The sequence below is a fragment of the Bos grunniens genome, chromosome 11 (genome assembly GCF_055505025.1).
Source record: "Bos grunniens cultivar Pamir isolate PY7600 chromosome 11, Bosgru_T2T1.0, whole genome shotgun sequence".
NCBI lineage: Eukaryota > Metazoa > Chordata > Mammalia > Artiodactyla > Bovidae > Bos > Bos grunniens.
The window spans coordinates 58316028-58386263 of NC_141175.1; the positions used below are offsets into that span (position 1 = coordinate 58316028).

At 44.9% G+C, this 70236-nt stretch overlaps 3 protein-coding genes and 3 long non-coding RNA genes across 10 annotated transcripts in view; 4 read left to right on the plus strand and 2 right to left on the minus strand.

Moving 5' to 3' along the window:
- The first annotated feature begins 27284 nt into the window (after positions 1-27284).
- On the plus strand, positions 27285-28291 carry LOC147363120 (uncharacterized). Its single transcript, XR_015136765.1, has 2 exons — positions 27285-27398; positions 28040-28291. It is a non-coding gene; the product is annotated as an uncharacterized LOC147363120 (long non-coding RNA).
- An 832-nt stretch (positions 28292-29123) lies between these two features.
- On the plus strand, positions 29124-35776 carry MAT2A (methionine adenosyltransferase 2A). 2 transcript variants are annotated; one of them, XM_086326480.1, is made up of 10 exons: positions 29124-29331; positions 31485-31562; positions 31654-31776; positions 32045-32157; positions 32245-32388; positions 32565-32783; positions 33014-33196; positions 33348-33481; positions 34155-34210; positions 35255-35776. In XM_086326480.1, exons 1-10 carry the CDS (start codon positions 29241-29243, stop codon positions 35353-35355), a joined length of 1242 nt encoding a protein of 413 aa, XP_086182606.1. In that variant the 5' UTR covers positions 29124-29240; the 3' UTR covers positions 35356-35776. The 2 variants fall into 2 exon arrangements, with proteins under 2 accessions (XP_086182606.1, XP_086182607.1); XM_086326481.1 differs by having other exon boundaries at positions 34155-35776.
- A 2327-nt stretch (positions 35777-38103) lies between these two features.
- On the minus strand, positions 38104-51634 carry GGCX (gamma-glutamyl carboxylase). Of its 2 annotated transcripts, XM_086326479.1 has the most exons (15): positions 51548-51634; positions 50986-51156; positions 49535-49693; positions 48888-49053; positions 46466-46544; positions 45318-45424; positions 43832-43995; positions 43223-43488; positions 42945-43076; positions 42444-42595; positions 41844-42013; positions 41500-41630; positions 40856-41003; positions 40486-40681; positions 38104-40065 (listed from the first exon to the last, which is right to left on the minus strand). In XM_086326479.1, exons 1-15 carry the CDS (start codon positions 51588-51590, stop codon positions 39873-39875), a joined length of 2277 nt encoding a protein of 758 aa, XP_086182605.1. In that variant the 5' UTR covers positions 51591-51634; the 3' UTR covers positions 38104-39872. The 2 variants fall into 2 exon arrangements, 1 of the variants encoding a protein (XP_086182605.1); XR_015136760.1 differs by lacking the exon at positions 42444-42595.
- A 159-nt stretch (positions 51635-51793) lies between these two features.
- LOC147363123 (uncharacterized) lies at positions 51794-56706 on the plus strand. Of its 2 annotated transcripts, none has more exons than XR_015136762.1 (3): positions 51794-52190; positions 55871-55976; positions 56502-56706. It is a non-coding gene; the product is annotated as an uncharacterized LOC147363123 (long non-coding RNA). The 2 variants fall into 2 exon arrangements; XR_015136761.1 differs by having other exon boundaries at positions 51824-52190; positions 52544-55976.
- Positions 56707-63120: 6414 nt separating this feature from the next.
- On the minus strand, positions 63121-70157 carry LOC147363124 (uncharacterized). Its single transcript, XR_015136763.1, has 2 exons — positions 70027-70157; positions 63121-64930 (listed from the first exon to the last, which is right to left on the minus strand). It is a non-coding gene; the product is annotated as an uncharacterized LOC147363124 (long non-coding RNA).
- The window catches only part of VAMP8 (vesicle associated membrane protein 8), a 3185-nt gene continuing 3064 nt past the window's right edge, over positions 70116-70236 (plus strand). Inside the window, exon 1 of one of the 2 annotated variants that reach the window (XM_086326498.1) lies at positions 70116-70236. This exon is cut by the window's right edge and continues 90 nt beyond it. Coding sequence is in view for 1 of the 2 variants with exons in the window: in XM_086326497.1 (XP_086182623.1) it covers positions 70186-70188 (3 nt within the window). In the remaining variant the exon portion in view is untranslated. The other variant, XM_086326497.1, reaches the window with a different exon arrangement.

Below are 70236 nucleotides of genomic sequence, written 5' to 3' on the forward strand. Positions count from 1 at the left end.
TGGTTCCTTCTCCAGGGGACCTTCCCGATCCAGGGATCGAACCCAAATCTCTTGCATCTACTGAAGTGACAGGTGGGTTCCTTACCACTAGAGCCACCTGGGAAGACCAGTAGGCTGGTGAGAATGTAAAACTGCAGCTGCTATGGAAAGCAGTATGGTAGCTCCTCAAAAAATTAAGCATAGAATTATCATTTGATCCAGCAATTACACTTCTGGGTATATACTCACCCCATGCAGAAACTGGGATAAGAGTGGTCCAAAGAGAAGGATCAGCAAGTGCAAAACCCCAGAGGCAGAAACTGTCAGGAGACCACTGTGCCAGAGCCACCGCCACGAGAATCCATTGTTTTACTTCTGCATCTCTTCGGTCAATTCCAATGCTACTAGTATTGTGGGAGTCACTCAGTCATGTCCGACTCTTTGTGATCCCATGGGCTTTAGTTCGCCAGGCTCCTCTGTCCACGGAATTCTTCAGGCAAGAATACTGGAATGGGTTGCCATGCCCCCCTCCAAGGGATCTTCCCGACCCAGGGATTGAACCCAGTCTCCTGCATTGCAGGTAGATTCTTTACCATCTTAGCCACCAGGGAAGCCCTGGTACTAGGTACTAGTAGCAATGGTACTAGGGAGACTGCTAATAGTAGAATTGGGAAAAACTTTTCTCAGCTCTGAGGGGCAATACACAGAGCAGAGGGTCTTATTTGGGTGAGGGGTAGGAGGAGTGACCTGGCTTTACTGAACTCAGCAAAGTCACTGTAGACTGTAGCGGTTATACTTATGTGGGGAACGTGATCACTCAGCCCATAGGGCTGCATGTGACCATTAATTCATTTCTCTGGAAACAATTCTGTTAGGACAGGAACTGAGAATTCTTTCTCCATGACTTGTGGCTGAGTTTGTGTTCTGTGAGAACACTGGGTTTTGCATTTCTCATTACATTGCTCTCATAGCTCCTGGGTTTGGAAGCGGTCACTGCCATTAAATTCTTTTATGGCTTTCACCCCCATCAAACCAAGGATAAAGGTGAATAAAGAACTCATCCAGAGTAGACTGCTCCAACACCCCAAGATAATTCCTTTTCATAAAACCTAGAGTTTCATGCCAGGGACATTACATAAAAATAAAGCCAGAGTAACCAAGTGCCAATTACATTGTTATGGACAATGAGTCCATAACATGCTATGAGATGAAATCTTTCTTTTAAGATATTTTAATTGCCAGATGCAAAAGACAGTAGACTCTTTGCTTGTTGAAACTTTTCCAGCCTTGTGGCTAATGCCCATTGTAGCTACATTAAAGGCTCTGGGGCCTCTGCCCAGATGTGATGGCCAAGAACCAGTGATGGCTTCAGCATGAGCTTTCTCCACCTGCCAGCTCCGCCATCTTGGCCGGGCCTGCATATCAGCTGCCTGACTCCATCTGACTAGGAGGTCCCATTGGATTGTGTGTCCTTGTGTAGAGGCCAATACTCACAGTGAAGTTTTTTAGGAAACAAGCTCCAAGTCTAAGGCTGAGGGATGTTGTGGGCCTAAGGGTGGTCTCTGGAGGGATCGTCTCTGAAATTCCCTAAGACCCGGTGTGTCTAAGTCACAGTATTATGGAAAGCGCATAGGAAGGAATAGAAGACAAGAAGTCTGAGGCTTAACCATGGTTTTCGTCTCGGTGCTGGTTATCTCCGGCTTGCTTAACTTACCCCAGAGCCACACCCTGCTCAACTCTGCTCTGCTCTGTGCCCCTGGAGACTGATCTGTACAGACATCCACAGGCTCCCTGTGCTCTGGCCTAAGGAAAGCCAATGGGGATCTCTAGGAGGAGAGGGAGGTTGGGTGTGAGTTCCCCGACTCCTTCCTGGGTCTCCACGGGCTGTAGTCCCTTCTCCTGCAGGTGTCTCTCTACAAATTCTGGTAACTGCATCCTCTTCTCTCTTTTGCAGGCCCAGGTTGCTGCCCCAAAACTCCACACTGTCCCTTGCAGTTTCCCCACTTTTGTAAAGAGTTCCTTTGTTGAATTCTGCTGAAATGATCCGGTTAGAGTGTGTCCTCTGTCCTCCTGCCAAAACCCTGACTGATGAAGCCATGGATGAGCTGGGTGGCCCTGATCATATCAGCTGAGGCCTTGGTTTTCTCATCTTTATCATGGAAATGAACAAGCCAGTTCTTACACACTCATTCCAGAGTTTTCATTAAGTTTATAGTAGATGTAAAGCACTTAACAAACATGTCTTAAAAATAAATATGTTAAGTTTCATGATTCCAGGAATGCCTAAAAACATACTATCTTAAAAAAAATTTTTTTTTATTTATGTATTTTTGGCTGTATTGGGTCTTTGCTGCTCAGGCTTTTCTCTAGTTGTCAGACATGTCCTGACTTTTTTTTTTTTGGTAAGCTTTACAAAATTTCATTTTATATTGGAGTATAATTGATTTACAATGCTGTGTTAGTTTCAGGTGTATAACAAAGTGATTTAGATATATATATATATATATATATATATATATATATATATATATATACATACATGTATGTATTCTTCTTCAGATTCTTTTCCCATATAGGTTATTACAGAATATTGAGTAAAGTTCCCTGTGCTATACAATAGGTGCTTGTTGACTATTTTTAAAGACTTTTTGATGTGGATCATTTCTTTAAAAGTCTTTCATTGAATTTGTTACAATATTGCTTCTGTTTTATGTTTTGGCTTCTTGGTCCCAAGGCTCGTGGGATCCTAGCTCCAGGAGCAGGAATCGAAACTGTGCCCACCCCACACCACCATTCCCTCCCACATTGGAAGGTGAAATCTCAACCCCTAGACCTCCAGGGAAGTCCTTCTATTTTATACACAGTAGTGTATGTATGTGAATCCCAAACTCCTAATTTATTCCTCCCCCCTCACCTTTCCCCTCTGGTAACCATCGGTTTGTTTTCAAAGACTGTGAGGCCATGTTTGCTCTGTAAAACATGTCCTGACTTTAAGTGCCACTTCTGACACACCCTATACGTGTGACCTTAAACAGAGCATTTAATCCCTCTGTTTTCATCAGGTCTTTTAAGTGGGGGTTGTCTGCCTTACTTACGTATGAGATGACAGTGAAAGTTCCTTGTAAATAAAATTGAGCTCTTGGCAATTGATCCCCCAAGGCTTCTTTAAATACGTCATCTCTAATTATTCATCATCTGATTAAGAGGGGGCAGTGAGAGTTACCCTGATTTGAGACTCGGAGGAACGGTGTAGGTCTTGTGCTCAGTCGCTTCAGTTGTATCTGACTCTGCCACCCCATGGACTGTAGCCCACAGGGATCCTCTGTCCATAGCATTCTCCAGGCAAGAATACTGGAGTGGGCTGCTATGCCCCTCCTCCAGGGGGTCTTCCTGACCCAGGGATGGAACCAGTATCTCCTGCATCTCCTGCATTGCAGGTGGATTCTTTACCACTGAGGTCTTGGGAGAAGGAAGTTAGGGAGCAAGACAGATGGGGGCCAGCTGTTCTGACTACCTAGCATGAAAGAGCCACCCTGGGCTGGCAGCAATCCAGACACAGAAGTTGGATTCACAGGCGGAAAAGACCAGTCCTTGCCCTGGAGGACTTTACCCTTTAACCAGGGAGCTAAATGTAACCCACAGAAAATCGTTTAGGGGGGTTAAAATCGCCACATTGGGTGCCTCACAGGAAGCTCACCATGCACGAGAACACCTCCATCAGGCAGCAAGGAAGAGCTGGGCCTCCAGGGGAGCTGGGTGCAGCCGCTAAGCAGGGGCACCCAGCAGGGAGAAGGGTGGCTGTGGGGAGGGGGAGACAGCTTTAGAAGGTAGGAAGGGGCCAGATTGCTGGGGCCTCTGGGCGGGGCTTGATAATGTTTACATTCAGGCAATAGGAAACAGAAAACCACCACACAGTTTTCAGCAGGGTTCCAAGGTGAAAGTGGATTGTTTAGAAAGATGCGTTTTGCACAGATGGGCAGGATGAAGTGATGAAAAGGCTACAGGAAAGAAAAAGAGAGAGGTTTTTTTTTTTTTCACTCTTTTAAAGAAACTTCAATATTTGCAATGGGGCTTCCCTGGTGGCTCAGATGGTAAAGAATCTGTCTGCAATGCAAGAGATTCTTTTTCTGGGGTTTGATCCCTGGGTGGGGAAGATCCTCTGGAGAAGGAAAAGGCAACCCACTTCAGTATTCTTGTCTGGAGTATTCCATGGACAGAGGAGCCTGGTGGGCTACAGTCCATGGGGTCACAAAGAATCAGACACGACTGGGCGTCTAACACTTTAACTTTTCAATATTTGCAATATAACCCATGAATTAGTATAGATGGTTTTACCTTCAGCCAAAGACAGACCCCTCCCAGAATATTTGCTTTCCCTTTAAATGAGGTTTATTTACCCTTCCAAATGAGAAGCTTATACTACTGTGAGGTGACTGTCACAGCCCTGCAGGTCCCAAATCAGATAGGGTTCTTTGCTTGAGGCCTTGTGGATTTCAACCACATTTTCCCCACTTGTCACACTCCAGTGACCAAATGTGTGTGTGCGTGTGTGTGTATTAAAACAACAGGCAGAGACTTTCCTGGTGGTCCAGTGGTTCAGACTCCAGGCTTCCACTACAGGAGGCCTAGGTTCAATACCTGGTCAGGGAAGTTCCACATGCCACTTGGTGAAGCCAGAAAACAAACCCCACATTGTGCCTACACAAAATTGCATGCTCAGTCACTCAGTTGTGTCCAACTCTTTGCAACCCCATGCTCCTCTGTCTATGGGATTTCCCAGGCAAGAATACTGGAGTGAGGTGCCATTCCCTTCTCCAGGGGATCTTTCCAACCCAGGGATCGAACCCTGGTCTCCTGCATTGCAGGCAGATTCTTTACCGTCTGAGCCACCAGGGAAGCCCACAATTAATCTATTGGTTATTTCAGAGATAATCACTCAGGTTCAATTTAGCACTTTTGGGGGGTTTTGTGATCAGCTTTCCCTTATTATCAACTCACTTTGCAGACCAAGCTCAGCAGTAAAACATTTTTCACTATTCCCCACCCCATGCCCTCACTCCACGCCCCAAGCCCCCACTCCATCCCCCACCCCGAGGCTTGGCTTAGCATAGATTCTGAAGCTCCTGGACTGCTTCTCTCAGTAGCCAACAACCTTTTGTCTCAGGTCCAAGTTGTTTATTTATCTTTCCTAGGCTATTTGAGTCACTGAGAGAAATGTATCAGTTTGTTTTTGAGGTGGGGCCCCCAAAGGACGGGTGGGACCTGAGAGACCCAAGCCGAGGAATGGGTTCTGGGTGGGGAGAAGCCCCAGGAGAGGATGCAGAGGTCAACATGGGCTGGCTGTGTCCAACAAACCTGGCATGTGGGATACACTGCAGAAGAGGAGGGGCAGAGGTAACAACAACTCTGAGTCTTCAGGGTCCTGTCGTGGAGAAGGGGTTTGGAACCCCCGGTCTATGGCTGGTTTCAGGGGCCCTGAACGCTGACGGTGTGCTGCATTTGGGGTGCGTTTGTGCAGGCTTCAGCAGAGAGGCTCATGAGTTTGGGGAGAGCCTTTGGCCAAAACTTCGGGATTTTACTCCATTGAAGCCAAGGAGTTTGGGAGCTGAAAGCGACAAATCAAGGGGAAAACAGTTAGCTGTGTATGGGTTTTGTCACTGTTGTTTGGCTTTCATTTTTTAAAGCTTAATTTGGCCGGCAGTGGTGTGTTAGAATGAGGAGGAACTCAAGCAGGGAGATGACTTTAGTCTCTTACGGTTCAGGCATGAGGTAAAAAAGGCCCAAACACTACGATGGGAGGCACAGGAGAAACGTTGTCCAAGACACTTGGTCTTGGATCACAAGAGTTTGTGACCACATGTGATGGGAGAAAAAGAATGTATTAGTGAATCAAAGTGACCAATCAGCCCAAGCTAGGTATAACTAGGTTTACATACAATACTGGTTTACTTATATAGCCTTTTAACAACAGATTTTGCCTACAAATTGCCCCAAAGATCATTTTCTTGAAGGATCAATGTGCCTTTTCCAAAGGAGACATGAGTGACCAATGAACTCTGAACTTCTTCCTAGACAGAGAAACTGGGCCAGGGCACCGTACTGAGCTGACAGCGGCCAAACATGAAAGGATTTCCAGGAGAAAGTCACGACAGGCCCTAGGGATTCATCAGGTCTCGCTGTTGCATCTTTTTTTATTTTATAAAAATTATTTATTTTTTGGCTGGGCTGGGTCTTTGTTGCCGCCCATGGGCTTTTCTCTAGTTGCAGTGCTCTGGCTTCTCATTGCAGTGGCTTCTCTTGTTGCAGAGCACAGGCTCAAGTGTATGTGGGCTTTAGTAGTTGTGGCTCTTAGGCTCTAGAGCACTGCCTCAGTATTTGTGGCATGTGGGCTTTAGTTGCTCCACAACATATGCAATCTTCCCAGTCCAGGGATTGAACCTATGTCCCCTGCATTGGCAGGTGGATTCTTAACCACTGCACCACCAGGGAAGTTCTCTTTTTAAAAAATTATTATTATAAGGACAAAAAAATAATCAAAGGGCAACAAAAATAATCAAAAAGAGAAATCAAGGATTTCTCTTTTTGGCTTTGGTAGCTACATGCCTGATTAATCCTGTTGACCAACATGGCAAATGCCCCAAATAAAAGTCCATATTTGTGGAAAGCCTACTACACTCAAGACATTTAGGGATTTTAAAACTAGTAAATTTAAAGGTAACCTGTAACAAGGAAATTAATGGTTTTTTTTTTTTTTGGTACCATTTCTACTTAATCAAAGAAGTATTAAAACTTCTGTTATCTTGAGAAGAAATGGGTTAGGCAGAATGTTGAATCCAAACATTTGTTTGGTTTTCATTGGCCTTTTTGGCTTTGGGTCAACAGAGTTTGCTCCTCTCTGTGTGGCTCTCTGAGTGATGCTTGTGAGCCAGAGACTCCAACCTAGCCACCAGGGGAGATTTCCCAGGTTGCCGGGGCTAGCCTGTCACCTCCTATGCCCAGAAGTAGGGGTCACTGCAGTACAAGCTGACAGGCTTCTTTCTGGCCCTGTTGCAAAGCTCTTTTCCAACAGGTCTGCTAGAACTTGAGGATGAACAGAACAGGGACTGAGGCTTGGGCCCATATGGGAAGCTGGAATCCCTCTGGAAAATCAATTTAGCATTATCTAGACATGTTGAAAATGTGTAAACCTTAAATCCAGAAATAACCCTAGAGAAACTCTTGGGTTTCTCATGGGCCCCAGCAGTCACATACAAGAACGTTCATAGCAACACTGCTGGCGATAGCAAAAAAAAAGTTGCACATAATCCAAAGATCCACTGAGAGTCAAACAGAGGGAAAAAAACAAACATGGCAGAGTATTCAGGTAGCAGAATATTATACAACTACAGACCACAGCAGAAAGGAACATCACAAATATCACTCTGAGTGTTGAGAAAAGCAAATCAAAGAATACACACCGTGGGACTTCCCTGGTGGCTCAGTGATAAAGAATTCACCTGTCAGTGCAGGAGACACAGGTTCGATCCCTGGTCTGGGAAGATCCCACTTGCCACGGAGCAACTATGTCTGTGCACCATAGCTGCTAAGCCTGTGCTCTAGAGCCCAGGAGCCGCAACTACTGAAGCCTACATGCCCTAGAGCCCATGCTCAGTAACGAGAGAAGTCACTGCGATGAGAAACCTGAGCACCACATCTAGAGAGTAGCTCCTGCTCACCACAACTAGAGAAAAACCCGTGCAGCAAAGACCCAGCACAGCCAAAAATAAAGTTATTTTAAAAAATTAAAAAAAGAATACATACCATATGATTTATTTTATATAAAGTTTAGAAGCATGCAAGACCAGTATACTGGTTAGGGATGGATATTTTAGGGTAAAATTATGAAGACATGCAAGAGAATAAGTAACAAAAATTTAGCAGGGGGCTGGGGATTGGAAGAAGTACACCAGAGGGGCTTCAGTGGTACAGGTTGTTAAGTTCTATCTTAAGCTAGGTTGTAGGTAGTTGGGTCTTATGGTAGTTGGGTCTTTTTTCATATGATCTGTTCTTTTACATGCATTTAATATTTACTTAGATTTTGGAAAACAAGATAGGGGCAGAAGTCTCCTGCGAAAGACGTGACTACAAAGCCTTACCCTCATACTTCCGGAACTCACAACTCATCAACTCTTTCTTTAACAGTCAGACAAACAAAATGAAAAGGCAAGGACATACACAGAGCAAATGAAGATGGAGAAAAATGACCCAGGAGCCCCACGTTGCTCTGTCTTCTGGATCCCATTTGCCTTTTGGCATTTGTTCTTTTTTGTTTTTCATTCAGTATTGTGGTCAAAAACATTTCTTGGGGGGTAGTGGGAGGCATGGACTACTGAGTGTAAGATAGGCTGCGGATGTATTGTATAACGTGGGGAACACAACCGAGACTTCATAATAAACTGTAAATGGAAAGTAACCTTTTAAAACTGTATTAATTTTTTTTTTCCTTTTTTTGGTTGCACTCGGTCTTCATTGCTTCGTGAGAGCTTTCTTTAGTTGCCACAAGTGGGGGCTACTCTTCTTTGTTGTGTGTGGGGTTCTAGCGGTAGCTTTTCTTGTTTCAGAGAACAAGCTCTAGGAGTCCAGGCCACAGTAGTTGCAACACACAGGCTAAGTAGTTGCGGCTCATGGGCTCTAGAGCACAGGCTCAGAAGTCGTGGGTCACAGCCTTAGTTGTTTCACCGCACGTGAGATCTTCCTGGATCACAGATCGAACCTGTGTCCCCTGCACTGGCAGGTGGATTCTTATCCAATGCACCACCCCGGAGGTTCACATTTTTTTAATTTTTTAAAGAAGATAATAATGCAGATAGTGAAGCCTATGGTAAGAAGATTTTTTGCATGAGAGTATAAACCAGCTAGTTTGATAAGAGGTAGACTGTACAATGAATTGTGAAAAGCAACCTCACGTATGGATAAAATTGTTATTGTCGAAATACAAGGAAATAAAAATGATTGAGAGTTGAAATTGTGAAAGCCTTTTTTTTTTTTTTTTTAAAGGAGCTAAAGAATAACTCAAAAACAAAACAAAACCACACTACATTTCTTAAGTATGTCATAAGCTGGATAGGTTTAGGTTATAAGGACTGGCCAGTGAAAGACATGCTTCCTGCCCTCCGGAGAAGACAGTTACCTAATTAAGCAATAGCGATAACCGAGGCCAGGTGGTACACCGACGCAGGAGGTGAGGGGCGGGGGTGGAGAGGGGAACACGGCAGCAGCAGGCAACTGAGCCTGGGGAGATGTGCTTTGGGGGTTAATAAAAGCAGATGCTACTGTGTGCTGGGCTATGTTCTACGCATTTTACATATTTTTTTCTTTTGAACTTTTTGCTTTGTATTGGGATATAGCTGATTAACAATGTTGTGATAGTTTCAGGTGAACAGCGAAGGGACTCAGCCATACATATACATGTCTCCATTCTCCCCTAAACTCCCCTACCGTCCAGGCTGCCACATAACACTGAGTAAAGTTCCATGTGCTACACAATAGGTCCATTGTTGGTTATCCATTTTATATACAGCAGTGTGTATATGACCATCCCAAACTCCCTAATTATCCCTTGCTCCCCAGCAACCGTAAGTTCATTTTATGTCTGTGAGTCTCTTTCTCTTTTGAGAGTAAGTTCATTTGTATAATTTCTTTTTAGATTCCACATATAAGGGATATCATATGATATTTCTCCTTCTGTGTCTGACTTCACTCAGCATGATGCTCTTTAGGTCCATCCATGTTGCTGCAAATGGCATTATTTCATTCTTTTTAATGACTGAATAATATTCCATTGTATATATTTACCACACCTTCTTTAACCATCCCTTTGTCAATGGACATTTAGGTTCCTTCCATGTCTTGGCTATTGTAAACAGATAGGCACTTAGATATTCTATCCCCATATATGAATTCCTGAGTCCTCTCAACAGTCCTAGTCAGGTAGATGCTATTACTATCCCCATTTCATTTACAGATGAGGGAACCGAGGCACAGAGAGGTTAAGTGACCAGCCCAAGGTCACACAGCTAGGAAGTGCTGAGCCAGGATTTTTGTTTAATATGTGATTTATTTACTCTTTAATGCAATGCTATTTTATTTGTTTTTGGCTGTGTTGGGTGGAGGGAATCTAAGTGTGGGATCTTTGTTTCCTGACCAAGGATGTAACCCAAGTCCCCTACATTGCAAGATGGATTCTTAACCACTGGACCACCAGGGAAGTCCCCTCAGCCAGGATTTAAACCCCAACATGCTGGCCCTCTGCTATCCCTTAGAAAGTGACATCCTGGGTAAGGCCTGAGAGAGGAAAAGCAGCCAGGCAGGAAAAAAGCACAGGGGGATGAGTGTTCTGAGCAGAGCCCATGTATGTATCATTCGAAGGTGACACAAGGAGCTAAAATAAGTATTTAGCCACAAAAAATGTGAAAGACCCTTCCAGCTGAGAGCAGTCCTCTTTCATCGCTCTTTTTTTTCAGACCTTGGCCTAGAAGCTGCAGTGCAGGGATGAGATGAGGTCTGGGGGAGGTGATCCAAGCTCCTTCAGTCTCTCTGGGCGAGAAATAGACTTTGGTGCCACAGCTCCAAGGCTTTCCAAAGGCCCATGGCAACAACTGCCAGGGCTCCTGGGAACAGCCTCAGGCATCCGGGATCCTGCTGCCTTGCCAGTCTCTCTGTCCCCTTTTGGCCTCATTTCCCAAATGGCCTCAACATCAATCAAGGACAAGACCTAAGGCCCGACCTAGCAAACAGCTGGCAAACTATTTTTAAAATCCAATTTAAAATTGTATATGTGTAAGCCCCAGTGTACTTCTCTGGGGGATTCTATCTTTCAAATGGAAATTTTTTTTTTTTAAGTCAAATAAGGTAATCTCTGTTTTGATTCCCATCAAGCCCAAGTGCAGGGCCCTGCAGCCCTAGCAGAAGTGCTAATCCACTTTAAGCACAGGCGAGTCCGAGCCTGGGAGTCAGGGTGACTCCAGGACCCAAGAGAGAAAGGTCAGAGCTGCTGATATTTATCGTGTTAACACTGTTAATGTGTGCTCAGCTTTGTCTGGCAGAAGAGAAGAAATAGAAGATGTGAATTATGGCCGTGGACACGGGGGAGAGCGGGGCCTCTGGGGATCTGCCCATAGGTTGTACAGCTTCCTAACTCTTGGACCCCCGCGAGACCCCTTCTGAGAAAAACAAAGAATAGAGCACTGAGTAGAAACAGGAGGGAGAAGACAGCAGGGTGCTGGGACAGAGAGCAGAATAGAGAAATCGAGAGGGAGGGCAGAGAGGGGCGGGGACTTGAGTCCTCAGCCCTTCACAAGGCCTGCTTGTCTAACTCAGGCCACTGTCTTTTTGGTGATTCTGCTGCTGCTGCCAGGCCTCAGGCCTCAGGCGCCAACGGTGAGATAAAGCATCTTGTCCCAGGGCCAATCCCACGGCTTATCCTGGGAGGATGGCAGTATTTTTCTTCTCCTGACAAACACCTTTTGCATTCAGCCTCCCAGATTTATTTGTCTGGGCTTTTCTTCTTTTGGAGACCTAAACTGGATGGCTACGTGTAGAAAAAGGGTTTCTGTATTTTTTTTTTTTTCCAGATACTTTTTAAATTTCACTGCTTCTACCTCACTCTTTTGGACTCAAACAAACGTGAGGGTAACTCAGAATGACCTTTGGCTGCCTGAAGGGTCAGGCCTGAGGTGGCCACAGCCCTGGACAGAGTCATCATCCATGCAGGTGAGAGTTCTGAGTCACTGGAAGGAGAGACATCCCGGGGGTGGAAAGGACAGGGCCCTGGCCAGGCCAGGTGGGCTTGGAGTGGAAGGAAGCTCCTGGAGGAAACACCTAATAACTTGTTTGCTGTGAGGGGACCCACAGAGGGGATGCAGGAGCTTGGTCTCAAGAAAGAAGACGGTTCTAGGAAGAAGGAAGGGGGTAAGGCAGGGAGACAAGTCAGAGGATGGCTTTTCACTAAACTGTGAGCCTATAAATATAACTTCCCAGGCCTCACGATCACTGATGTCTGAAGCCATGAACTCACCATGGTTTCATCAAGCAGCTCGTGCTCAAGTCTCATCCTATAAAAAGCCATTTTGGTGACCTTCCCGGGTGGTCCAGTGGCTAGACTCCACGCTCCCAATGCTGAGGGCCCAGGTTTGATCCCTGGTCGGGAGAATTAGATCCCACGTGCTAGAAGTAAGCGTTTGCATGCTGCAATGAAAAGATCCTGCATGCCGTAAAGAGAATTGAAGATCCTGTGTGTAGCAACTAACACCAATCCTGGTGCGCCCAAATAAATATATATTAAAAAATAAAAAGCCATTCTTATATTGAACTCATGGATACCAAGCCCTCAGCATATGCCAGGGTCTGGTTTATGGCAAGTGCTTTCTAAATATGAGCCAATATCATGATTATTATTGAGCAGAAAGCTGCCTCTCTCAAATATTTAGCCATTGGTCCAGTTCTGTCTTTAAAAGCAACCAGGTCCATGTCTGATTGCCTTTGTTCTCGTTTCCATAATAAACATCTTCGGTGGCTGCCACTGCGTGGCTTCCAGACAACCACCATGGTTGTCCTCAATGGACAATGAGACCTATCAATGGGCCTGTAAAACATTTTAAATTTGGTACCCAGGCTTGACTCTCATATCTCAGGTATTATCATCTGACCACCCAAGAACACAGTGGAAAAGTACTCCGTGAGCTCTCTAACCTGCTCACACACAAACCATTATACTAAGCATGCATGAAATGCTGGAGATGCAGAGATAAATAAAACACACTGCCTGCTGTTTGCAAGTGCCCCAAATGGGGCACTTGACTGGATCAATAAATTGTGGTCTAGTCACACAATAGAATATTATTGGGCAATGGAAATGAACTGCCTATGACTGCATGCAACAATATGGATGACTCTCATGGATGTGATGATCAAAAAAAGCCAGATACAAAACAGTACATATTATTTAAGGTCTATTTCAAAATTTTCAGAAATGAAACTAATCTATGCTGTTTAAAGACTGGACAGCAGGGGTTATCTGGTGGCTCAGTGGTAAAGAATCTGCCTGCCAATGCAGGAGACTCAGGTTTGATCCCCAACCTGGGAAGACCCAGCACAGCTAAATAAAATTTTTTAAAAATCAAAAGTAAAGACTATACACTGGCTCCCCTGAGGAGGGAGATGGAGCATGTAAAAGAACACAAGGAATGCTTTGGTTGCTATAATGCTTGGTTTCTTCACCTGGGGACTGATTGCATGAGTGTATTCAGTTTGTGGAAATTCTGTGAGCTATACATTTAGAATATGTACATTTTTCTGTTTGGATGTTATATATTAATACAATGTTAAGGAGAAAAAAATCAGGCTTCTCAGGTCACATTAGTGGTAAATAATCCACCTGCCACTGTAGGAGACCCAAGAGACTTGGGTTATATCCCTGGGTTGGGAAGATTTCCTGGAGGAGGAAATGGCAACCCAGTCTACTAATCTTGCCTGGAGAATCCCATGAACAGAGGAGCCTGGCGGGCTACAGTCCATAGTGTAGCAAACAGTCAGAAATGACTAAGCAACTGAGCACAGCACAAGGGGGAAGAGTATTATGAGCAGGATCAAGCTAATTGGAGGAGACAGAGTGAGATAACTTTTTTCAGCAAGGTAAATGTCATGATACTGAAATAAACAATGTTTGTTACAGCCATACACACAGAAGAAGGAGCAAGTAGCCGAGGCTCAGGGATGGAATACGGTCAGTGAAATGTCCTGGAGGGACTCGAGAACTAAAGAGGAGCTGAACATCATTCTCTAAGACCGAATACTTGGGAAAGAAGGTAAATCTTGTTTTAGATACACTTATAGAGAGAGGGCTGAGATGTTAAAGGCACTCAACCCTGAGCACCTCCTTTGTTCCCTGAAGTAAGAAGGCAAAAGAGGTCACATAGATGAGAGTGGGAGTAAAGTGTGAGAAGTGAACATGGTGAAAATTTGGAATAACTGGGGAATGAGAGCCAGAGCCAACCAAGGATAGGTAGAAATAAATCGATGGGTGGTACAGGAAGAAGCCAGCAGAGCTATGAATCCTGATCCTGGAGTGGCACGTTCTCACTGGTGGGTGGCCTTTTCCGGACCATAAATAGAAAACCCAAGGTTGGGATGTTGCTGGGCAGATGTGGCAAAAGCAAGGCAGTTGGTACTGGTGAAGGATCAGCTTTAAAAAAATCAGCCAAGGACATCCTTGGTGGTCCACTGGTTAAGAATCTGCCCGCCAATGCAGGGGACAGGGGTTAGATCCCTGGTTGGAAAACTAAGATTCCACGTGCCACAGAGCAACTAAGCCCATGAGCCAGCAACTGGAGTGTCTGGCACCTGAACAAAAGATCCTGCAAGATGCAACAAAGATCCTGAGCGCTGTAACTAAGACCTGACACAGTCAAATAAATAAACATTTTTTTTTTTAATAAAGACTATCAGCCTCCCTTTTTAACAACTCTCCTATTTGAAGCTGTCTTTTCCACCTTCACCATCACCTCCTCAATTTGAACCCCACTCTTTTGCAAAAACTTTTGACCAGTCCCCCTGACTCTGGTCATACCTCCCCTCCACCCTCCAGCTTACTGCCCTGGAGGTCTTCCTAAAACCCCAATGATGGGTCACAATGTTTTCACTAATACAGAGAAAACAAGTTTGCCCTGTGTCAGGAAAAACCATAAACTCCCACCTAAGGGATCCTTCTTCTCTCTCTCATTTATCCCTTCATGTTCCTTTTCTGCTTTTAAAATACTTATTTTTTTAAATCTTACATTCACATGACATTAAAAAAAACCAAATAGTATAGAAAAGCATCAAATAAAAGACAAAAGTTATCTTTTCTCCTGCCGACCCCTAAACCACTCTCCAAAAGTTACCACCATTTCTTATATACTGTTCCTGAAAGAAAAAGTCTATGTAGATCTATTTTTCAATTTAACACAAAGGAGATCACATGGCTGTGCACATTGGTTTATTTTTTTAAACAAAACACATTTAGATCCTTCCATATCAGCATATACAGTTCTATCTCATGTTTTAAGATTGCATACTTTTCCATTACATGGGTGTATTTAACTGGTCCCTTGTTGATGGATGTCTAGGTGTGTTCCAGCTTTTTGTTATTACTGACAATGTGGCCGTGAACATACTTGTACATGACTTTGGCATAATTTTGCCAGTATATCCCAAGGGCAAATTTCTACAGTAGAATTGCTAAGTCACTGAGAATAAGCATTCAAAATGTTGCAGATGTTGCTACATTGACCTCCAGGAGAGGTGAATCTGTTTATACTCCCAGGAATAGTGTATGAGGGTGCCTGTTTGCACATAAACTTGTGAACACTGGGCATTACTAGACTTTTGTTTGCCAATCTCATTGCTGTGTGATGCATTTCTTGAACTGTGAGCAAGGCTGAATACATATCTAGGCTAGGCTAGGCTAGGTTGAGTTGCTTCAGTCACGTCCAATGCTTTGCAACTCTATGGACTGTAAACTGTCAGGCTCCTCTGTCCATGAGATTTTCCAGGCAAGAATACTGGAGTGGATTGCCATGTTCTCCTCCAAGGGATCTTTCCGACCCTGGTATTGAACCTGCATCTCTTTGTCTCCTGCACTGGCAGGCAGGTTCTTTACGAGCACCACGAGCACCACCTGGGAAATCCAAATACATGTCTATTCGCTATTTCTTTTTCTTATAGATTCATATCCTCTGCCTATTTGCTGGTTAAGGTTCTGAGTCTGGGTGTGTGAACCAGTCTCTCCCGGAGAAGTTAACAGATGGATAGAATACCATGAATTTCAATTTTGTCCAAATAGAAGCCTCAACCAATCAAAGATGATGGGGTGGTTCCCGAAAGTTTAAGTTAGGATATACTCTTGGAGCTTTCTGTCCACTGATGCTTGATCAGCTGACCACTCCCTACTTCTTGTGCAACCATCATTCCCAAAAGAAGCCCCATATCTATTAGCAAATCATTTCCATTCCTTTTCCTCTGTCTCTGGACACCATTAATCTACTTTCTGAATTTATAGATTTTTCCTATGCCGAACATTTAATATAAATTGAATCATAATACGTGATCCTTTGTGACTGGCTTCTTTCACTTAGCATAATGTTATCAAGGTTTGTTCACACTGAAGTATGTATCAGTATTTCATTCTTTTTTTATGGTCAAATAATATTCCATTGTATGGATATATCACATTCTGTTTATTATAGATATACATTTGGTTTGTTTCCACCTTTTGGCTGTTAGGAAAAAACCTCTATGAACATTTGTGTATAAGTTTTTGTGTGAACATATGTTTCAACTCTCTTGGGTATATATCTAGGAGTGGAATTGCTGAGTCACATGGTCATTCTACGCTCAACTTTCTGAGAAACTACCAAACGTTTTCCATAGCATCTGCACCATTTTACATTTTCACCAGTAATATATGTTCCATATAATGGAGTGTTCCAATTTCTCCACTTCCTTCTCAACACTTGTTATTATCTGTGTCTTTTATTGTAGCTTTGCAAATGAGTGTGAATTGGTATCTCATTGTTTTGATTTGCATTTCTCTAACGACTAATGATTTAAACCATATTTTCATTTGGAGAAATGTCTATATAAACTCTTCACTCATTTAAAAATTAAATTTCTTGTCTTTATTGTTGAGTTGTAAGAGTTCTTTGTATATCCTGGATACTAGACTCTTGTCAGATATATAACTTGTAAATATCTTCTCCCATTCTGTGGGTTGTCTTTTCACTTCGTTGACAAGTTTCTTTTAATGCAGAAAAGATTTTAATTTTGATGAAGTCTGATTTATCTATTTTTTACTTTGGTTGCTTGGGTTTTTGGTGTCATATCTAAGAAACTATTGCCTGGTTAAAGACCATGTAGATTTACTATGTTTTCTTTTAGGAGTGGTGTAGATTTAGCTCTTACATATTGACACTTTTGATCTATTTTGATTTAATTTTTTGTATATGGTGTGAGGTAGGGGCCCAATTTCACTCTTTTGCATGTGGCTCTCCAGCTGTCCCTGCACTGTTTTTTGAGAAGACTACTCTTTCCCCATTGAATGATCTTGGTACCTTTGTCGAAAATCAATTTACCATAGATGTATGAGTTTGTTGATGGACTCTCCATCCTATTCCTCCAAATTTTCTTTAATGTGTTTTATATATATATATATATATATATATATCCTAAAAAATGACTGTGAAGAGGAAGGGACAGCTGTATCCATGTTCAGCTCCCAAAAGTAAAACCTACATAGGGTCCATATACTATAAAACTATCTTTGGTGATTTGGCTGCTTGTTGTTGTTCAGTCGCTAAGTTGTGTCTGACTCTTGGTGACCCCCACGGGCTGCAGCACGCCAGGCTTCCCTGTCCTTCACTATCTCCCGGAGTTTGCTCAAATTCATGTCCATTGAGTCAGGGATGCTATCTAATCATCTCATCCTCTGCTACCTCCTTCTCTTTTTGCCTTCAATCTTTCCCAGTATCAGGATCTTTTTCAAAGAGTCAGCTCTTTGCATCAGGTGGCCAAAGTACTGGAGTTTCAGCTTCAGCATCAGTCCTTCCAATGAATATTCAGAGTTGATTTATTTTAGGATTGACTGGTTTGATCTCCTTGCAATCCAAGATTGTTTAGAATAAAAGTTGAGTGTTACACAAGAGTCTAATACACACTGCCTTCACTGTGCTCCCAAGTGTTTCTGAGGGAATGTCGGGATGGAAGCATGGCAGGAGGCCAGGGGGAGATGGTCAGAGCCTGGCAGTGTCATTGGTGGCAGCAAAGGGCCTGGCATGGGTAAAAGTCCAAGCACATACCAGGCCACGTTTGCAAGGCTACCCCTGGGGTAGTTAGTGAGAAGTGTTTCTTAAGGCCCAGCCAGAGTCTGGAAACCATGAATTCAGTCCAATCTCCAAGTTAAAAAAAAATCTTAATTCTCAGTCCAAAAGAATGCCTGGGGTAGTATCTCTGGAATAGGATATCAGAACACTGTAAATTAACCTGGGACTGTGGGCAGTATCCAGGATGTGTGTGTGTGTGTGTGTGTGTGTGTGTGTGTGTGTGTGTGTGTGTGTGAGGTTAGGGGGTGAGGAGAAAGGGAGAGAAAAAGAGTGGGGAGGGGAGAGATATCTATTTTGGACAGTATTTTGTAAAGTTTGTATATTTAAAAAAATTTAAATTCAGTCGTCTCCCTAGGGACAAATGACTTCAAAGAATAAATTAATGGAGCATGAAGGGACCTGTCCTTTTCATGAGGGCTCTGCAGTGGCACTGACACCTCAGAAGCAGGTCGTCTGGTATCTGGAACCTTCCCATGGGAGCTGTGCCATAGAAAATGACTACTCAGCCTGGGGGCCTGACAAGACAGAAGCAGGCTCATCCACCATAATCCACACCCTAGAGATAACTCACTTCTGTTCGTTGCTGTTAATCTTTTTTTTAACTTACAGAAATAATTCTTGCAAGTTTTTACAACTTCAAACAACACAGGAGTGAATACATGAAAAGAGTAAATCTCACCCCACAGAAATAGCTGCTATAAATTTTGGTGCTTAGACTCCCAGAATATAGTCTATGAAACAAAAAATATTATATATATATATACACACACACATACACATATTTGTATTTACACATGTGCAGTAATTTTTACAAAGACAAGATGATACTCTATGTTGTTTCAACATGTTTGTCTGTTTGTCCTCCCTGCTCAGCTTGAGGGATCTCAGTTCTCTGACCAAGGACAGAACCTCTATTGTGACAGTGAAAGCTACCACAAATTCAGCTACCACTGAATTTAAAATTTTTTAAATACACAAACCTTACAAAATACTGTCCAAAATAGACTTCTCACTCCTCCCAAATCTTTTTCTCTCCCTTTCTCCCCATCCCCAAACCACACACAAACACACACACACACTCTGGATACTGCTCCCAGTCCCAGTGAAAGTCCTAATCCCTTGACCACTAGGGAATTCCTTCAACATGCTTTTTTTATACAGAAGAATATCACAGATCTATTTTGAATCTGTACTTATAGTTCTATCTCAGTCCTTTTAATAGCTGTGTAGTATTCCGTTATGAATGAATGAATGAACAATATTTCAATTTCCCTGCTAGCATCCATTTAAGCTCTTTCTATATGCTATTTCCTTTGCTATTATAAAAATGCTGTTACAAACACACAACATACTTGCACATCAAATGCTAATATTTCTTTAGGTTGCTAGAGGTGGGTCTGCAGGATACTAGGGAACATGAATTTAAATTAATGAGATATTATAAAGGATTCTTAACTTTCAATATATGATTGAGCTTCAGAAATTATGTACAGAATTGTGTGTATGTATATATGCTGCATGTTTCTAGGGAGAGATCCCCAGTGTTCTGCAGACCTACAAAAAAGGTTATCAACCACTGAGGTGCAGGGAGCTGGCATTTCCCTGTGGCTCTAGAACACAGTAGTGAATTTGCAGGTTTTAAGCAATTTTATTGAGCAAAGGTTTATCCAGCAAGGGTTACTTCTTGTCCAGGTCCAGGGCCACCTGCAAGAAGAGCAGTTCGTGGCACAGACGAGAATGTCTTGGCCCTAGAATAAAGGTTGGAGTGCCACAGACACACAGGCATGGCCACAGGCCTCCTGTGTGTCCAGATGGTTAGGGCTTCCCTTGTGGCTCAGTGGTAAGGAACCTGCCTGCCAATGCAGGAGACTCCAGTTTGATCCTGGGGCAGGAAGATCCCCTGCAGAAGGAAATAGCAACCCACTCCAGTATTCTTGCCTGAGAAATACCTGGCAGTCTACAGTCCATGATGTTGCAAAAGAGTCGGACACAACTTGGTGACTAAATCACAACATGTGTGGTTGGCTGGTGTTCTTGGAGCTCAGGTTGGGAGGCCATCTCCACGGCACCTACAGCTTCGCCTCTAGGCAGTGAGGGCAGTGGCCAGCTTCCAGTCTGCTTCACCACCCCTCCTCACCCATGTGGCTCCAACATCCAGGGTCAAAAGTCTAGCCAAATGGGACTATTCCCTGTCAGGCTATTCTCAGAGACTCAAGTCAATGGTAGTCCACAGATAAGGGCCTTTCACCCCTCGAGGCTCTGGGCTTCATCAGGGAAGACTTTTAGGGACTTACAAGTTCATCCCAATCCTCAGAGAATGCAAGCAAGGCTGCCTTCTAGACAAAAGAAAGAAAGAAAGAAAGTGTTAGTTGCTTGGGTTGTGTCCAACTCTTTCTGGTCCTACAGACTGTGTAGCCCGCCAGACTCCTCCGCCCATGGGATTTTCCAGGCAAGAATAATGGAGTGGGTTGCCATTCCTTCTCCAGGGGAATCTTCCCAACCCAGGGATGGACCCTGGGTCTCTCACATTGTGGGCAGACTCTTCACCGTCTGAGCCACAGGGCACAGATAATTTGGACACTGACTTTAGAACTTCAGCATCAACCATAATCCTGCAACGTTTCCAGTAGCTCAGTGGTTCTCAACTTGGGAGCCCATTTTCAATTGTCATAGCAATTGGGGGAGGGGGTGCTACTGGCATCTGGGCTTCCCAGGTGGCTCAGTGGGCACAGAATCTGCCTGCAATGCAGGAGACACAGGTTTAGTCCCTGAGTCGGGAAGATCCCCTGGAGGAGGGTATGGCAACCCACCCCAGTATTCTTGCCTGGAGAATCCCACGGACAGAGGAGGCTGGAGGGTTACAGTCCGTAGGGTCACAAAGAGTCAGACGTGATTAAAGTGACTGAGCACGCACACACTACTGGCATCTGGACGGTAGAGGCCAGGGATAGTGCTACGTGCCCTACAGAACACAGAACAGCTCCCTACAATAAACAATTCTCCAGCACAAAATGGCACTGACACCAAGGTTGGAGAAACTGCAAAATATCTGATTAGCAGCATCTACACACTAATTTGGACTAGAGAGTCACCACACTTTTGATGCTTCACATGCTACCTGGACTTGGCTCACGTGAAGTTTCTGCTTTACAATCACTTTTACATAAACTTAGAGAAATCTCTTTCCTTTCTTTTTCTTTTTAAATTGAAGTATAGTTGATTTATAATTTTGTGGAGAAATCTATATCTAAACAATTTAAGGATGAATTCTCAGAATATCTTCTTATCAAATGGATCTAGGTAGGTATTCTTTAAATTTCTATGGTTTTTTGACTCCAAAAATAATTTTTTTTCAAAAATAATTGTTAAAAATTATATGCTACAAGCATGTTTTTAAGCAGACATGTAATTTTCTTTCCATCATTAAGTAATGGCTGAAAGGTTGTAACTTTCAGCATACTGTAAATATTGGCATTTAAAATATAATGTGCCACCACTCTTAAATAGATCGAATGGAACCTATATACCATATAGAGTTAAAACCCGCAATCATTCATTTAAAAATAACATACAATAGGGAATTTCCTGATGGCCCAGTGGTTAGGACTCCATGCTTGCACTACCAAGGGCCTGGATTCAGTCCCTGGTCAGGGCACTAAGATCCCAGAAGCTGTGTGGTGTAACCAAAAAGTAAATAAATAAATAAAAATAATGAATAATTAATAAATAAAAATGTAAAATACATGAACAAATTCTTCAATAGTGTACAAACTTGTATTATTCCTTTTTCTCTGTGAATTCCAATCTACTTAGAATTGTATACTAATGTAATATATTTTATATTTTATCTTAAAAGTCTTTTATTGATCACCTTATCACCTATTCTGTACCAAAACATGCATAAAAGTGAAATATATATATTAGAAAATGTTTATTACTTTAAGTTTCTCAGAGTTAGCAAAATTTCCTTTGGCTTTGTCAGGCAAGTGTATTTCCCTCAGTTCTGTCTCATCACAACAAAGATTTGGAGTGACGGACATTAAAGCCCTCGGCGTGTCACAGCTCTCGGGTCTTGGACAGACCGTGTTATAGCTCTCAGGTCTCAAACGGACCGTGTTATACCTCTTAGAATAATCAGTGTTATAGCTCCATGTTACAGCTGTATTTTATTTAGATAATAGCAGGAAAATCCATCCTCAAGGCGTGAGGGCATGTCGACCCAAAGACGTGAAGAGAAGAGCACCCCAGCAAGTGGGAGAGAGAGAGAGAGAGAGAGAGTGCTTTGGCTCCTCTTTTTATGTCTTTTTTCCCCCCCTGGGCCTGCCCTATGTAAATTGGGCTAGCCAGGAGTGTTGTTTGCTCTAACTGAGGTTCTCACTCCGGTCCTCGGACCTTCCTTTGTTCTATTTTCGCGGGCTTTTCCCTTCCTTGTCTTTTAGCCATCACCATTCTGGACTCCTGTTTCCTATTCTAACTACCTAACAGCTTGATTTATTAATAATCAGTATACAACTGAGCAAAATAAATATTAATACACTCTAATTTTTTATAATTATCCATCAAAAAAGGAAAAATATATAAACATATACGTGTATATGTATTTGTTCGGTAGTTAGAATAGGAAATAGGAGTCCAGAATGGCGGTGGCTAAAAGTCAAAGAAGGGAAAAGCCCACGAAAATAGAACAAAGGAAGGTCCAAGGACCAGAGTGAGGACCTCAGAACAAACAACACTCCTGGCTAGCCCAATTTGCATAGGGCAGGCCCAGGGGGAGAAAAAAAAATATTAAAAGAGGAGCCAAAGGGTTAGGGGGTCTCTCTCTCTCTCCCACGCACGGGGACACTCTTCTCTTTGTGTCTTTGGGTCGGCATGCCCTCACGCCTCGAGGATGGACTTTCCTGCTATTATCCAAATAAAATAGAGGTATAACATGGAACTGTAACACTGATTTGTCTAAGAGTTATAATACGGTCTGTTCGAGATCTGAGAGCTATAACACGGTCTGTCCAAGACCCGACAGCTGTGACACGTAGAGGGCTTTGATGTCCGTCACTCCAAATCTTTGTTGTGACGAGAGAGAACCGAGGAGTATACACTTACCTGACATATTGATACACTAGTTTAAGATCCATGAAAGAATATTACTTACTGCTAGGAGGGACAGGATACATTACTGATCTATTTTTCATTTTTATAGATATAAACACTAAGTAACCTTTTTTATATAAACAAGTAAATAGGGAAGGGATTTTGTTAGGGAAATTTTACTACATATCTTCAATTCTTTTTGAGTTAAATGCCCCCAAAATAAACAATAAAAAACCACATAAAGATCAGAACAGATCAGATCAGATCAAATCAGTCGCTCAGTCGTGTCCGACTCTTTGCGACCCCATGAATCGCAGCACGCCAGGCCTCCCTGTCCATCATCAACTCCCGGAGTTCACCCAGACCCACGTCCATCGAGTCAGTGATGCCATCCAGCCACCTCATCCTCTGTCGTCCCCTTCTCCTCTTGCCCCAAATCCCTCCCAGCATCAGAGTCTTTTCCAATGAGTCAACTCTTCGCATCAGGTGGCCAAAGTACTGGAGTTTCAGCTTTAGCATCATTCCTTCAAAAGAAATCCCAGGGCTGATCTCCTTCAGAATGGACTGGTTGGATCTCCTTGCAGTCCAAGGGACTTTCAAGAGTCTTCTCCAACACCACAGTTCAAAAGCATCAATTCTTCGGCACTCAGCCTTCTTCACAGTCCAACTCTCACATCCATACATGACCACAGGAAAAACCATAACCTTGACTAGACGAACCTTTGTCGGCAAAGTAATGTCTCTGCTTTTGAATATGCTATCTAGGTTGGTCATAACTTTCCTTTCAAGGAGTAAGCGTCTTTTAATTTCATGGCTGCAGTCACCATCTGTAGTGATTTTGGAGCCCAGAAAAATAAAGTCTGACACTGTTTCCACTGTTTCCACATCTATTTCCCATGAAGTGATGGGAACGGATGCCATGATCTTCGTTTTCTGAATGTTGAGCTTTAAGCCAACTTTTTCACTCTCCACTTTCACCTTCATCAAGAGGCTTTTGAGTTCCTCTTCACTTTCTGCCATGAGGGTGGTGTCATCTGCATATCTGAGGTTATTGATATTTCTCCCGGCAATCTTGATTCCAGCTTGTGTTTCTTCCAGCCCAGCGTTTCTCATGATATACTCTGCATATAAGTTAAATAAACAGGGTGACAATATACAGCCTTGATGAACTCCTTTTCCTATTTGGAACCAGTCTGTTGTTCCATGTCCAGTTCTAACTATTGCTTCCTGACCTGCATACAAATTTCTCAAGAGGCAGATCAGGTGGTCTGGTATTCCCATCTCTTTCAGAATTTTCCAGTTGATTGTGATCCACACAGTCAAAGGCTTTGGCATAGTCAAGAAAGCAGAAATAGATGTTTTTCTGGAACTCTCTTGCTTTTTCTATGATCCAGAGGATGTTGGCAATTTGATCTCTGGTTCCTCTGCCTTTTCTAAAACCAGCTAGAACATCAGGAAGTTCATGGTTCACATATTGCTGAAGCCTGGCTTGGAGAATTTTGAGCATTACTTTACTAGCGTGTGAGATGAGTGCCATTGTGCTGTAGTTTGAGCATTCTTTGGCATTGCCTTTCTTTGGGATTGGAATGAAAACTGACCTTTTCCAGTCCTGTGGCCACCTCAGGGACTGTGAAATATCTATCCTTTGACACGTAACAAAGGGCATGAATTCAGAGCTCAGATCCAGGCTCAAGTCCACTACCTGGGTGAATTACACGTCAGTTTTTTCATGTATAAAACAGGAAGAGAAACAGCATCTGCCTCATTGGAATTGTAAGGCACAGAATTGGAATTCCTCATCAGAATTGTAAGGCACAGAAAAGATGCTTGAACAGTGCTTGTCACAATAAATTATAGATGCTGTCATCGTTAGAGTATAGTCTCCATCAGTGTTTTCTGCATTGTACCCTATGCATTCTTCCATCTCTCACTACTTAATAGGTTTGTCAAAAGATTTGATTATCAGAAGAGAAAAACAGAGAAACAAAAACAGGTTACGAGAAGCGTCACACTGAGGGGAGTCACATAGTATTGGACTGGCCAAAAAAGTTCATTTGGGTTTCTCTGTAAGACGTTACAGCAAAACCGGAACTAACTTTTTGGCCAACCCAATATTTGTTTCAGAACCCATTAGAGTTTCCCAGGTGGCACAGTGGTAAAGAACCTGCCAGCCAATATAGGAGATGTAAGAGACGCGTGTTTGATCCCTGAGTCAGGAAGATCCCCTGGAGTAGGAAATAGCAACCCACTTCAGTATTCTTGCCTGGAAAGTCCCATGGACAGAGGAGCCTGGCAGGCTGCAGTCCACGGAGTCTCAAAGAATTTGATGCAACTGAGCACATGAGCAGAGCAGAGTTAGTTTGCTTCTAAGGCCATGTCTGAATTTTGGTCCTAAAGAACTGGCACCATTTTGGAGATAGCTGGCCTAGATTTCCTTCTTCTTTGCCTGTTATCACATAGAAGGTAGTCTGGAGCTCTCTTCTGAACATCGCACCTTCGCTATTACTTTTTGATACACACAGGGTCATCTCCCTCTCTTTTCCTGCCAAATCAACAGCTTCTTGCACTGCAAATACTTTCTCTTCCTTACTGGTACTCTTTCCTTCACTGGCAGATGGATAAGACCTGGAGTCATTATACCTGCTGTCTAGGTTGTCCACCCACTGGTTTTGCCTCTTTCGTGGAACTCCTGCTACATTAATGTTCTTGAGGTTGAGATCTGGAGCCTTTAGGTGATTAAATTCTTCTATGTGCTTTACATTTCACATTCAACAAATCTCATTCACGTTGAATATGAAATAAACCAGCAACTCCTCCTAGTTTATTTTAGCCTTGGAATACTAACGTATGCATGCTTACATGCATGCTCAGTGCCGTCCAACTCTTTGGGACACCATAGACTGTAGCCTGCCAGGCTCCTCTGTCCATGGGATTTCCGAGGCAAGAATACTGGAGTGGGTTGCCATTTTCTCCGCCACAGGATTGAACCCAACCTAGGGATTGAACCCATGTCTCCTGCAGCTCCTGCACTGCAGCCAGATTCTTACCACTGAGCTGCCCAGGAAGTCCACTAACGTATAGAATCAGAAATTTCACTCCTCTCAGAACAGGATGGCAATGAGCTCCCCTGTCAGTAAAGAGCTTTCAGTGTTATTAATTACAATTCTGGTGACGAAAAGAAAGCAGCAGCTCTTTTCATTGATTTTATATGATCCCTGGGTTTTTTATTTCCCTATCTCTTTGTGCCATTTCTTATATTTATCCTTTCATCTCTTTCTCCCTCTCTCTCCTTCTCATATATACATTCTTAAACACCTTCTGTGAATCAGACTCTCAGTGATAAAGCCTGAGCAAAACTGACCACCTTCTTATTGTCACGGGGCTTACAAATCTAACTGGGAGTTGAGACATTCATCAAATAATGCCCAACTCTGTAATTTCAAAGAGCCCTGAGTGCCATGTAGGAAAACACAGGATCCTGTGAGAAATCTGTGCAGGTGACCATTTCCTCCAGAAAAAGGCAGCTGAAGGCTACATCCAGGAAACAGCAGCTGAGCTGAGATGGGAATGATGGGGAACAATTAGCCAGACATCTCCCCTCATATAGAGCTCTGGGTGGGCAGAGACCAGGACTGTCATAGCACCCATCCTGGGTCCGCTGGACAGAAATGCTCATAAATATTTGTGGGAAGAAAGGACCGTGTGAATAATATAAATCAGTGAAAATGTGCTCTGCTTTGTTCTGAGGGTAATCAATTAAGAAATTTAACTGTTAACAGTTCAAAGAAATTCAAAGCAGAAGACAGGAGAAAGCGGCACAAATGAGGTTAAAGAAATAGCAGGTAAATCACACTGAGGCCTGTAAAGGTAGGTAGGGATTTGGGTCTTTATCCTCACACAACAATTGGAAGCCACTGAAGGGTTTTTTTTTTACTGCTGTGCTAAAGAGTTTACTTGAATGATTTTGTTTCATCCTTGATGCAATTCTGTGATAGTACAATTATTATCCCAATTTTACAGTCTTGAGGACTCTAGGGTATAGAGAAGGTAAGTTGTTTGCTCAACACTGTTAATAAGTGGCAGAGGCTTGACTCGAAAACCCCTACTCTTAACCATTAAAGTACAGATGCTAAGAACAAGAATGAGGAGGTAAGCAAGTATGAACAGCTGATTCTAATCTCCTTGGAAAGAACAGCCTCACTGTGGAGTTGGTAGCATAGGGGTATATAAAGGCTTAATGACCTAATCACTGAATTTAATCCCCTTGTTCTGACTCCATATTAATTAAATAACTTTCTAATTATATTCTGGATTCCCCTATAGATTCTTCTGCTGGAAGATCATGCACTGACCGGCCTACACAGGCAACTTGTTTCTGTTGGAAATTTTATTACACATTGTAAGATAACTGGAATTCTGCTTTAAAAAAACAAAAAGGTGACTCTAAAACACACAATAAATTATGAAAGTCTTACAGTTTATTTTTCCACGAAGTTAGTCTGGAAAATATAAGCCAATAAAACAGCATATATGTTGCCTCTTTTGTGATTTAGCCTTTTCTTGTTCCCTGCTTTGAGGGAACATGGATGTGGTCACAAAGTCTAAAGATGAGCCCTTTTTTTAAGTTCTTTGTCAGAATCCCTAGTGCTTCCATTGTTTCCCAAACAGCAACCTCCCCCCGCCCCAACCTCCTTGCCTCTTGCAAACCGAAGAGAGGATTGTTCTTCTGAATTTTCCTAATTCTCTGAGCCGTAAGCAGCTGGAGCTGCTGCAAGGGGTCTTATTCGTCTCCCAAGGGTAACGAGCATTCTATCCTAGGAGCAAGCGGTTTCCTAATAACATCATTAAAGCCAATGTTCACGCGCTCGGGGCCACCGCAACAGCGGCAGCCATCCCCACCCCCCCATCTTCGGCCCCCTCTCGGCCCTGCACCGTGTCCGCCGCCCTTGGGGCGGGAGGAAGTGACACGGGCCCACCCGCCACTTGTGGGTCTTTCCAAACGGGAGCCATGAAGCCAGTCCCCGACTCCCTGCCCCTAGCTGGCTCAAGTTTGGTTTTGTTCTTTTTTCTTTCCCTAGAATTCCTTTAATGGGCAAAATTGGCACAAACGCAGGTGGACATTATATAAAGTGAAAGCTTCAGGAAACAGACCATTCGTTTCACCTTGATCTGCTGAATCACATACAAGGGCGAAAGACTCCCGCCGCCCCCACCCCCCTCCCCCACACACCGATATTCAACACTCTCTTGCACAGAAAACTGAAACAACCCTCTAAACATCGACTCTTTCTGTCCCCTCCAAGACATTAAAGTCAGCAAGTGCAAGGTCAGCCTCGTGAGCAGCCTTTCTCGGAGGACAGGCTGGAGCCCGAGGCCGAGTGCAGCCTCTGCCGTAGGGTGTGCAAAGGGTAAGGCCTCTCTCCGAAACTCTAGCGCGGGGGGCGGCAGTCGTTGAAATTGATGCCAGAACTCTCGTTATTCCGTTTTTCGGCCATTTTCATCACAGAACCATTAACTAAGACATTGCTAGCAACAGGACGGCCCCCTCACCCCCCCGTCCCAGGACTGCCAGCCGCCGGCAGCGCGCAGGAAGGGGAGGCACAAGGCCGCGCGAAGGCTCGTACGCTGACCGGCCAATATGGCCACTTTCACGTGGCTGTGGGCTACCGGGGCTCCCCGTCACCCGGGCATCCCCAGGCTGGGCAGCCGGAAAGACCCTCGGGGAGCGCCAGAGGACAAAACCCCAGTCGATTCCCTAGGCCACCGCTGGGGGACGCGACCTTGCGGCCAGACAGCCGGGCCAACGGTCGGGAGGGAGGTGCCATGTCACAGCACAGGGGAGAAGGCCCATAAACCCCTTGTCTGTCTTCCTCCCCCGTGGCTCACGGAAGGGTACGGTGACCCTGTATTCTTGTCTTTCCCCTCACCCCTTGTTAGTAGTGCTTAAAATGGCGAATATTCGCAGGAGGGGCGCGTTACCCCCGCTCCCTCCCCCTGCCAGGGACAGTGGTTCGGCCCGAGCTCCTCTCTGCGCACCGCCCCTTCCCTCTTCCCGCGTCCCCGCGCGAGTGGCGCATTGGCGCCGGGCGCCGAGGGGCGGGGCTCGGCTCGGGCGCGCGCGGGCCCCGTATATAAATACTGGGCCGCGCCGCCCGCCGCCTCGTTCGCTCCGCGCCGCCCGCCTGAGCTAAGTAGATCGCCGTCTTCTGCTCGCACACTTCGCAGTCGCCTTGCCGCTCCCTTTTCTCCTCTACTCCACTTTGACTTACTACCACCACCATGAACGGGCAGCTCAACGGCTTCCACGACGCGTTCATCGAGGAGGGCACGTTCCTCTTTACCTCCGAGTCCGTGGGGGAAGGCCACCCAGGTGAGGTGACGGGCCCTGGAGCGACGCGAGGGGCGGGGCGCGGGATCGGGCTTGGTTGGTAGGACCTGCTAGTCGCGGTGTCCACGCCAGTGACCCTTTCCCGGCTGGTGGTGGGAAGAGCGGCGGCCGCGCGCCTTCCTCGTGGCGCCGCCGGTGCCGAGCGCGTGGCCGCCGCTCCCTCCCCCGCTTCTCTTCCCCTCTTCCCATCCGGCCGCGCGCCCCGGCATGCGGAAGATTCCAGAAAACGAGAAGGGTGGGGGCCGCGGCCGCTCGTGCTCCTGCCAAGGAGGGCACTATTTCCTCCTCTCCGCTCGGCGCGCCGAGCCACCTCGAGTGGGCGACCCGCCCCGCGTGCTCGCGTCCGGCCCGCGGGAGCGCGCGCCCCGCATTGCAGCCGCAACCACGTGTCTGCCGCATGTGGCTTCTGGGCGAGGGAGCCGGCCGGTTTGCAGAGCGCGGTCTGGGTCTCGGGGGGTCCGCGCTCCCCATTAATTCCTTGGCTACGGTGAAGGATAAGACATGCCCTTAGCCGGTATATGGTTTGGCGTCAAGGTGACAGCCTCCAACTAAATATAGCGCTTGTCTGAGGATCCCTGCCTTATTTGGATCGCGCGTGAAAAGGACAGGAAGCATGAATTGAGTGCGAGGCGCCATTGCAATGGGGCTGACCGTTAAGCAGGGTTTTACTCCACACGTCCTACGGGCTTTGTCCAGCGGTCCGCCATTACGGGGATCAATTTACACGCGAAGGAGTGAAGCAATACCAAGGAACTTTCATTCGCAGCCTGAAAACCTCGTATGGTGAAGATCACTATTTTACTAGTCTGATCCAGACCTTTCTTAGGATGACCACAATGACAGATGTCGTCTGATGGCTTAAGGAGCCATTTCTCTCCAGAAAGCCTACTGTGCCGATGGTGAAACACCACGAGCAACCTAGTGGTCTACTGAGGCCCTAATGAGTGACGGTCAGATGTGGTGTGGTGGTTTTGTTTGTATTCTCCCAGTGTTGGGAACATGTGTGTTTGACCCACCTTTTATTAAGTTAAAGCTGCAGGCATTCGGAAATGTTTAGATTGTTTTGGTCTATGGCATGAGTGCGGTACACGTTTTACTTAAGATTTTTTTGGTTGGTTAAAGAAAATTTAGGAAAGTAAGATTTGGGCAGCTGTATAGATGAGGGGAATATCAAGGATTCAGAATACATTTGGGTATTTTCCAGCCTATTCAGGTCTTGATCCTGGATTACCTAACACAGAATCAAATTGTTGCCGATAATCAAATCATTATCCCCTTTGTTCGTGAGGTGTCCTTGCTTTTATCATTTAACTCTTTAAGTGACATTTTCTCTCACTTCCCTAATTGGTGTTCCTTAGAGGATCATGGAGAAATTGATAAACAGACCACACTTTGTGTTAGATTTATAATGAGAATTTTAAACTTGGGGGATAAAATGTTAAGTATTGTTGTCTTTGAAAATTAATGCGGTAAAGGTGAATGTTGCTTGTTTTGCTTTTGGTTGGAAGAAAGCCACTTTTTCTTTGTACTTGCATTTGAATCTCTGTTGTGTGGCTGTTCTGTATAACAATGAAAATTGGTTTAGCCTGGGAACTTTAGTTTTTCAAAATGTTTGAAATAGTGGAAAGATGGGACTCATGTCCTTGTAAAAAGGTGTAAAGTGCATATATCACAATGAGCTTAAATGTGTTAAACATGCTGTTCTGCTGGCTTACCTGAATTGGTGATCTTGTTGTACAGTTACATTAAAAAACCAAGGTGTCAAGTTTGGAAGTATGTATCACTGTATGCAGGATTCTTCAGGAAAATGGTTTCTGCAGAAGGAATGCTTTACTTAGATGGCAGTTAGGTATGCTGTTGAAAATGGTTAAATTGATATATTTTTATGTTATATAGGTTTTGCCACAATTTGTAGGGGGTGGGGTACTGTGCCAAGCGGCATGTGGGATAGAGCCCTTGCCCCCTCCTGTGGAATAGTGGAGTCCTAACCACTGCATGGAGGGAATCCCTGCCACAATTTTAGAAGAAACCATTCACAAAGATCTTAACAGCTGTAGTTATAGGGAGGGAAGCATGACATACTTATATTAGTAGTAAATTAAAGAAATTGAGCCAGGAATTTTTTTTCCCCCCAGATAAGATCTGTGACCAGATCAGTGATGCTGTCCTTGATGCCCACCTTCAGCAGGACCCTGATGCCAAAGTGGCTTGTGGTAGGTTCAGAACACTTTTCACCTGATGAAAAGATAACATGAAAATTAACTTTATAAAGTGATATTTGAGTGTGAACATCTCTTTTATTAGAAACTGTTGCTAAGACTGGAATGATCCTTCTTGCTGGGGAAATTACATCCAGAGCTGCTGTTGACTACCAGAAAGTGGTTCGTGAAACCATTAAACACATTGGATATGACGATTCTTCCAAAGGTATGTTTTAATGAGTTGACTTTCTAACCTCATTTTTCCAGATACTTCCTTCAGTCCTCTTTAGTTCTATTTTCTAGAGTGTTCCCGGGAATATTTAATTCCACCCGTATACTTTTACTGTCCTTTTGTTCTGGCCCTATGCTTTTCTCTAAAAGTACTACATTTAGGTATATTTTATTTCTTTAGCAGCATTTAGAATTCCAGGTAATTGTAAATTTTAAAATATTGCTATGGCCCTTAAAAAAAACACACATTGTTTTGTTTATAGGGTTTGACTACAAGACATGTAATGTGCTAGTGGCCTTGGAGCAACAGTCACCAGATATTGCCCAAGGTGTTCATCTTGACCGAAACGAGGAAGACATTGGTGCAGGAGACCAGGTATCTTGGCAGACATCTGTTTGCATCTCTTCTTCTAACAAATTTTGAAGCTTGGATTGATTGCATTGGTGACTTTTCCTTTTATAGGGTTTGATGTTTGGTTATGCCACTGATGAAACTGAGGAATGTATGCCTTTAACCATTGTCTTAGCACACAAGCTCAATGCCAAACTGGCTGAACTGCGCCGGAATGGCACTTTGCCTTGGTTACGCCCTGATTCTAAAACTCAAGTAAGTGATGAACATCGTAAAGCCACACCCATTACACTGGCACAGGACATCAGTAAGGTTGTTTGATTAAAGCTAAGAGAAGAATAGCATTTATTTTCTGTACTGTAGTGTAGGGTAGGGAACCAAGAACAAAGCTATTGTTCAGTAGACTGATGTTCTGATGTTTGGCTTTCAAGGTGACTGTGCAGTATATGCAGGATCGAGGTGCCGTACTTCCCATCAGAGTCCACACAATTGTTATATCTGTTCAGCATGATGAAGAAGTTTGTCTTGATGAGATGAGAGATGCTCTAAAGGAGAAAGTCATCAAAGCTGTTGTACCTGCAAAGTACCTTGATGAGGACACAATCTATCATCTACAGCCAAGTGGCAGATTTGTTATTGGTGGGCCTCAGGTAAGGCCTTACAATTTCAGTTAATTTGCCTTTTTTTTTTTTGTAATCTGTCATGGTTACTTGGAAAAACCTGGCTACTTTCCACCTTTTTCCTAGGTTTTTTGAAGCCTGCGTGTGAATCTTCTGAGGATGTTTGCCAAGTGATACTGAATAAGCATTTAACAGGCAGGCCTGATCTAGAACCACTGGAAAGGATTGGGCATAAAGTAACTTAAATTATGTAATTTCAGGGTGATGCTGGTTTGACTGGCCGGAAAATCATTGTGGACACTTACGGTGGTTGGGGAGCTCATGGAGGAGGTGCCTTTTCAGGAAAGGATTATACCAAGGTGGACCGTTCAGCTGCTTATGCTGCTCGTTGGGTGGCAAAATCCCTTGTTAAAGGAGGTCTGTGCAGAAGGGTTCTTGTTCAGGTATATATTTTCCTATAACTGGGTTCACTAAAAGGTGTGTAAGTGGGAGGATGTTTAGCAGTTAACTACTTGTCTTTTTTTTTAATACCAGTCTGTTACACAGTGTGTGTCTTTTGCTCACTGACTCTTAATGATATTTAAATTCTTTTAGGTCTCTTATGCTATTGGAGTATCTCATCCATTGTCTATCTCCATTTTCCATTATGGCACCTCTCAGAAGAGTGAGAGAGAGCTATTAGAGATTGTGAAGAAGAATTTTGACCTCCGCCCTGGGGTCATTGTCAGGTAAAGATGGTAAAGCCTATTGCTAGTGAAAAACATTGAGGGTGTGGGTGTGTATATAAACTTGATATATTCAAATCTCAGAAGGCGAAGGTATGAAGAAAGACTCAAGTGGGGAAACATCTTAATTCCTAGAATGTGTTGATATCATAAAAAATTGCCTTCAGTAGAGGCTTAAATTATTAGGAAGAATCTAAAATTCTAGTGCTCCATGGCTTAGACTAACTACCCTAGAAAAGTTCTCCACATTTGATACAGACTTGTGTTCCTGTTACCTGAGGGATGTTTACTTAAAAGAATTTTTAGTGCAGATAAATGAGACGTACATGGCTGTTGTAAAGAAAATAACCATGGTAGGGTGTGGGCATGGGACCTTGGTAAGTATTCCATGACTTTAGATGAGTTTTTGACACTTGAAATTTCTCCAAATAATGACAAGTTTTCATATTTGTTGGAGCCAGGGACGGAAAAACGAGAACTATAGTTACTGATAAGGACTGTGCAAGGAGTTTTGGACACCAGGGAAGTAACAAACACTTTTGCCACAAACTTCTTTCCTAGCATACCCCAGAGAACTGAACTCATTTGCCAGAAGTCTTGAAAATGAGTCTTGCTGATTGTTTTGCTTTACTTTAATTGAATGCTACATATTAAGTTACGGACTTGTATATTCCAGGGATCTGGATCTGAAGAAGCCAATTTATCAGAGGACTGCAGCCTATGGCCACTTTGGTAGGGACAGCTTCCCATGGGAAGTGCCCAAAAAGCTTAAATATTGAAAGTGTTAGCCTTTTTTCCCCAGACTTGTTGGCGTAGGCTACAGAGAAGCCTTCAAGCTCTGCGGGAAAGGGCCCTTCTTCCTAAATTTTCCTGTCCTCTTTCAGCTCCTGATCAGTTGCAGTCACTCTATAGTCAATGACATGAATTTAGCTTGTGTGGGGGACTGTAAGTTGGGCTTGCTATTCTGTCCCTAGGTGTTTTGTTCACCATTATAATGAATTTAGTGAGCATAGGTGATCCGTGTAACTGCCTAGAAACAAATCAACAGCATTGTAGTAAATAATGCTTTGAAATTGAACCTTTGTGCCCTATCACCCAACCTTCTAAAATCCTAATTGCATTGACTTTCCCACCAAATGCTGAAAATGTCCTTGTAATGTGCACGTAAAGTACTTGTAGTTCCATTATAGCTTCTTGTCTGGCAATGCCACAGCCCTGTCAGCATGAATTTGTAATGTCTTGAGCTCTATTATGAATGTGAAGCCTTCCCCTTATCCTCCCTATAACTTGATCCACTTCTAATTATGTAGCTCTTTGTCAGGGAGTGTTCCCTATCCAATCATTCTTGCATGTAACGCAAGTTCCAGTTGGAGCTCTAGCCTGACATAAGAAAAAAAAAAAAGGCAGTTACCATTAAACCATCTCCCTGGTGCTTATGCTCTTAATCGCCATCTCTTAAACAGCACCAAATCAGAATCTCTCCACTTTCAGCTGTCTTTTGGAGGACGTACGTAATAAGGTTTTTATTTAGTAAACCAATCCTATGCATGGTTTCAGCACTAGCCAAACCACCAATTCCTAGCTCTAGAAAAACAGGCACTTGGCACCCTTGTGATGTCATACAGAGAAGTCACAGGGCAGTACCTGAGGGTCTGTAGGTTGCACACTTTGGTACCAGATAACTTTTTTTTTTTTTCTTTATAAGAAAGACTGAGTACTCCACACTGCACAAGAACTCCTCCCAGGGTTTTAACTTTGTTTTATTTTCAAAACCAGGTCCAATGAGCTTTCTGGACAGCTGGTGTAGCTACAGAGAAACCAGCTTCCTTCAGAGAGCAGTGCTTTTGGCGGGGAGGAGGAAATCCCTTCATACTTGAACATTTTCTAATTGCTTATTTATTGTATTCTGGGGTATGGCGTAAGTACAGAGAAGCCATCACCTCAGATGGCAGCTTTTAAAAGATTTTTTTTTTCCTCAACACCATGATTCCTTTAACATGTTTCCAGCATTCCCAGGTAGGCCAAGGTGTCCTACAGAAAAACCTTGGGTTAGACCTACAGGGGTTCTGGCTGGTGTTAACAGAAGGGAGGGCAGAGCTGGTGCAGCTGGCCATGGAGAAAGCTGACTTGGCTGGTGTGGTACAGAGAAGCCAGCTTGTTTACATGCTTATTCCATGACTGCTTGCCCTAAGCAGAAAGTGCCTTTCAGGATCTATTTTCGGAGGTTTATTACGTATGTCTGGTTCTCAATTCCAACAGTTTAATGAAGATCTAAATAAAATGCTAGGTTCTACCTTACCTGTGTGCATTATTATTTGTATTTTGGCGGTATGTGGGATGGTTTCCCAACCAGAGACTGAACGTGGACCTCTGCAGTGAAAGCACTGAATCTTGGCCACCAGGCAACTCCTCCCTCCATTATTCTTGAGTGTTTCAGTATGAGTATGAATGAAACATATTTTAACCCTGAGTAATTGTAATCCCACCCATGGTTTAGGGAAATCACTTCAACTATAGGCCTCTAAAAGGTTCTTAGTGTCAGGGATACGGTTTATGAAAGTTCAAGTTTTGTCCAGCACTGCCTTTTTTGGCCAACACAGTGGGCAAAATTTACGTCTTATTACAACAGCCATTTCTGCACTATCAGCAGTGCTTTAAAGGCAAAAGAACAATTAAAAATGAGTATCATGTGAGAAGAGTGATACTTTATATTTTAAACCAATTTTCATTGTTTTGAAAACAAAAGCAATTTAATGCCTTAAATTTGTCTTCTGTCTTCTGTATAAATGGGTTAAAGGCTACAAGTTACTGCAGTTTGAAAAGTGTTTTTAAACAGTAGTGAAGGACCAGTGAGGATCCATTATATAATGGATAAACTAAAGTTTAAAACCAAAACCACAATGAGGATGTGTATTCTGAATTTGTGGCAGTTATCAACCAGCTCTTGAATCATCCTTTCTTGAGCTACATGGCCCATGTTTACACCAGCAAATATGAAATCAAATGGTTGAAATGCTTTGCTCTTGCAAATGAGGCCCAAGCAGTGCCTGCTTATATCTGTATGCTTGGAGAGTTAAAAGTATAGAAACCAGTTTGGGGGGAAAGGCAAGGTTAAATCTTAGGGGAGTATAAGCTCTTGACCTGCTGTGAAACTTCAGAACTTCAACTTTTCATGACATTAAAAAGCTCCAAAATACCAAAAAGCTTTCAGATGGCCAAAACACTGTTGTCTCAGTTCAGTTGCTCGGTCGTGTCTGACTGCCACCCTATGAATTGCAGCATGCCAGACCTCCCTGTCCATCACCAACTCCCGGAGTTCACTCAAACTCAAGTCCATCGAGTCAGGGATGCCATCCAGCCATCTCATCCTCTGTCGTCCCCTTCTGCCCTGAATCCCTCCCAGCATCAGTCTTCCAATGAGTCAACTTCACATGAGGTGGCCAAAGTATTGGAGTTTTCAGCTTTAGCATCAGTCCTAAAGAACACCCAGGACTGATCTTTAGAATGGACTGGTTGGATCTCCTTGCAGTCCAAGGGATTCTCAAGAGTCTTCTCCAACACCACAGTTCAAAAGCATCAATTCTTCGGCGCTCAGCTTTCTTCACATTCCACCTCTCACATCCATACGTGACCACTGGAAAAACCATAGCCTTGACTAGACGGACCTTTGTTGGCAAAGTAATGTCTCTGCTTTTTGATATGCTATCTAGGTTGGTCATGACTTTCCTTCCAAGGAGTAAGCGTCTTTTAATTTCATGGCTGCAATCACCATCTGCAGTGAACCATGGTCAAATAATGACTGTGAGGATGAAGCATCTGTAGGCTGGTGAAGCAGCACCAGAGAAATAATGGCCTTGAGGTTTGGTTCAGCATTTACTAGGATGACACCTGTTGTCAAGGAGCTTGCAGACTGAGGAGAGTGACAAAGGTGGCTTGTCCTCTGCCTAGACCTGGGGTAGAGGTTGGGGATTAACAAGCCTAGGGAGGCTAGTAGGTGCAAAGGCATGAAACTGTGATGGTTACAGCTTGAGAATCAAAAGCATAAAGTGCTAATGAAAGGGAATGTGAAACATGTCACGTTTAAGTTGAAAATCATACTTTTCTACAGTTTCAAGGGGGATGACACTGCTGCTGCTGCTGTGTCGCTTCAGTCGTGTCTGACTCTGTGCGACCCCATAGATGGCAGCCCACCAGGCTCCCCCATCCCTGGGATTCTCCAGGCAAGAACACTGGAATGGGTTGCCATTTCCTCCAATGCATGCATGTCCGACTCTTAGCCACCCCATGGACTGCAGCCCACCAGGCTCCTCCATCCATGGGATTTTCCAGGCAAGAGTACTGGAGTGGGGTGCCATTGCCTTCTCTGGCGATGACACTGGTCAGGGACAAAAGACCTAAATGCTGGCCTATGGTAGGAAGCAAAGCCTTCTGGCTAAACAAACATTGATTACCAGGGTCTGAATACTGAAACCTGGAGAACCCAGATTTCCTCCAGTGAACAGCTTTTCTGAACAGTATTAGGTACCCACAACATTGTCACTTGGAAAATGAGACAGGTGGTACACTAACAGTTGGGGGAAAGTAACATCCTTGCCTGTATCAAGAAAAATACTGGAAGAGTTCCCTTCCAAAACGAACTACTTTTATTATTTTCACCAAGTAAAAAGGGTGGGGCAGCAGTTATGGGAAAGGACACAGTGCCAAGGTATATTGTGTCATTGAGGGTATCTGCAAAAGGACTGAAAACCAGTGTTTCCCACGCATGGTTCTTAGCAACGTGCCCTGTGCCGTAGCTATCTCTAACCCACAAAATGCCTTGTGTGAATCACAGGAACTTACTGCCAGGCTCCACTTGGATCAGTTGAGTGCACTTAGGCCCGACCTGCATAACTTCCTGGCAGCCCTGCTCTGATCTGTCTCTAACTGGATTCCAGTATAAAGGCTGAAAGGACAGAGGTAGGAGAGATGAGTTCAACAGGTCCAAAAAGTAAGAGGTAGAACTGACGGGCCTTGAAATCTTAAGAAATGGAAGGAAAATGGAAGAATCAAAAAACAGCTGCCATTCGGTAATAAGCAGTTGTGGATGAATGCATCTTCCGTTTATGACAGTTAAAAACTCTGGGATAGCCAGGTGGAGCTAGATAAAGTTCTAGAGCACAGGAAAGAAATCTAAGCAGCGGCATCCTTGAAAACCATGGAGCGGACATAATCAACCCAAGTGTGTATGGTGAAAAGCAGCCGCCTCGGAAAGAACCCTGAGATTGGATGGAGTGGAGCATGGGAAAAGAAGGCTGAAAACACATGCAATCCTTTATCAAAGTAACTGGGACTGCCAGCCTGCTGCCACCGGTCTCTGCCTCCACACAGGGTTCCCAATAGGGTTCCCAAACAGGGCCTGTTTTTTGTTTGTTTCTGTTGCTAATTATGCATTCTCACTTCCTAGGCCAGTGCCAGGCCTTTGAATTTTCACAGAATTTAGGATCTTCCTGAATCACATCCAAATCTTATACATCATGACTGTAAACATCCCCTGATTTCATTACATTTGGTTAAATCTCACTTTATATCACCTCGTGCTCATTGAAAACTAGAATAATGCTAAATACTAAGCTTGTTTTTTAGATGTATATCACTATTAATCATCTAAATTCTGTTATCAGTTTAACTCTCTGCTATTCTATGCTCATAACCCCTAGTGAAAAACTGGCTGTATAAATAATAGGAACAAAAAAAAGAATCAAAATTGCAGTGAAGAGAAAATTACCCTGCATCTAAAACCTGATCACCATCCTAATCACACTTTATAATCAGACAAGTTTTAAGCTATGTTATTTCAGAATTACTGTCAGTGATTCTGAAAATTTTAAGAGGCAGGGTGCAAGACCTTAAGCCAAACAGACTTGAGGTTCAGACCATCAGTCAGTCCATCTCTTATTAGGCATATGTCTTTGAGCGAATTATACTACCCCTCAGCCTCAGCTTCCCCAACCACAAAATAAGGCTTATGGCTCTTAAGGAATAAGTGTAATAACGCTGGCACAGGGCTTCACACAGTGCCTGTATAGGGCAAGCACTTAACAGCAGCTGTTATTTTCATGGAACATTAACTCTCTTTTGGCAAGGAGCAAGTCACTTTAAACCTGATTCTTACCCCTTGAAAGACATTTTCACATTGTTTTTTAACCCCACTGCCCAAGCCCCTCAACCTTGGAATTGATAAATCTTATCCTTGCTTTATTTCCTTGGTCCCTCTAATCTATCCTCTCTGAATTTATTATAGCTAGGATATGGAGGAAAAACAAAAAATCTGAAGTAGTTTTTTCACATGTCCACTGCCTATGTAATGGTCCTGTGACTGGCTGCTGCCACATTTGTACTCCACATCTGGCCTCCCTCAGAACTCTGAGTGGACAGGGTGAGAATCCGGCTCAGGAGGGTTAGGATTAGAAGAATCTGTGTTTACAGGACTCGGCTCTCCCGCTGGCTCAAAGGGTCGCAAGTTGGCATAAGTCACTTCTTGGGCCAGCTGCTCCAGGGAAGGGCGGCCAAATGCCAGATTTCGAAGTGAGATACAAGTCATGAGAAAGCTGAAAAAGATGGGAAATAGCCAGCTGTCCAAACTCCTATTTCAACACAGGCAATCCTGCCAAAGCCCTCAGAGGACACCTGGTCATCTGGCCTCTCACCCACAGATAAGAATCTCCCCCCAGACACCCCCATCCCAGCTGGAAGGGCACCCCACTCTTCACACAGTCTGACTGAGGATTCCAGGGTGGGGTAGGAATAACGCACAGGAAATAAGCTGAGTCGGAACAAGACAGTGCCCATCAGACATACCATTTACTCTCCCAATCAATCAGGGAGAGGAGCAAGGAGAGAGGAAAAAGGGAGAAGTTTAGCACTGGATTGTCCTCTCCTGGGAAAGAGTCCCTAATGTTACTCTCACCAGAGAACAGTGACCCAGCCTGCAAACATCTGATAACAAAGTACTATACAGTAAAGCTTACCTGCGGCGAAAGATAAAGAGCTTTCGCAGCAAGAAGCGGACAAGTCGCTCGTGGAAAGGGGCATTTCGCCGGCGTTCAATCTCCTGGAGCCTTTGCTGGCGTCTAAGGAAGGTCTGGACCAGTGGTGTTGGCTCAGGGCCGCCTTTGACTTCCCCTTCGAGCAGAGGTTGCAGCTCTGGAGGCAGAGGCCCTGTTTCTGTCCGGAAGAGGGCAAAAAGAGGAATCACTGAGAAAAGAGCATTCTCTCTTCTAGAACTCCTCTTTCCCCAGCTAGAAGCTTCAAATTCATTCGTTAAGTGGGCAGATCCTCGATCATGACCCCGACTTCCTATAAAGTGGGCTCTCTCAGCCCAAATCTTCAGATACTCACCACTTCCATTCTCCACCTTCTCCTTCAATTCTTGAAGATACGCCAGGTCTTGCTCGAGTGCAACCTCTGTAGTGTTGACGTAGATGTACATGTAGCAGGAAGGACTGGACGACACTGTGTACACCTTATGGTACTCACCAGCCGGCAACTGAAAAGGGGGAAGAAATGCATCTCTCATGCTCTAGCCTTTCGCTAGCCAGCCTGTGGCCTCCCTCCACTTCCCCACCTCCATCTTTTTTCTTATATATTGGAATCCAAAGGAACTGACCTCTAGAATCCTGAATGAGGCTATTTATAGCCCCCAGGGCCCTTGCTTTTTCAGCCCCACTGCATTGTTGTTATTTAGTCGCTAAGTCATGTCCAGCTCTTTCGTGACCCCATGGACTGTAGCCCACCAGGCTCCTCTGTCCATGGGATTTTCCAGGCAAGAATGCTGGAGCGGGTTGCCACTTCCTTCTCCAAGGGATCTTCCTGACCCAAGGATTGAACCTACATCTCCTGCAATTGGCAGGTGGATTCTTTATCAACTGAGCCACTAGGGAAGCCTCCCACTGTGTTACTCTTACGTTAAAGGATTTTGCATTTATACTAAATCAACTACACTCATCAAAAGTTTTCTATCATTGTTAATTCAAGCCAAATACCTGCATTTTTTCTCCCTCCTGAAGAGTCTGGTTCTTCTGTTCTGCCACCAGCTCCACGGTCACCTCCCCCTGCAGCAGCTGGATGCTAGTGTTGCCCAGGTCTTCACTCACGAAGTTCTCCAGGTGCAGCCCTGCCAGGGGCAAGAGTTCCCATCCCACCCCAAGGTGGCGTGAACTCACTCCCAGTCAGAACAGAGAAATCACACCTTCACCAGCACTTTCACCTCGGGTTTCAAAAACCAGCCTCCCACCAGGAGCAGACCCTCCCGGCTCCATCACACACTGTGTCCCTGGCCTAGGAGGCCAGAAAGGAGACAGCAAAGCCTTTGTGCTTTCTTCCATACCAGGGAAATCTGCAATGAAGACCACTTCGGTGTGGTTGTCCAGGCTGCTCTTGATCTCCTGTAGTTTAGTTCTCCAGGGAGACAGGTCCATCAGCAGTGGCTGCAGCCAAGGTGTACGCTGGAAGGGCGACCAGGCAGCCTGCACGATGTCCACACGAGGGTCAAAAATCCTTAGGGAAAGAAATCATGTTCTAAGGCCATAGCCACCTACATACTGCAATTTCCAGTTCTGTTCATCACTGTTCCCGGATAGAACAAACAGGGTTTTCCAGAAAGAAGAAACAGCCTATGTCAGCATGTTACTGCCAGTTGGGGACAGAGAAACAGAAGAGGGGAAAGAGGTTCTGGAGCACTGGGAAGAATGGGGGTTAGTGGCCGCCTGAGGAGAGTTAACAGTTTCTAAGAGAATGAGTTCCCTTTTCTTCGGGATGACGGTGCCCTCTGCTGGATGCAATCGGCTATGCCCACAACCAGGTCAACAGGGACATGCACCAGTGGACAGCCTTGCAAGCAAGACAACACTGAGGAGCACAGGCTAGTCATCTGGGCCAAAAAAAGCTGGACTTCACGTTTTCCCCCTTCTCTGCTCCCCTTGCCCACCTCTGCTGGAAGCGGTCATTGATGGAGACCCAAATATCAAAGTAGATCTGGGGCTCAGTGACATTGTACTTGGGCAGCAGGCGGCTCAGGCAAGTGGCATATTGCTTCAGCATGTCTGCATGGTCCTTCCAACGCCGGCTCTGTGTGAATACCTGCCCCAAACCCCCACATTAGTCCCACCTCGTTGTTATTGAGCTTCCAGACATGTCATGCAGTGCCGAAGGCACAAAAAGATCCCTGTCTGCTGCCAGTTTTGACAGGGAAGAAAAAAAAAATGAGAACCAAAAAACTTTATGGAAGAATTTTTTTCATCGCTGGGCTAGCGGTACTCACCTTTCTAAGTCTCATCTCAATTGAGGGACGTGAATGACACTGCCCCATTTCAACCCCCACAAAAGAAGGTTCCACCTGGCTCCAGAGAAAGGGCAAAGTGGACCCACAGAGACCAGACCCCAAAGCTCCAGGGGGCCTCTGAAGGCCAGGAAGTTAGTGGCATCTCACCCCAGGGTTGAGGTAGCCCAGTTCACCGGTGCGGCCATCACGGTAGGTGATCTTCACGTGCTGGTGGGAGCGGGAGTGCACCATCATGTCCCAAGAGTAGCCGTATAGCCCGTTGGTCCAGTTGTTGTACCCCTGAGGAGGCAGGGTGGTGGGAATCAGCTCCATGCTCCTCATGCTAATGCTGTCCTCTGCCCAGAGAGGTCCCCAGACCTGCCCGCTTCTCTCCTGAGCACTGTCCCCTCCACCACTATCCAAGCGGACCCTCAGCCCACACGCACCTGGGTGAGGAAGTGGGAATAGGGCAAGAAGAGCTGCTCCAGGAGGTAGAGCAGGGTGAAGGCAGTGCTCAGCTGGTGGCGCAGCCCTGGCTTCTGACTGCCTCTGGCCCGGCTCCTCTTATACATACAGGAAGTGCTGGGCTGAGGGGCAGTCCTGAGGGGCAGCAGCTCTTGCAGCTTTTTCGGGCAGTGAGCTACCAGCTTCCGAGGCCATTCAGGAGAGCAGAAGAGAGGGCTGCTGGCCAGCATGACGTAGGGGAACATGCCTAGAACAGCGGGGAAGAAATCAGCACTTCAGGAGTTGGGCTGGAAAACGTGGCTCATCCCCTCCACACCTCCCCTTCTCCTAGGCAGCCTCTCCCAGGTATTTCACTTATGAAGAAAGAAATTCTCAACTGGAGCCTATTACTTCCCACAGAAACAAAACATACTAGCTGAGCCCAAAAGCCCTGGGCCGCTTTCCCATCTGTTTCCATCTCTCAGAGATGACGTCCGGCTCAGCTTAGCTCCTGTTCCTGTCACCGTCTCCCCCTGCCACACGGGCTGCTGGTTCGTCCCTCCCCTGCACACCTGTGGCTTCCTGTTTCCCACCAGATTATAGGAACTGACCAATACTGAAAAGCTGGGAATTCATGCAGTGGAAGTAGGACACGAAGACGAAGCCGATGGGTCTTGAGGCATCAAAGAAGAGCAGGAAACCGGCTGAGAGGTCGAGCAGCAGTCCGCACCAGTGCACCACCAGCAGACTCGTCATCTCCTCGGACAACACAAGTCTGCAGACACCAGGGTCAAAGCTCAGGCACTAGCACACATGGAATACTCACAGTTGAGGCACCTCTGCTACCCTCTCCATGCTGCATGATCCACCCCGGCAGAAGGGTAGAGAACTCCACCCAAAGACATCCTCTGGGAGGGTTTTCCAACCCCTTTTCATTCCCACAAAATTAAGAGTGTTAGTCGCTCAGTTGTGTCCAACTCTTTACGACCCTAGGGACTACAGCCCACCAGGCTACTCTGTCCATGGGATTTTCCAACCCAGGTATTGAACCTGGGTCTCCTGCATTGCAGGCTGGTGGTTCTTTACCATCTGAGCCACCAGGGAATCTCACATACTTCAGGTGTCCAATTTCTTTCAACATGCCCTAAGTAATAAGCAAGGGCAGAGCTCCCAGAGCAAAATTTGACTGAGCAGTGTGTGTGTTGTGCAAGGCAGGTTCTTCCTGGAGGTATACCAGAAGAGAAACTTTAAAAGGGGAACGCTGGGCTGATATAATGATGTCAAACTTCCGGAACTGGGAAGTGTCAGGGCAGAGGGAAGAGTACAAAGTAAGACAAGAAGGGAGTTCCCTGTTGGTCCAGTGGTTAAGAATCCGCCTGCCAATGCAGGGGACACGGGTTCGATCCCTGGTCTGGGAAGATTCCACAGCCATGGAGGAACTAAGCCCACTCGCTGCAACTACTGAGCCCACACACCTGGAACCCATGCTCTGCAACTAGAGCAGCCACAGTAATGAGAAGCCCACACACCACAGCTAGACAGTAGCCCCTACTTGCCACAACTAGAGAAAGTCTATAGCAACAAAGACCCAGCGCAGTCAAAAGTAACATTAAAAAAAGGAAGGCCAAAGGAAGAAGAGATGGGAGGAAAAGAGAAGTCAGAGAGAAGCAGCTCTGCTTTGGGAAGAGTTATTAACAATGGTTTTGTTTGGGAAGGGGAGCTGACTGTCCATATCTTGGCATGCCAGTTGAGGAATCTGGGCAAGAGGCTGGGGCAGCCACCCAAGGACAGAGGCCCCATCACAGCAACTGCTGGGGCACTGACTCACTCTCCAAGTCACCTAGTGCTGGCACTTCCCTTTCCTTTATTTCTTTTCCCTTCATTCCGGCCCATGCTGTAAGTCTCCCAGGGGCAGCCAAGCCTAGATCTTTTGACATCATCAACTCTGCCTTCTGCTGAAGAGGGAGATGAGTGGACAGAGTGAAGCATGCAGCAAATTTAGGCAAAGTGGGAGCAGCAGCTAGGACCGTAGACCTGAAGGAGGTGAGCCCCCCAACCCTGCACCTGGCCGCTCTAGGCCTCTGCCCTGCCGCTCACTTGAAAGGGCTGAAGAGCCAGTGCCGTGACAGGTATTCCATAGAGTAGCCTTCCACCCAGTCTGCGTCCAGCTTCTTTATGCCCGCAATGAAGTACACGATGAAGATCTGCAAACACAATATGCAAAACGAATATTCACACAAAGTCAGAGCCTCATCCTCCACAGACAGTCACAAATCAGTTCTGACCTCAGTCCAGGGCCTGAGAGACGAGATCTACTCATTCATCTCAGACGTTCACTCACCTAACATCCTACAGATATCAGGCACAGTATTAGGCAAAGTCAGGACGGAAAAGTCGGGCTTCCCTGGTGGCTCAGATAGTAAAGAATCTGATTACAATGCAGGAGACCTGGGTTCCATCTCTGAATTGGGAAGATCCCCTGGAGAAAGGAATGGCAACCCACTCCAGTATTCTTGCCTGGAGAATTCCATGGACAGAGGAGCCTGGCGAACCACAGTCCATGTGGCTGCAAAGAGTCAGACAGGACTGAGCAACTAACACTTTCACTTTACTTTCACTTTTGAAGGCAAGTCATGAAGCACAGAGGTTACTCTTTCTTCATGAGGATTCTAATCTAGTGGGAATAAAGCTCTTTCTTTGTATGACAAGGTGAGAGATCCCAGAGATTAGGAAGTAGCTTAGATTAGAAAACAGGGAGAAGCCAGGCCAGCTTTCCAGCAAAAAGGGAAAAAGGGATGTCCCTGGTGGTCCAGTAGATGAGAATCTACCTACCAATGCAAGGGACATGGCTTCAAATCCTGATGTAGGAAGATCCTACATGTTGAGGGGCAACTAAGCCCATGCACCACACAACTAGTGAGCCCACACTTTAGAGCCCACAAAGCTCTCTTGCCTAGAGCCCATGCTCTGCAATCAGAGAAGCCACCACAATGAGAAACTGGGGCACAGCACTCAAGAGTAGCCCTTGCTCTCCACAACTAAAGAGAGACTCGTATGCAGCAACGAATACCCAGCATAGCCAAAAATAAAATAAATAAATAAAAAATTTTTTAAATAGTTGAGTTTCAAAAAGGAGGAAGGAGGAGGAGAAGATTCAGGGAGGCCAAGCAGAGTGAAGTCTGGCAGTGGGCGGCCATGCTGCCAACGGCTGTGAAGAACACCCCCTCTCTCCTGCAATCTGGTACCTGGCCACGCAACACAGCATAGTTCCAAAGGGGCACGTGGGCGTTCCGCTTCCGGGCTCTCAGCAGGCCATCCACAGACCTGCAATTGAGAGGGAGAACGGTAGGGGACGGGTTCTTAGTCCAGTCCCATTTCTACCTTGCTTTTTAAATGTAATCATCTCTCTATTCCAGGATATCTCTGTAGTGATCTCTCTATTCTAGGACGTCTCCCACATCTTCTCAGTTCTCTCTGAGGCCCTTTCGAATTATTTGAGCACCTTGTAACGATCATTTCAAGTCATAACAGAAACTACTAGTCGTAACTACTAGTGAGTTATAACAACAACAAAATATTCAGTGTTTAACATCTGTTAGTTAGCAAATTAGTCTCCTCATAAACCAGGAAAAAGACTACAACGCTAGCTCCAGAAGAAAGGGGCTGTAGACCCTCCATTCCCCACCCCATGGCCACAGGGCAGCTGGCAGTAAGACTAGTATATACTGACCTCGTGTTACCTGCATGAGGGGAGGTGTACTTCCCCCTGCTCCACCTGCCACCCCATCCACTGCATGGGACAAGGGCATAAAGAATCACTGCTGCTGCTGCTAAGTCATTTCAGTCGTGTCCGACTCTGTGCGACCCCATAGATGGCAGCCCACCAGGATCCCCGTCCCTGGGATTCTCCAGTCAAGAACACTGGAGTGGGTTGCCATTTCCTTCTCCAATGCATGAAAGTGAAAAGTGAAAGTGAAGTCTCTCAGTCATGTCCGACTCTTAGCGACCCCATGGACTGCAGCCTACCAGGCTCCTCCATCCATGGGATTTTCCAAGCAAGAGTACTGGAGTGGGGTGCCACTGCCTTCTCCGAAAGAATCACTGATATGCAAAAAAAAAAAAAGATTACAGTGCTAAAATAGGACTAAATTTGAAAAACAAGGAATTTCAGGGAATGTTTACAAAGCTGGTGTATGAAAATATACATAGTGCATTTAAAGCAAAGTTTCAGTTTTCAAGACAAACTGACATTTCACAGACCTGGATGCTAGGATCTAGCTGAGAATGGACAAAACCAGGCTACTAAGATTAGATGTATTCTGGGGAGGCAGAAGCAAAGCAGGTTTTCAAGAAGACACAGAATGAGCAGAGAAGCCAGGAAAGGGGCAGGTTATTATACTTGTGCTCAGGAGCACTGGAGTCTGCCACTAGGGAGACCTGGAGTCTCATTTATGCCTCTTAACTGCTCAGTGACCTTAGACAAATCCTTTATTTCTGTAAGCCTTAATTTCTTCATTTATAAAATGGGAACTCCATGTTATAACCACGGGGTTATAACATGGAAAAAGCAAAAATGTTTAGCATAGTGCTTGGCATGTGGAAAGCCTTTAGTGAATGATCAGTCGGTATTTTTTCAAATTGTGCAAAAATTACAAAAATGAGATTTTCTGGGGTATTCTGTCAAAGAGTGTTAGTCACTCAGTCATGTCCAACTCTTTGTGACCCCATGGACTGTAGCCCATCAGGGCTTCTCTGTCTATGGAATTCTCCAGGCAAGAATACCAGCCATTCCCTTTTCCAGGGGATCTTCCTAATCCAGGGATCAAACCTGGGTCTCCTGCATTGCAGGAGGGTTCTTTACCATCTGAGCCTCCAAGAAAGCCCAACTACTTCTCAATTCTTTATGATGAGAGCTGGCCACTCTGAATGAATGTAAAGGTTTACAAAAAGGGGATATCTGCATAGGTGTACTGACGATTGACATGTGATTAATGACTGATAAATCACTAACAAATCCAGTGTTTGAGGTTTTCTTTCCACGCCCATGTTACTGACAGCTCATACTTGCTTTTCACTTAGTAATAGAAGGATTCCTTAAAGATCATCAGTTCTGCAACCCTGTCTCCAAATCCCTTTTCCACCTCCCCTGAAAGATGGTCACATAAGCCAGAGGTGGGGGAGGGTTACCTCCTCCAGGGACAGCACTGCTGAGCAGCCCTGGTGGGCCCTCTCCTTCTGACATGCCTCTGCCCCACATCAGTGTCTACTCTTGGCTCTAATTCTGTCCCTCACAGAGAAAGTCTGCTCCCTCTTCCACATGACCACCCTCGAAGTATTTGAAAATAGCTATGTCTGGCTTTAGTCTTCTCTTCTTCTAAGAGGATTACAGGAAGTGGACAGATCAAGGCACCTGGGGAGATAGGGAAAGAGTGAAGGGGTGGGAATGGAGCCACTCTGCTTGTGGTCACCCTCAGAACTCCCACCTCGCTGACCGTCACCCCTCCGGAATCCATCCAAGTCACCTTTGCTTGTTTACAAGTTATGTTTACTCTGCAAAGCACGGTTGAAGATATGCTTGCTGGGACAAGTGCTAGGACCTTACTGGGCCCTACCTCTGGTGACCATCCTGACACAGCCAACCCCTCCCTCGTTCCCCCAGACTCATACCAGTAGTGGTGTGCATCCACAAATGTCAGCTGAAAGGCCAACAAGCCATACAGATAGGAGTGGTTGTTCCACGACGTCTTGTCCAAGAGAAACACATACCAGTATGGCAGCAGGAATAACACACAGCTTATCCGGTAGCACAGGCCCAGCATCATGCCCAGTGCCCCTGGGATTGGTAGGGGAGAAGATTAAAAGGTCAAAGGGTCACCACAGGCCCAGCTCCCCTGGGACAGCCTATGGGTGGGGTTAAGAAAATCATCAGACATTTTACAGTCAGATAAAAATAAATTTCAACTAAATGTTATTTCAATATTTTAAAAAGAGTTAAGGGGTCACAGCTCAGATGACACACAGGATATTATAATATCCTGCTTATAATTTCAGCAGGATGAAATTATAAGTTATAGAATAAGTGAAATAAGAAAACCTAGAGAATTCCCTGGCTGTCCAGCGGTTAGGACTTAGTGTTTTCAATGCCAAGGGCCTAAGTTCGATCCCCAGTCAGGGAACTAAGATCTCGCAAACCATGTGGCACAGCCAAAAATAAAAATGAAACCCAAGACCCTGGTCATTCACCAGCATGCTTCGGATTTCTGTGTATTAAGTAGGCCAGTCAATACGCCCGTCTCTCCTGCAGTTTCTCTCACCCAGAAACATGATGGTGTAGATCAGATACATCCAGTCAAGTGGCAGTGGCTGCAAGGCGTCCAGTAAGGGGAAGCGACACACCTCCAGGCCATCCAGGTATCTTCGGTCTAGGGAGCTGAGACCACGCTCCTGGGGTATGTCCAGCACCATCATCAGCCCTGAGAAGGCAGAGAGAGAAGGTGCCGATAGGCCTCAGCAAAGGCAACCATGGAACATACTGGAATACAGTCAGGCACACCCAGCTCCAGAAATAATTCATTCAACAATAATCATGCTTCCTAAGTCGCTTCAGTCGTGTCTGACTCTTTTTAATCCCACGGACTGGAGCCCTGTCCATGGGATTCTCCAGCCAAGAATACTGGAGTGGGTTGCCATTTCCTCCTCCAGGGGATCTCCTGACCCGGGGTTCGAACCCGCATCTCCTGCATTGACAGGCAGGTTCTTTACCACTCGTGCCACCTGAGAATTGGTTGAGTGCCTACTCTGTGCTAGGCATTGTGCCAGTTGTGGGATGTCAGCCACTGCACCTCCCTGAGCCAATTCCCCATTTGTGAGAAGGGGCTCATAATATTTTGCAGGGTCTCAGAGAAGATTAAATGAAAGAAGCATACAAAGTGCTATCGAAGCTATTCAGGTTTTGATAGTCATGTTTGTAAAGGTCTGTCCTATTGGCTACACAAAGTGCTCTGGGGTGATGCGCCCTCAACCTCTTTTACTTCCTGGCACAGCAGTATCTGGCCAGCACACTAGGGTAAACAGAAGGGCTACTCAGGTCAGGAAGCCAGCTCCAAATTAAGGTAGGATTTCTCAACCCCAGGACAATTCAGTTTGGCCTGGTTAATTATTTGCTGGAGGTTTACCCTGTGGTTCATAGGTCATTCAGCAGCATCCCTGATTTCTGTGTAGATGCCAGTAACCACTTCTTCCCCTTCCCCCACACCTAGTTGTGACAAATACAAACGTCTAGAGACATTGCCAAATGTACCCTGGAGAGTAAAAGCGTCTCCAGTTGAGAACCACTGGGTTAGGTAGATTAATATCTCGGCATGTCTGTAACCCATTCCAAACATACATGCTGTGGCCTATGAGTTAGAAAGGTCTGGATTAGGGAGTCACAGCCTAAATGGCTGCTTTGTCACCCCTGCCATTTCTCTGAAGTCTAGTCCTTAGCGTAGTTACTGGAAAACTTCATTCCACAAATAAAATGGGTTCCTGTTCCCCTGTCTCTGTATTTCCTGTAGCCTTGGATCAAAGCACTTCTGATCTCCAAGCCCTAATCAGAGGAGACAAAACTGGGTTACAAAGAGTTCTTCCAGGATATTAGTCACTTCAGCTTTTAGAAAAAGGAAGGTTAGTCCACTAAACAAGAAAGTATCCAAGAAATGGACAAGGAACCATTGTCATTCTCTCACCCCCAACCATGCTGGCACCTCCCAGACACTGGACTTACCGAAGAGAAAACGGAAGACTGCCAGGCCTGCAGGATCCGTGGGTCTATTCAGCAGGGTCACCAGCCTCTCCCAGCTGGACACATCTGTCCACTCAAAACCCAACAGTTTCCCCATTCGGCTGCCCTGACGGGGCCCTGAAGTCTGTGCAGCCTTGTCTTTCTTTACTTTGTCTGCAACCAATAAATGGAGAGAGTTGCACGTGCACGTATGGGAATGGAGATGTTTTAAAACAGACTCCTTCTCAAATCAGAGAAATCTCCGTCTAGGGCTTCTGCCTACCTGGGTTCACCCACTGATCTCTGACTGCTCGAAACATCCCTGCAGTGCAGCCCCTCCTCCAGGATCCCCCAGTGCCCCAGAACCTTTCTCAGACTGCAGCCCCCTAATCGCAAAGCGTCCTGAATGTCATCAACCCACCCCAAAACAGAAGACTGCAAACTCTCTCTACAAAGCCCTTCCCAACCGAGGCTCCCTTCCCCAGGTTCCGCAGGGCATCCCTGCCCTACCCCTCTGAAAGTTGCGCCCCTCTCTATGCGCCACAAGGCGGGGCTCTGAGCCTACCTGAGCCCCGCGGGGCCCGCGCGGGCCGAGCGGAGACCGCCATGGCCTCTGCGAGGTAGATATGCCACAGCAACAACCTCCGAGCCCGGGGGCGTCGCAAGGGGCGGCTCCCCTAAGCCCCGCCTCCCCGACACATCAGCACGCACGAGGCCGGCCGGAAAGCGCCAGGACTGTCGTGAAGGGCCCTAGTCGGCCGCGCTGGACTCCCTGCTTGGCGGTAGAGGGCGGAACGAGGGGTCTGGGGGCGGGGCAACGAGGTCGCGAGGGGGCGTGGTCAGACCCCGCCTTCCCTGGTGACCGTGGAGTGAAGGTGTACGCGGACCTGTCTCTTTTCTGTCAAGTACCTAGTCTCGTCCCTGAGGCCTCCCTAGCCCTCTCCGCTCTCTCAACCTAAAGAAGACTGGGCGCCCACGACCTCCCTGGGTCCCTTCCCGCCCCTATTAGGTCGCTGCAGATCTGTGAACGGTGCGGGCGCAAAAGTCAGACTCTTTCCAGGGAGTTTCCCGCCCAGTTGAGGATGCACCGGGGAGGGCTGTCCCGGCCTGGAACCAGAGATTTGAAAGCAGCAGGAAAACCGGAACAACCTGACCGCAGAAGGAATGCAGAGTAGGGGCAGTAAATAGAGTGTGTTTGGTTGGGGAAGGTGAGTCTTGAACAGCTTTTTCATTGTTTCTCTGCCCTGGAATTGACAAGCAGGATCAGAGGACGGCATCTTAGTGCAGGGGTTCTCACATTTTTTAGTCTCAGGACCCCTTTATGTTGCTACACACATTATTGAGAACCCTAAAGAGCTTTTTATGAATAATAGATTATATTTTTCCGTATTTACCCTATTGTAAATTTATCCTGAGAAATGTTTGAAATATGCGTTGATTTACTAAAAGGAAAAAAAAAAAGTCATGAACCCATTACATATTTACATAAATAACATTTTTATGAAAAAATATATTTTCCACACTAAAAAAATATATGAGAATAGTATTGTTTTACATGCAGATCTCTTTAATGCCTGGCTTAATTGAAGAAAGCTGGATTCTCCTTTCTGTTTCTGCATTCCATCTGTTGTGATTGAAGTATATGAAGGAAATCGGGTCTCACAGATACTGTTGGTAAAAAGAGAAGTATGTTATTAGGCTCTTTAGATAATTGTGGATATTCTTTGATACTACACCTAAACTTACAAGTGGTTGTTTTTTTAAAAGTTAGTTAGATGTGGGGGTTTCCCAGTTGGCGCTAGTGGTAAAGAACCTGCCTGCCAAGGCAGGAGACATAAGAGCTGCTGCTGCTAAGTCGCTTCAGTCGTGTCCGACTCTGTGCGACCCCATAGACGGCAGCCCACCAGGCTCTGCCATCCCTGGGATTCTCCAGGCAAGAACACTGGAGTGGGTTGCCATTTCCTTCTCCAATACATGAAAGTGAAAAGTGAAAGTGAAGTTGCTCAGTCGTGTCCGACTCTTAGCGACCCCATGGACTGCAGCCCACCAGGCTCCTCCATCCATGGGATTTTCCAGGCAAGAGTACTGGAGTGGGGTGCCATTGCCTTCTCCGGAGACATAAGAGACAAGGGCTCAATTCCTGGGTTGGGAAGATCCACTGGAGATGGGCATGGCAACCCATTCCAGTATTCCTACCTGGAGAATCCCATGAACAGAGGATTCTGGCTGGCTAGAGTCCATGGAGTCGCAGAGTCAGACACGACTGAAGAGATTTAGCATGCGTGCAATCAGATGTGGGACTGGAAAACATAATGAACTTTACACTCTACTATATTAAAATCAAGCTTTCCTGGGTGTCTTAGACATTAAAAGAATCTGCCTGCAATTCAGGAGACCCCGGTTTGATCCCTGGATGGCCAAGGATCCCTGGAGGAGAAAATGGCAACCTACTTTACTATTCTTGCCTGGAGAATCCCATGGACAGAGGAGCCTGGTGGGCTACAGTCCACGGGGTCACAAAGAGTCGGACACGACTGAGCGACTAATACACACATTAAAATCATTGGTATATCTTGCAGAGGGAAAGGATGAGTGGAAGGACAGTTAGGGACTTTAGAATCAACATGTACACACTGCTATATTTAAAATGGATAACCAATAAAGGCCTACTGTAGAGCATAGGGAACTCTGCTCAATATTATGCAATGACCTAATTGGGGAAAGATTTTGAGAGAGAGTAGATGCGTGTATGGACTTTGCTGATAGCTCAGTTGGTAAAGAATCCACCTGCAATGCAGGAGACCTGGGTTGGATCCCTAGGTTGGGAAGATCCCTAGAGAAGGGAAAGGCTACCCACTCCAGTATTCTGGCCTGGAGAAATCCATGGACTGTAAAGAGTCAGATACGACTGAGTGACTGTCACTGTCACTTTCACTTCACAGGTGCATGTATAACTGAATCACTTTACTATATACCTGAAACTAATACAACACTGTTAATCAACTATACTCAAGTATAAAATAGAAAGTTAAAAAAAAATTGTTGGTATATCTTGCACTTGAATGGATCTTCTACTCCTGACAATTTTATAAAATCATACATATGGTCCTTTGGAAAATACTGACCATCTAAAAACTAAGCTGTGCAGCTCTTCTAAATGTAAAGTTTCTTAAGTGTTGGGAAGCTGCCAGGCACATAGTGGCAGATACAAGTTTTCTCAAATTTTAATTTTCACCTGAAAGCTCAAATTTTACCACTGGCAACAAATACCATCTATTGTTTTCCTTGAATGGAGAGGTTCCTTTCATTTTTGATAAAGTATTTGCTAAATGCACCAGTTTGAATAATCATAGTTCGTCTGTCCAATGTCCTTTCAAGTAATGGTACTTCATTTTAAAAGAAAAAAGGCAAAAACAAAGATGCTTAATATCCTATTAGGATATTGCAAATTTGGCAATTCCCTGGTGATCCAGTGGGCAATTTCACTTTCATGACCTGGGTTCAGTCCCTGGCCTGGGAACTAAGATCCCACAAGCCCCACAGCATGGCCAAAAAATAAAAACAACAGTGAGATTCTAGAAATCCAAGGCTCTGAAAACAACAAATGCTGGTAAGGAAATGGAGCAACAGAAACTCTGCTTACATTGCTGGTAGGAATACAAAACAGTTGGAAGACAGTTTGGCAGTTTCTTACAAAACTCAACATACTCTTACCATATGATCCAGCAATTGTGCTCCTTGGTATTTACTCAAATGAGCTGAAAATTTATGCCCACGCAAAACCTGCACAGGAATGTACCTCAGCTTTATTTATAACTGTCCGAACTTGGAATCAACCAAAATATCCTTCAATAAGTAAATGGATAAAATAAACTAGCACATCCATATGATGGAGTATTCAGTAATGAAATGAGCTGTCAATCCACAAAGACATGGAGGAATCTTAAATGCATATTGCTAAGTGAAAGAAACCAATCTGAAATGGCTACATACCATGTGATAACCTGGAAAAGGCAGAACTTTGGAGATAGCAAAAAGATAGATGTTTTCCAGAAGTTGTGGGGGAGGAAGAGAGAGATGAATAGATGTAGCACAGAGGATTTTTAGAGAAGTGAAACTATTCTGTATGATACTCTAATGGTGTCATGATGAATTCATGTTGCTATATATTTATCAAGACCCATAGAATGTATAATATAAAGAATGAACCCTAGGGACTTTTCTGATAGTCCAGTGGCCAAGACTCCCAATGCAGAGGCTCTGGGTTCAATCTCTGGTCAGGGAACTAGAATCTATACACTGCAACTGCAATCCATACACTCAACTCTGTTGAGCATCCATACAACACATGCTCAACAGAGATCAAAGACCCAGTGTGCTGCAACTGAGACCCGGCAAAGCCAAATGAAAAATAAATAAAAAAGATTTTTTTTAATAAAATTTAAAAAATAGTGACCCCTAATGTAAACCATGAACTTTGTTATTAATATTAGCTCATCAGTTGTCACAAATATATCACACTAATACAAGACGTTAGTACAGGAAAAACAGGGAGACATTAAGGGTGTATGGAACCTACTACTCAAAGAAAAATCTATTAGTTTGAAAATGAAGGTGAGTTGAGTTCACAGTTTAATTGCACAAGTGTTCTTTCTTAGAACAACTATGAGACTATCATTGTATTTGGGTATACAGAAGTATTGTATTTATATTTTCCAGTTCTTCACACAAAATAGTAAAATGATCTGTATGCCTGTGACAGGAATTTATAAAATTAATAATTTTATACTGCTTCACTAACAGTATTCTTTTTATAAATTTTTTTTTCCCTTTTTCTTTCTTTTTTTTTTTGGCTGCATCTCCTGGCATGAGAAACTTCCCCAACCAGGGATCAAACCTGCACCCCCTGCAGTGGAAGCATAGAGCCTTAACCACTGGACCGCCAGGGAAGCTCCAAGAGTATTCTTACTTGACATTGGCATTTTTTAAATGTGGTAAATGTGTGGCAGAGAGGAATGCAGTGACTACTACTACAGTTGGGTACCACGGTCTCTCTCCTGCTAAGTTGCCAACAGTTTTGCCCATTTTTCTTTGCATTATCAGTTCAAATGTTAACACAGTTAAAAAGGCAAATAACATCTCAGTATTATTATAGTAAATTTTGCCCCTAAAGACTTCAGGGGTTCACGGACCATGTGCTGAGAACCACCATCCTAAAGGAAAAAAATTGGCAGGGGTAGATGTGGTAGAGATTATTGGGCACAGATGCAGGTGGATTCACCAAGTGTTCCTGCTGTTGAAGTCTGGCCCACTTCTAGGTCATCCTGATACAACACTTTGGAAGCCATAGATCTATTAATATTTAGGGGATGCATCTCTTAATCCACTGTCAAATCCCAGTCCAGATGAATACATTGTGGATTGGGAAGTTTAGGCCAGATTTTCTAGGATCACTCAAAATTAGATGGCTCCGGACTTCCCTGGTGGTCCAGTCATTAAGAATCCACTTGCCAATTTAGGGGATATGGGTTCAATCCCTGGACTGGGACGGTTCTACATGCCTCAGGCAACTGGGCCTCAGCGTCACAGCTACTGATCCCGTGTGCCGCAGCTACTAGAAACACTATTGGAGAGGAGCCCCTCCTCTCCACAACTGAAGTCCGAGAGCAGCAATGAAGACCCAGAGAAGCCAAAAGCAAATATATAAAAATTTTAAAAATACTACTAGATGGCTCCATTTTTGTTTTATTTATTTTTTTAAACTATTTATTTTTATTTTATTTACCATCTGAGCCACAGGGGCTTCCCTGGTGGCTCAGATGGTAAAGAATCCGCCTGCAATGCAGGAGACTCCGGTTCGAGCCCTGGGTTGGGAAGATCTTCTGGAGAGGGGCATGGCAACCCACTCCAGTACTCTTGCCTGGAGAATCCCATGGACAGAGGAGCCTGGCGGGCTCAGTCCATAGGATCGCAAAGAGTCAGACATGACTAAAGTGACTTGGCACACATACATGCACATGCAGTTAATGGTAAAGCTTATTGTAGATTTTATAAAAGATACAGTGTGATGGTGATCAGAAAAGGAAGAAGTTGAATTTCAGTGGGGAAATCTAGAAGACTTCATGGAAGCAATGATGAATGAAGCGGGATATTCTCTTGTCTCAATGACAAAAGTCCACTTGAGCAAAGATGTAAAAGGGGATGGTTTATTTTGGGAAGGACAGGTAATTTAGTATGGCTAGGGGGCTGGAAGGTGAGTCTCTTGAGAGATAATCTTCAAAAAGCAGGTTTAGAACAATCTTGGCATGCCAAACTAAGGAGTTTAGGCTGTACCCTGGGAGTAGGGTGCTGCATTCTCAAATTGGTGTTTTAGGAAGATAAGGAGCAACCATAGAAGGAATGGATGGGAGAAGATAGTCAGTTTGGAGGTGGATCAGAGAAGAGATCATCCTGGCATTACCTAGGAAGCAGAAGCTTGTATGAAAAGGATGTGGTATATTTGAGAGACTAAGACTTAGTGGTGTCTCAGATATGTAGATGACACCACCCTTATGGCAGAAAGCAAAGAGGACCTAAAGAGCCTCTTGATGAAAGTGAAAGAGGAGACTGAAAAAGCTGGCTTAAAATTCAACATTCAAAAAACTAAGATTATGGCCCCTGGTCCCAGCACCTCATGGCAAATAGATGGGGAAACAATGGAAACAGTGACAGACTTTATTTTCTTGGGCTCCAAAATCACTGCAGACAGTGACTGCAGCCATGAAATTAAAAGACTCTTGCTCCTCGGAAGAAAAGCTATGACCATCCTAGACAGCATATTAAAAAGCAGAGACATTACTTTGTCAACAAAGGTCTGTCTACTCAAAGCTATGGTTTTTCCAGTAGTCATGTACAGATGTGAGATTTGGACCATAAAGAAAGCTGAGCACTGAAGAATTGATACTTTTGAACTGTCATGCTGAAGAAGACTCTTGAGAGTTGCTTGGACTGCAAGGAAATCACATCAGTCAATCCTAAAGGAAATCAGTCCTTAATATTCATTGGAAGGACTCATGCTGAAGTTGAAGCTCCAATACTTTGGCCACCTGATGTGAAGAACTGACTCATTAGAAAAGACACTGACGCTGGGAAAGATTGAAGTCAGGAGGAGAAGGGGACAACAGGATGAGATGGTTGGATGGCATCACTAACTCAGTGGACATGAGTCTGAGTAAATTCTGAGAATTGGTGATGAACAGGGAGATGGGCGTGCTGCAGTCTATGGGGTTACAAAGAGTTGGACATAACTGAGCGACTGAACTGAACTGAACTGATTGATTGTGTGTATAGGATGTCTTAGGGATTGCCGGGAGAAATATCAATAACCTCAGATATGCAGATGACACCACCCTTATGGCAGAAAGTGAAGAGGAACTCAAAAGCCTCTTGATGAAAGTGAAAGTGGAGAGTGAAAAAGTTGGCTTAAAGCTCAACGTTCAGAAAACGAAGATCATGGCATCTGGGCCCATCACTTCATGGCAAATAGATGGGGAAACAGTGGAAACAGTGACAGACTTTATTGTCTTGGGCTCCAAAATCACTGCAGATGGTGACTGCAGCCATGAAATTAAAAGATGCTTACTCCTTGGAAGGAAAGTTATGACCAACCTAGACAGCATATTCAAAAGCAGAGACGTTACTTTGCCAGCAAAGGTCCGTCTAGTCAAGGCTATGGTTTTTCCAGTGGTCATGTATGGATGTGAGAGTTGGACTCTGAAGAAGGCTGAGCACCGAAGAATTGATGCTTTTGAACTGTGATGTTGGAGAAGACTCTTGAGAATCCCTTGGACTGCAAGGAGAGCCAACCAGTCCATTCTGAAGGAGATCAGCCCTGGGACTTCTTTGGAAGGAATGATGCTAAAGCTGAAACTCCAGTACTTTGGTCACCTCATGCGAAGAGTTGACTCATTGGAAAAGACTCTGATGCTGGGAGGGATTGAGGGCAGGAGGAGAAGGGGACGACAGAGGATGAGATGGCTGGATGGCATCACTGACTTGATGGATGTGAGTCTGAGTGAACTCCAGGAGTTGGTAATGGACAGGGAGGCCTGGCATGCTGCAATTCATGGAGTCGCAAAGAGTCGGACACGACTGAGTGACTGAACTGAACTGAACTGAGGGGTTCCTAACTTGGGACAGTGGTAGAATGGGAGTACTATTCAGGAGGAGGAACATGGGAAAAAGATAAAGGGTTTGGTTTGGCTGTCGGATGTGTCTGTGGATTGTCCAGGACATTGGAGAGGCAGCAGTGGCAATTAGAGAGGTGTGGCAATTAGAGAGAGGTATGGCATTTGGAGGGGGGCGGTCCTTCTCAGGTAGCTCAGGGCTTCCCAGGTGGGAGCTAGTGGTAAAGAACTTGCCTGCCAATCCATGAGACTAGAATAGATGAGGGTTCAATTCCTAGGTCGGGAAAATTCCCTGTAGCAGGGCATGGCAACCCACTCCAGTATTCTTGCCTGGAGAATCCCAGGGAGAGAGGAACCTGGTGAGCTACAGTCCATAGGGTTTCAAAGAGTCAGACACGACTGAAGCGACTTAGCATGCATGCACTCACAGATTTGGGGATCGTCCTTAAATGGCTGTTGAAACTGTAAAGGCACTGAGTACACTTCCCTAGGGAGAGCAAGGTTTCTAAACCTTGGCAGTATTGTCATTTGGTCTGTATGTTCTTTGTTTTTGGGGTGGGGGTCGTGGGCTATCCATGACATTGTAGGAAGTTAAGCATCCTTGGCCTCTACCCACTAGATGCCAGTAGCACCACTCCCCCCATCAGTTGTGTCAACCAAAGATGTCTCCAGACACTGTCACATTCCCTGGAGGGCAGGATCAACCCCACAGAGAACTATTGCTCTAGGAGAGAGGGTGGAGTCAGAAAATCGCCAAGGGCAGAACCTTCCAGTTCTAAGGGCAAGGTCAGAAAGAAAGAGAGCACCTTGGGAGAGATGGGGGTGACTCGTTGTGTAACAATCTGTAAAGAGGAAGACAAAAGAGGCCTTGGCGGCGATGAGAGGTTTATGATCTTTCAGGAGCAATTCCAGTTGAGCCTCCTGAATGTGCTTCCTCCTTGTTCTCTAGCCTTTCCCCTGAAAGGTACAGGAGTCAACCGCCCACTAGGGCCATAAATGTGACTGGGGTATATGCCAGTGTACAGCAAAGCTTGCCTGATTGCTTTGCAGGCTGTTTGTATTCCTCTTCCCTTCTGTCATTCCATTTGTTTACTAGTCTCCTTTTTCATTTGTAGTATGCTTTAGCAGAAATATAGACATATATACCCATACTATTTAATCCTAACAATAATCCTGTAAAACAGCTTTCATTATTGTTCCCATTTTGCTGATGAAGAAACCAAAGCTCCCAGAGGGAAGTGATTTGCCTAAGACTCCACAACAGTCGGCTTCCTAGGTGGCTCTAGTGGTAAAGAACCTGCCTGCCAGGCAGCAGGAGAAAGAAGTGAAAGTGAAGTTGCTCAGTAGTGTCTGACTCTTTTCGACCCCGTGGACTGTAGCCCACCATGCTCCTCCATCCATGGGATTCTCCAGGCAAGAATACTGGAGTGGGTTACCATGCCCTCCTCCAGGGGATCTTCCTGACCCAGGGATCGAACCCAGGTCTCCCGCATTGCGGGCAGATGCTTTAACCTCTGAGCCACTGACGCCCAAGTCTGACCACACAGGGACTGAGAAGACTCTTCAGCATAGTCCAATTGCTTCTTTGGCTGCAGCTCCTACTACATAGAGTCTTTTCCTTACAAAGTGACTGACACTCCCCTCCTGGGATAGAGCCTTCCTTGACTAAAGGAATCAGTGACTTCTGTTCTCTGCTCATTGAGTACCATTCAGTACCTTACTGAATGTTTAACCTTGTGAGGGTGGTAGCCAGATGCTCTTCCTTTTTTTGGCCACACTAGCTTGTGGTATCTCAATTCCCCAACCAGGGATTGAACCCAGACCACAGTAATGAAAACCCAGAATCCTAACTGCTAGGCCATTAGGGAACTCCCAGATGGTTGTCTTTGGGTCCTCATTACTGTGCGGGCTTTTCTCTAGCTGTGGCTCGTGGGGGTGACTCTGTCTCAGTGGGCAAGCTTCTCATTGCTGTGGCTTCTCTTGTTGCTGAGCATGGGCTCTAGGACTTAAGAGCTTCCATAGTTGTGGCTCCCAGGCTGTAGAGCCCAGGCTCAGTAGTTGTGGCTCATGGGGCTTAGTTGCCCCAAGGCATGTGGAATCCTCCCAGACCAAAGATTGAACCCACATCTCCTGCATTGGCAGGCAGATTCTTTGCCACTGAGCCACCAGGGAAGCCCCCAGATAGTTTTCTGATAAAGGATCACAATGCAGTGTTTATACAGGTGAAGCTAAGCCTGTAGCAGTTCCGTAAGGTGAAGACGAGGACGAACAGGTTACAGGCCCAACCATCGGCACTGCTGAATCTCCCTGACAGTTGCTAGATCTAGGCCAAGGGTCAGCTCCCTCAGTGACATCAATGTATGTCCAAGGCTTGTGGTGGTGTACCAGACCCGATAGCTCAACTGCTGTAACTCTCCTTACAACAAGGAATGTCCAGGGAATTCCCATCCAGGGAATCCTCTTCCATTTCTTCCTGTTCCCCTCAAACATCCTACTCTGGTCTTTGTTTCTTGGCATCTCTCATGCTCCCTTGCCTACCAATTCACTTAGCATCTGGAATTCTGAGTAATCACAAAAGCCACCATTTACTGACAGTTTTTTAAGTACCAGGCACAGAATGGAGGTAATTGAAGCTTAGAGATGTTACATAAATCTGTCCAATGTCACAAAAATGTTAAAGTATAGATCAGTGTGTCTGTAGAAATAGAATTTGAGCCACATTGGTAATTAATCATTTTCTATTAGCCAAATTGAAAGAGAAAATAAACAGGTGAAATTAATTTTACCAATATTTTTTAAGTAAACTCAATATATCCTAAGTGTCTATTAACATATAAATTGATAAAGAAGATGTGGTGTGTGTATATATATATACACACACACACACACACATACACACACACAATGGAATATTACTCAGCCATAAAAGAGAATGGAATTTTTCCTTTTAAAACAACATGAATGGACCTCAAGTGTATTATGCTTAGTGAAATAAGTCAGAGAAAGACAAATACTGTATGATATCATTTATATGTGGAATCTAAAAAATATTAATACAACAAACTACTGAATTTAACAAAGAAGAAGCAGACTCATAGAGAACAAACTAGTAGTTAGCAGTGAGGAGACAGAGGGGAGAGGAGCAATTTAGGAACAGGAGATTAAGAGGTATAAGCTGCTAAATCACTTCAGTTGTGTCTGACTCTGTGCGACCCCACAGACGGCAGCCAACCAGGCTCCCCTGTCCCTGGGATTCTCCAGGCAAGAACACTGGAGTGGGTTGCCATTTCCTTCTCCAATCATGAAAGTGAAAAGTGAAAGGGAAAGCTACTATGTACAAAATAAGCTAAAAGGATATATTGTACAACACAGGGCATACAGCCAACATTTTGTAATAACTATAAATAGAGTATAACCGTTAAAAATTGTGAATCATTATATTGTATACCTGTAACAGTGATCAATGCAAAGAAATAGAGGAAAACAACAGAATGGGAAAGACTAGAGATCTCTTCAAGAAAATTAGAGATACCAAGGGAACATTTCATGCAAAGATGGGCTCAATAAAGGACAGAAATGGTATGGACCTAACAGAAGCAGAAGATATTAAGAAGAGGTGGCAAGAATACACAGAAGAACTGTACAAAAAAGATCTTCATGACCAAGATAATCACGATGATGTGATCACTCACCTAGAGCCAGACATCCTGGAATGTGAAGTCAAGTGGGCCTTAGAAAGTATCGCTATGAACAAAGCTAGGGGAGGTGATGTGCCGGGGTCCAGCCCCAGTGGAGTCAGGGGTTTCGAACGGGGGACGGCATCGGCGATCAGGAAACAACAGCTTATTTAAATGTTAATTAAAGATATAAAGAGTGGTTAAATAAGGATAGCTCAGTGAGAAAATTTAGTGGAGAAAAGAGGCTGAATAATTCAGCCAAAAGGTGAGAGAAAGAACGACATGGGGAGACCAAGTTTTGGTGAACAAGGCCCGCACTTTATTTTCCAAAGTAGTTTTTATACCTTAAGTTATGCATAGAGGATAATGGGGGAAGGGGTAGAGTCAGCAGTAAGGCAGGCTTTCTTCCTGCAAACTTATCATATGTAAAGGTTTAGGTGATTTACATCATCTTCTGGCCCAGAGGCCTGTTAACATTTTAAGACCCTTTCTTCAGAAAACTTATTTTTCTCTAAAGGTGATTAGTCAGGCGCCACCCTCCAAAAGCATTAGATAAAGTTGCATTCTTATAGGGCAAAGGTGTGGTGGGCTATAACAAGAAAAAGAATTAACTCCAGGGTCCAAGGTTACAAACATTAAAGCTACTACTTACACCAATTATATTAATCAATACACTGCCAGGGACACAGTAGGTAAGGGATATGGAGACTTAGCAGCAAACATTGGCCCAACAAGTGAAAAACCCTTCACCAATACAATTTCTAATCAATCTTTTAACTGCTCAAAGGAATCTGTATTTAAACAGTTCAGAACATCTTATGCCTCTCACAGTTGGGAGGCTCTAAACAATCACATGTGGCCAGAAGAACCTATTCAGGAGAGAAATGGTGGTCGGGAACAGCCCCCTGTAAAGTCAGAGGTGTAGGTGAGAGCACAAAGCAGTAAAGTAGGCAGACTCTGGTTTTGGGGGTAGATGCTCCAGAATTTCCAGGGGGACTCCTGAGGCTCGATCCCACCTTTGCATATGCCAAGCCTTCTTCATGACCTTTGCCACGGGTGTAGTTCCTCATGCTGGCTCCCGGCATCTCCCCCCTTTTTATTTCTTAAAACAGCCAGATGCAGCTCAGTCGCGAGCCTCTGAATGTTCTGCCAAAGAATCCTTCAAAGATGTCACGCATATCCACCGGTAATCAGCGTGGCATGACAGAGCCATTTTCACTTTTAAAGCCTATAACTCAGTCCCAATATGCATTATTGCCTCCTCCAAGGCATCTACCCTCATCTCCAACTTTCTATCTATAGCTTCCTGTGTTGCTAGAGTTAGCAAAACATTTTTAGACATGGTGTCAACATATTGGGCAGTATGCACTTGTTGAGTCAATGATATTGCTGCTGTAGTAACAGAAGTAATTGCTGCTATTAAAGCTGATATTCCTAAAATAAGTAGGCCCACAAACTGTCGCGATCACATTAAATCTTGTAGTTGTTATAACACAGCGAGACCATAATTAACATATCAATAAGTGGTTACATCATAAGATAAGGTGGACGTTGTAACACTACAAAGGAGCAAACATTATATTGAGGGTTTAAACAAGATGAGAGCATGCATTGTTCACAAGTCACTACATTGGGTCCACCAGTGAAAGTCATATGTACATTAAGTTTTCCAGAATCGTTGGTAAAGAGAAAAACATAAGGAGAGGGTAGACAAGCCAAAACAGAATAAGTAGAATTATTTTCTGGTTGGAGTTCGTGCTGCAGAAGCCCTGTCGGTCTCGCGGAGATCTTGATGTTTATCTTGCCTCCCCTGCTGGCGGGCACCGCCCCTGCTCCCTCGCTGAACCAGCCTGGGGCTCAGCTACAGCCAAGCCAGCGCAGAGAGATGCTGGTGGGGCTACCGGCTGTAAGCACTGTGCGCTGGGCCCCGGCACCCAGGCTGGTCCGGCCTGCGGCTCCCAACGGGCGGCTGTTCTGTGCTGCGGCTGCAGGGGCAGAGGAGTGCCCCTCCTCTTTTGTGATGGAAGCAATGGGGGAACCGGATGTCTGGGGGACTGCAACATGGCGAATCAGCCTGTCCAGGATCCAAATCGGAGAATCTGCATCCTGTGGAAAAATACAAGCACATCCTCAACTGCTAGTTAATAATGGGTCAGGACCCTTCCATTGTCCTGAGAGGAGGTCCTTCCATTTGACTAATCGTTTTGCATTCAATTGCTCCGGGCACCAATGGCGAAGCATTGCAGTAGTTCCGGCTGAATCAGTATTTAAAATATTTATTACGAAAAGAGCATGTTGCGAGATTTGATGGGGAGAACTATACTTAAACTCCCCTTCTTTTAATTTTCAAATGTGACCTACCTTCAAAAAGCCTGTCCGGGTGCCACTTGCCAGGGTCCAGCCCGGGTAGAGTCAGGGGTTTCGAAGGGGAGACAGCATCGGCGATCAAAAAACAACAGCTTATTTAAATGTTAATTAAAGATATAAAGAGTGGTTAAATAAAGATAAATCAGTGAAAAAATTTAGTGGAGAAAAGAGGCTGAATAATTCAGCCAAAAGGTGAGAAAAAGAACGACATGGGGAGACCAAGTTTTGGTGAACAAGGCCCGCACTTTATTTTCCAAAGTAGTTTTTATACCTTAAGTTATGCATAGAGGATAATGGGGGAAGGGGTAGAGTCAGCAGTAAGGCAGGCTTTCTTCCTGCAAACTTATCATATGTAAAAGTTTAGGTGATTTACATCATCTTCTGGCCCGGAGGCCTGTTAACATTTTAAGACCCTTTCTTCAGAAAACTTATTTTTCTCTAAAGGTGATTAGTCAGGCGCCACCCTCCAAAAGCATTAGATAAAGTTGCATTCTTATAGGGCAAAGGTGTGGTGGGCTATAACAAGAAAAAGAATTAACTCCAGGGTCCAAGGTTACAAACATTAAAGCTACTACTTACACCAATTATATTAATCAATACACTGCCAGGGACACAGTAGGTAAGGGATATGGAGACTTAGCAGCAAACATTGGCCCAACAAGTGAAAAACCCTTCACCAATACAATTTCTAATCAATCTTTTAACTGCTCAAAGGAATCTGTATTTAGACAGTTCAGAACATCTTATGCCTCTCACAGTTGGGAGGCTCTAAACAATCACATGTGGCCAGAAGAACCTATTCACGAGAGAGATGGTGGTCAGGGACAGCCCCCTGTAAAGTCAGAGGTGTAGGTGAGAGCACAAAGCAGTAAAGTAGGCAGACTCTGGTTTTGGGGGTGGATGCTCCAGAATATCCAGGGGGACTTCTGAGGCTCCATCCCGCCTTTGTGTATGCTGAGCCTCCTTCCTCATGACTTTTGCTACGGGTGGAGTTCTTCACACTGGCTCCCGGCTGTGATGGAATTCCAGTTGAGCTATTTCAAATCCTGAAAGATGATGCTGTGAAAGTGCTGCACTCAACATGCCAGCAAATTTGGAAAACTCAGCAGTGGCCACAGGACTGGAAAAGGTCAGTTTTCATTCCAACTCCAAAGAAAGGCAATGCCAAAGAATGCTCAAACTACTGCACAGTTGCACTCATCTCACATGCTAGTAAAGTAATGCTCAAAATTCTCCAAGCCAGGCTTCAGCAATATGTGAACTGTGAACTTCCAGAAGTTCAAGCTGGTTTTAGAAAAGGCAGAGGAACCAGAGATCAAATTGCCAACATCCGCTGGATCATCGAAAAAGCAAGAGAGTTCCAGAAAAACATCTATTTCTGCTTTCTTGACTATGCCAAAGCCTTTGACTGTGTAGATCACAATAAACTGTGGAAAATTCTGAAAGAGATGGGAATACCAGACCACCTGACCTGCCTCTTGAGAAACCTATATGCAGGTCAGGAAGCAACAGTTAGAACTGGACATGGAACAACAGACTGGTTCCAAATAGGAAAAGGAGTACGTCAAGGCTGTATATTGTCACCCTGTTTATTTAACTTATATACAGAGTACATCATGAGAAACGCTGGGCTGGAAGAAGAACAAGCTGGAATCAAGATTGCTGGGAGAAATATCAATCACCTCAGATATGCAGATGACACCACCCTTATGGCAGAAAGTGAAGAGGAACTAAAGAGCCTTTTGATGAAAGTGAAAGTGGAGAGTGAAAAAGTTGGCTTAAAGCTCAACATGCAGAAAACGAAGATCATGGCATCTGGTCCCATAACTTCATGGCAAATAGATGGGGAAACAGTGGAAACAGTGTCAGACTTTATTTTTTGGGCTCCAAAATCATTGCAGATGGTGATTGCAGCCATGAAATTAAAAGACGCTTACTCCTTGGAAGGAAAGTTATGACCAACCTAGATAGCATATTCAAAAGCAGAGACATTACTTTGCCAACAAAGGTCCATCTAGTCAAGACTGTGGTTTTTCCAGTGGTCATGTATGGATGTGAGAGTTGGACTGTGAAGAAAGTTGAGCACTGAAGAATTGATGTTTTTGAACTGTGGTGTTGGAGAAGACTCTTGAGAGTCCTTTGGACTGCAAGGAGATCCAGCCAGTCCATTCTAAAGGAGATCAGCCCTGGGTGTTCTTTGGAAGGAATAATACTAAAGCTGAAACTCCAGTACTTTAGCCACCTCATGTGAAGAGTTGACTCATTGGAAAAGACTCTGATGCTGGGAGGGATTCGGGGCAGGAGGAGAAGGGGATGTCAGAGGATGAGATGGCTGGATGGCATCACCAACTCGATGGACGTGAGTTTGAGTGAACTCCGGGAGTTGGTGATGGACAGGGAGGCCTGGCATGCTGCAATTCATGGAGTCCAAAGTGTCAGACACGACTGAGCAACTGAACTGAACATATAATATTGTACATCAATTATAATTCAATAAAAAATAAAGCACTTGGGACTTCCCTGGTGGTCCAGTGGTTAGGAATCTGAGCTTTCACTTCAGGAGGTATGGGTTTGATCCCTGATTGAGGAACTAAGATCTGGCATGTGGTACAGCATGGCCAAAAGTATAAATAAATAAAGCAAATTACAAATTTTTTTTAAAAAGAAAAAGATTAAAAATATTATTTCAATTTTACATATTGATGAATATATAAAATTACTAAAGCGATATTTACAGTCTCTCTCTCATAATAAGTCTTTTAAATCTGGCATGTTTTAGATCTCACCTCAGTCGGATGAGCCACATTTCACATGTTCAACAGCTGCTTGTGGTCAGTGGCTACTGTACTGGACAATGATCATATATATCAACAGGGACTTCTCTGGTGGTCCAGTGGTTAGGACTTCTAGTTTCCAATTCAGGGGATGCAGGTGTGATCCTGGGTTCAAATACTAAGATCCCACATGCCGAGGGGTAACTACTGAGCCCCCACACTCTAGATCCCATGCTCCGCAACAAGAGAAGCCTGAGCACTGCAGTGGAGAAATCCCCGCATCCCACAGCTAGAGAAAGTCCACTTGCCCCAAGGAAAATCCAGTGTAGCCAAAAAATTTAATAATAATTTTAAAAAGAAAGAAAGGATAGATCAAAGATACTGATCCACCTCTGCTTGGCTTCATTGTTGCCTTTCTAAGAATGATGAGGAGTTGGGTACCACGTTTTAGGTGAAAGCAGGCTGTTACTATCCATCAAAATTCAGGTGTGTGCATGCTAAGTCATTTCAGTCGTGTGTGACTCTTTGCAGATCATGGACTGTAGCCCATCAGGCTCCTCTGTCCATGGGATTCTTCAGGCAAGAATACTAGAATGGGTTGCCATGCCCTCCTCCAGGGGATATTCCGACCCAGCGATGGAACCTGCATCTCTTTATGTCTCCTGCACTGGCAGATGGGTCCCTTACCACTAGCACCACCTGGGAAGCTAGAATAAAGGATCTTCAAATGCTGCTGCTGCTGCTGCTGCTGCTAAGTCGCTTCACTCGTGTCCTACTCTGTGCGACCCCATAGACGGCAGTCCACCAGGCTCCCCCGTCCCTGGGATTCTCCAGGCAAGAACACTGGAGCGGGTTGCCATTGCCTTCTCCAATGCATGAAAGTGAAAAGTGAAAAGTGAAGTCGCTCAGTCGTGTCTGACTCTTAGTGACCCCATAGACTACAGCCCACCAGGCTCCTCCGTCCATGGGGTTTTCCAGGCAAGAGTACTGGAGTGGGGTGCCATTGCCTTCTCCGCTTCAAATGCTATGGAGGTCCAAAGTTTATTAAGCTCTTTAAAAAAAGTTTGTCAAAAAAAAAAAGAAGCATTTGTCAAGAGAAGCTGCCATTTCCCTCTTGGAACTGTTACTTCTGGGGTGGGACAGGAATGTTTATTTCCTTCTGAACAGGTCTGTTATTGTTTTTCTGTCTTGATAAACACCATTTGGGAAGGGTGGATTTTCTCTGGCCTGCAGCCAGGTCAGTGGTAAAATCCTTTGCCCTGGGCCCCCTCTCTGGTCCATAGGGCAGTCATCTGCTCATTTCTGTTGGGGTTCCCTAACCCTCAAGGTGGCCCCCGAAGGGCGGTGCAGGACGGTTGAACTCTAGAATAGGAGAGTTGGTGACCCAGCATTTCCTGATTTGAGCAGTGGGCAGCCCTTTGTTCCAGGCTGTGCTAGGTACATGGTGTAAGCTTTTCTTTTACTCCATACCACCACCCTCTGAGGTCAGGATCAGTACCTGCAAAGACCAGAGATATGAAGAGGTTCACTCAGGGTCTGCAGCTTCTGACACCAGAGCCCAGGATCACAGTATTTCAGACTTTGGGGGTTTTAGTGCTTTCTGCACTAAAACAACTTGGGAACAAGGGTTGTCCAGTAAGCAATGTTCATATCTGCGTTCTGTTTCCACATGAACAAGGTCTGACAGAGTGCTTAGGGCTGATTTTATTCTTTAACAATTGGGGATCAGATACTGAGGACATTATAAAAACGTTTTTTAAAAAAAGTGAGGGACTTCTCTAGCCCTGCAGTGGTTGACTCTTTGCTTTACTGCAGGGGGCGCGGGTTCGAGCCCTGTTGGGAAACTAAGGGCCTGTATGCTGCGTGTGCGGCCCCCCAAAAAATAATAAAAAATTTAAAAAAGGAGACGGCTGCCTTTTTACATCCGGAAACCAAGGAGGGCTGCCTGATCTTTTCTTGTTTCTAAGTGAGAAGAAATGTGGTGCCCGGGAACCCTGTCGCTTTAAGCCTAAGCCCCGGCTCCGGAGGAGACTGGGAGGGCAGCGCAGGGTGCCCGCCTACCTGGAGAACCTGAGCGAGGTGTGGCCGGAGCCGCTGGGATGCGAGGTTGGCGGGGGCGGGCTGAAAGTTGGACAAGCAGGAAGTGAACCGACGGCCGCCTGGGAGGAAACCGAGTAGTCAACGAGTTCAGCTGCCGGCAGGCCCGAGCTGCTTGGAAACATGGTGAGAGAGCTGGAAACGAAGAAGGGGCCGGGGATTACCCAAGGAAAG

What these genes read in the sequence shown, in the direction of transcription:
- MAT2A (XM_086326480.1), top strand. Translation starts at nt 29,241, where the DNA reads ATGAACGGGCAGCTCAACGGCTTCCACGACGCGTTCATCGAGGAGGGC. An exon ending in GCCCTGATTCTAAAACTCAA is followed by an intron (nt 32,389 to 32,564) that starts GTAAGTGATGAA and finishes TTGGCTTTCAAG; the next exon opens with GTGACTGTGCAGTATATGCA. An exon ending in CGCCCTGGGGTCATTGTCAG is followed by an intron (nt 33,482 to 34,154) that starts GTAAAGATGGTA and finishes TGTATATTCCAG; the next exon opens with GGATCTGGATCTGAAGAAGC.
- GGCX (XM_086326479.1), bottom strand. Translation starts at nt 51,590, where the DNA reads ATGGCGGTCTCCGCTCGGCCCGCGCGGGCCCCGCGGGGCTCAG. An exon ending in TGGGCTACCTCAACCCTGGG is followed by an intron (nt 42,596 to 42,944) that starts GTGAGATGCCAC and finishes GGTTTGGGGCAG; the next exon opens with GTATTCACACAGAGCCGGCG. An exon ending in CTTCATTGCAGATTTCCCTG is followed by an intron (nt 41,631 to 41,843) that starts GTATGGAAGAAA and finishes TGCCCCTGGCAG; the next exon opens with GGCTGCACCTGGAGAACTTC.